Source organism: Schistocerca cancellata, chromosome 2 (genome assembly GCF_023864275.1).
Source record: "Schistocerca cancellata isolate TAMUIC-IGC-003103 chromosome 2, iqSchCanc2.1, whole genome shotgun sequence".
In the NCBI taxonomy this organism is placed as follows: domain Eukaryota; kingdom Metazoa; phylum Arthropoda; class Insecta; order Orthoptera; family Acrididae; genus Schistocerca; species Schistocerca cancellata.
Window position 1 is genome coordinate 504,600,944 of NC_064627.1, and position 72,089 is coordinate 504,673,032.

The following is a 72,089-nucleotide window of genomic DNA, read 5'->3' on the forward strand; positions in this document are numbered from 1 at the left end:
GTTTCACCTGCATTAATTATGCACATACATTTTAAGTTCCTCCGAGTGATAACTAAAGCGCTAAGTAAATCATTTGCTTTGAAGACCAACGAATTTCATTATACTGCCACCTTAAAAAACGTTTCAAACTATTTTGATCATCAAACCCATCTACATCTACATATATATTTCGCTGGCCATCAAGCGGTGTGTGGCGGAGGGCACTATTCGCGCCAAGTCATATTCTCCCCCCCCCCCCCCCCCTTCTGTTCCACTCGCGGATAGCGCGAGGGAAAAGCAATTGTCTGAACTCCTCAGTACGACCTGTTATTTCCCTTACCTTAGGATGCCGATCATTGCGCGATTTGAAAGTTGGTGGTAATAATATAAGCTCTACATCCTCGGCGAAGATCGGATTTTGGAATTTATTGAGCAGCCTCTTCTGTTTAGCGCGCCATCTATCTGCAAGTATGACCCACTTCAAACTTTCTATGAGATTTGTAACGCTCTCGCGATGGCTAAATGTAACCAGTCACGAATTTTGCCGTTCTTCTTTGGACCTTCTCAATCTCTTGAATCAGACCGAACTGGTAAGGGTCCCATACAGACGAACAATATTCTAAGACTGGGCGAACTAACGTGTTGTAAGCAATTTCCTTTGTTGAAGGACTGCATCGCTTCAGGATTGTTGCAGTAAACCGCAATCTAGAGTTCGCCTTATCCGTTACTTAGTAATCTGATGGTTCCATTTGAGATCATTTCGAATAGTCACACCCAGATACTTGACGGATGTTATCGCTTCCAAAGACTGGACATTTATTTTGTAATCGTGCATTAATGGGGACTTTCACCTTGTTATACGCAGTAGGTTACACTTACTAATATTGAGAGATAACTGCCAGTCACTACAACACGCACACGCATTTATTTTCTGCAAATCCTCATTGATTTGTTCACAACTTCGTGTGATACTACTTTATCTGTAGACTACAGCATTATCGGCAAACAGTCTGATGCCGCTGTCAATACCATCAACTAGATCGTTTATGTTAATCGTAAAAAGCAGCAGACCTATTACGCTGCCCTGGGGCACGCCTGATGTTACGCTTGTTTCTGTTGAAGTCTCCCCATTCAGGACAACATACTGCTATCTGTCTGTTAAAAAACTTTCTATCCAACCGAATATATCATCGTATAGCCGGATGCGGGCACTTTTTGGAGCAAGCAACAGTGCGGTACTGAATAGAACGCCTTTCGAAAGTCGAGAATATGCCACCAACGTAGGAGCCGGTATCTAGAGCCTGTTGTATATCACGCACAAAGAGGGCCAGCTGTGTCTCGCACGACCGCTGTTTCCTAAAACAGTGCTGGTTTCTGCAGATGAGCTTCTCAGAGTCTAGAAAGGTCATTATGACAACACAAAATATGTTCCATGATTCTACAACAAATCGATGTAACTGAAATTAGCCGGTAATTATGTGCATCCGATTTTCTACCCTTTTTATAGATTGCTATGACCTGGGCCTTCTTGCAGTTCCGTGGAACATTCCGCTGTTCCAGTGATCTCTGATAGATGATTTATAAGAATGGTGCTATATTTGTAGCATAATCAACATAAAATCCTGCGGGGATACCGTCTGGGCGAGATGCCTTCCTGGCGTCTAAGGATCTTAACTGTTTTGCAATCCCAGATAGAGTAAACACTATGTCAGACATCCTTCCGTTTGTTCGATAATTGAAAGAGGGAATGGTGCTGCATTCCTCTACCGTAAACGAGTTTTTGAAAGCTAGGTTTAGAATTTAGGCCTTCTGTTTATCATCATCCGTTACATTACCCGTCTGTCAGCAAGAGAAGGTATTGAATTATTTGTAGCGTTCATAGATTTTACGTACGACCAGAATTTTTTGGGGTTATTTTTAGAAACTACAGGTAAAATATTGCTTTCAAATTCGTTACCCATGGTACAACAAAATGTTGTTAAACGTAGGCAAGAGAGAAATTGTCTCCAGAGTAGATACATAGATATATCGCAAGGTCAGTCGAAGTCATCAACACTAGGTTCTCTCCCAAACGACACGCTGTCTTCCACAATTTGTCTAAGTTCCTCTTAAGCAGCTTCTAATTTATTATCCTAATTTTTGTAGAAACCAGTACTGTTATCATTATATGTGAAAGACTTCTCGTCAGTTCTGTTTCCCGTTAGCATCATTTCCACTCTGACTACCGTCAGCTTTACCTAAGCGTCACACCTGAAGACACCTTTACTGTCATCTTCCAAATGGATAACGATACGTCTTCAATGTTCAGATAGGCGCAAAACCTGAACTTCAGTTAGGTGCTGTAAAGCACCAAGTAATTTTAGCATTCTATCAGAAAGTAATTAGTTCCGAAGAATATAAACAGTTGGCTCCTATTCATCTCGACTGTACCTCAGTACCCTAAGAGAACACAGTGAATAACATGACTGCAACTTGGGATGAATATCTCAAGTGAGCGGAAGAGACCGTCGTCACATGCAGAGAGAGACTTCTGCTTGTTTCTATGCCCTCCATAAATTTCGGAACATATTTCCACAGTGTGATAAACGTAAACTTTTTCAGTCACTTGTTCTACCGAATCTCCATAATTACGGTGTAAACCAACGACGGCTAGAACTACCCACGAATCCTTGTGTGCGTTACATCTTTAAGATCTGTATATTTGACCATGTGATCGATCCTACATGCAGTCAGAATGCCTGTTGCCAAGCAACCTACATGACTACTATACAATACGGCTACTTCCTCGACTCCTCAGTGCGGCTGCACAGCAGTAGCTCGCATAAGAGATCAAGTACCTGTCATCCCGTCACAACCGTAACACAAGATATCCCTTATCTATTACCTTAGCTGCGCCCATCCACAAAACAAAAACAGTCGCAGACTCCTTCTCTGTTGTCCGTTGCCTGTTTCCCGCATCTGGAACAAACCACTCTGCAATTTGAGCACAATTCTATGTCCCGTTGCATTTTTAAAAATTATCCAAGCACTTCCTTCTATCAACCTCATAGCTTTCCCTGCAAAAACATAACGTACATGCCCTATGTTCCTCTGTCATATTGAAAAGAAAATGCTCCAATCTTATCACAGTAACAAAGTCCATGAAGCTTGTGGAAAAGAAAGCGAAAGTTCCGTTATTGTGAAGCGACGGTTTTCACGAATTGTTTCATCAACTTTAGCGACAAAATCGTCAGTCACAATGATCGGGCGTCCACTCCTCTCTTCATCATGAACGTTGGTTCGGCCATTTTTAACCGAATGCACCATTTCCGGACGGAACATTCACTCATTACGTTGTTTCCGTACACTTCGCACAGTTCACGATAAATTTCTATAGGTTTTAGGTTTTTTGTCAACAAAAACCTTATCACAGACCGCACCTCACCACTGGCGGGATTTTCGATTGCAGCGCACATTTCAAATTTGAATATCGAAAAAACTAGATGCACAGAGACGTTCCCGCTGTCACGGATGACTGAGCTGCCGAGCACGCACATACTAAAATACACGCGATCGGCGCGCGCCTAGCAACGTCAGACGGGAACATTGCGTACTTTCTGAATAGCGCTCGCACATATCTGTGTGCCTGAAGCTGGTAGAGCAGTGGCGAAGTAGTGGTGGCAAGCGACGTGGCGGATAACTGTACTCACGGCTCTTGATGTTGAATGCTCTTTGCAATTTCTTCTTGGCGACGCATTTTTATCGTATCAGAGCCATTCCACATTGCCGAGAGTACTATCAAACAGCCAAATCCACATCGGAGGCTATTTTCCATGCAAAACGGCTTCCAAATGCCTCCCTTGGCACCCTCGATGTTTACCGTGCAGTGGCTATCCACTGACTGCTACCGTTCCCTCCAAGAAGCCGCCTAGCTCGACCGCCAAAACCACCTTTTACCTCGCGCCAAGCCACTTCCGTTGCGGAAGGGTTCCCTACAGCTTTTACCTCTCACAATACAAGTTCCCTAAGCATAAACCAGTTTCCAGTATACAATTTTTTCTTTATGAGCATACATATATTATATAATTTCATTATTATATACACTCCTGGAAATGGAAAAAAGAACACATTGACACCGGTATGTCAGACGCACCATACTTGCTCCGGACACTGCGAGAGGGCTGTACAAGCAATGATCACACGCACGGCACAGCAGACACAACAGGAACCGCGGTGTTGGCCGTCGAATGGCGCTAGCTGCGCAGCATTTGTACACCGCCGCCGTCAGTGTCAGCCAGTTTGCCGTGGCATACGGAGCTCCATCGCAGTCTTTAACACTGGTAGCATGCCGCGACAGCGTGGACGTGAACCGTATGTGCAGTTGACGGACTTTGAGCGAGGGCGTATAGTGGGCATGCGGGAGGCCGGGTGGACGTACCGCCGAATTGCTCAACACGTGGGGCGTGAGGTCTCCACAGTACATCGATGTTGTCGCCAGTGGTCGGCGGAAGGTGCACGTGCCCGTCGACCTGGGACCGGACCGCAGCGACGCACGGATGCACGCCAAGACCGTAGGATCCTACGCAGTGCCGTAGGGGACCGCACCGCCACTTCCCAGCAAATTAGGGACACTGTTACTCCTGGGGTATCGGCGAGGACCTTTCGCAACCGTCTCCATGAAGCTGGGCTACGGTCCCGCACACCGTTAGGCCGTCTCACGCCCCAATATCGTGCAGCCCGCCTCCAGTGGTGTGGCGACAGGCGTGAATGGAGGGACGAATGGAGACGTGTCGTCTTCAGCGATGAGAGTCGCTTCTGCCTTGGTGCCAATGATGGTCGTATGCGTGTTTGGCGCCGTGCAGGTGAGCGCCACAATCAGGACTGCATACGACCGAGGCACACAGGGCCAACACCCGGCATCATGGTGTGGGGAGCGATCTCCTACACTGGCCGTACACCACTGGTGATCGTCGAGGGGACACTGAATAGTGCACGGTACATCCAAACCGTCATCGAACCCATCGTTCTACCATTCCTAGACCGGCAAGGGAACTTGCTGTTCCAACAGGACAATGCACGTCCGCATGTATCCCGTGCCACCCAACGTGCTCTAGAAGGTGTAAGTCAACTACCCTGGCCAGCAAGATCTCCGGATCTGTCCCCCATTGAGCATGTTTGGGACTGGATGAAGCGTCGTCTCACGCGGTCTGCACGTCCAGCACGAACGCTGGTCCAACTGAGGCGCCAGGTGGAAATGGCATGGCAAGCCGTTCCACAGGACTACATCCAGCATCTCTACGATCGTCTCCATGGGAGAATAGCAGCCTGCATTGCTGCGAAAGGTGGATATACACTGTACTAGTGCCGACATTGTGCATGCTCTGTTGCCTGTGTCTATGTGCCTGTGGTTCTGTCAATGTGATCATGTGATTTATCTGACCCCAGGAATGTGTCAATAAAGTTTCCCCTTCCTGGGACAATGAATTCACGGTGTTCTTATTTCAATTTCCAGGAGTGTAGATTGCAAACTTTAAATTTCTTGTCACAACCAGCAAAGAACAAACACTTCATAATCACAGGTGCACATTTACATAGTATACACCTACTTCTAATCGATATTGGTGTTACAAGTTCCCCCAATCACTGCCAGACGTGACCTGGATTCATGCACGATGGCTCCTCGTAAAGTGTCGCGAGGAGAAATACCGCTCTGCCTCTCCAAATCTTTGAACGAACGGGACCTCTCCCCAGGTCGGCGCCAAACTCGCCAATGTTTGTCACCCGGAATAGTGCAGAACCACGATTCATTGCTGAAAACAATGCGACGCCATTCATCAGCAGTTCACGCTTCCCGGTCATGTACCACTCCAAACGCTGCCGTCTGTGCTGTGTTACCGGCAGCCTACGCATGGGACGGTAATTCTCTATTCCAGAGGCTGCTATCTCAGACAAACAGTGCGGGATGACACAGAGTTTTACAGAGAGTCCGGTAGTGCAGAGAATTAAATCTGGCCTGCCGAATCCGACTAAATCTCGGGCGCCACAAGTCGCTAAGAGTAGATTCCGGCAGCGGCAGTTTCGAGGCACGGACGAAAAGAACGTTTCAGACTTCACAAATAAATGACGACTTTTCATCGATTACCACCAGTCTATTATATTTGTCTCCCTCAGTAAATGTAGTTTTCTTTTCGTTGAGGTTCGTGCGGCCTTTACTTCTATACTTTACTTCTGATAACAGAGTTTATCGCTCTGAATAACTATTTTAGTCTAAGCAGACCTTTCGCCCGGTCCACACGCAACGACCTGTCTGCGCAGACATCGGCGCAGATGCCTGTACATGCAAAAGATCGCTGCAAATGTGGTGTGTTCACACGACACAAACCCCAATCTACTACTCGCCCGCCATCTGTCGGTGTAGAAAAGAAATCAATGGCAAGCGACTACGCTCCCCGTAAACGTCAAAAATTTAATTCAGTTAAATTGAAATATAGAAATGGATGAAGTTTTGTTGTGGTCTGTGTTCGCAACTTGTGATGCAAAAAACATTCAGACCAACCGCAGGAAACAGAGGAAGCGGTCAAAATGGTGTAGACAGTGGCTGCTAAAGCGAAAGCAGTTTTCTCACGTAAATTTACTGCGAGATTTGCAGGGCGATCCTTAAGAAAGCCAAGCAGATCAAAATACCATAACGTTGGCTGGTATACTTGATCTACTCGTACACCAGATCTTCTAGATTTCTGAACTTTGGATAACTCTTTTCGGTAAACAGTTCGCAACGATTTTTTTTTTATTACTGTTTCTCCGTTTGCCGAGGCGTCAACTGCCCGCAATTTTTCAATTAGAGCATTGTATGGTGCTGTCTTTTTGTCTCGGTCACTATATTCTTTACTTTTAATCTTCTACAAACATGGGTGGTTTCTATATATTTCAATGAATTCACTAACAAACTCTCGAGAACACTGACGAGTTATCAGCCATTTTAATGCCCTGTGCGCACAAATACAAACACTAGACTGAGCAAACAGCTGTTTCGCGCCAGATTTGCGGCGATCTCCTGTCCACACGCTCCAGCTTGTCTGCGCAGATGTGGTTTGAACCCACAGATTTGAGAGGTTTCGCTCAAACCTCCAACTCCAACTTCCAGGTTTGCACACACCTCAGCTTGGTGCAAATCTTCTGTCCACACGCAACGATCTGTCTGCGCAGATGTGATGTGCGCAGACATTTGCGGAGGCAGATCGTTGCGTGTGGACGGGTCTTAAGATTACCTCCACTGCTTTTAGATCACTTGTACTCCTTTTTTATGTTTCAGTTAACGCTCAAGATGGAAGAGGAATCTATGTTGAATACTTACGAAAGAGCTTATGTTACTTCACACCAATTGAATGTAATCAGTATGAACAAAACTTCGGCTCCAGGAAGGGCATCTGGACACTGACAAAAATGGTTCAAATGGCTCTGAGCACTATGGGACTTAACATCTGTGGTCATCAGTCCCCTAGAACTTAGAACTACTTAAACCTAACTAACCTAAGGACATCACACACATCCATGCCCGAGGCAGGATTCGAACCTGCGACCGTAGCGGTCACGCGGTTCCAGACTGAAGCGCCTAGAACCGCACGGCCACACCGGCCGGCGGACACTGACACTATCACTGCCAGAACACGTGTAACAATTCCAGCCCTCACTTTTCCTCTCCTCACTTTTCCGCAAGGCTTGATAGATGATTTTATAGATTATTATTATTACTAGTTAGTTTATTAAAGATATTCTTTATTTATTTATTATTATAAATATTCTTTGTCAGTGCTTTCATTTTAATTATTTGGTTTAGTCACTGGTTTTAGTTGATTTAGCATAGTTCCTTATTTTCTTTTATCTTTACTCTCCTGAAAACCTGGAAAATATAAACATTTCGTTTTAAATACCACAGGATAGCAAGAGATGTATTACGCAGCGGTGATCTTGAGGAAATTCCTCGTCCTTATCTGCTCCACCTGAAATCTCTAAAACATTTACTCGCTACGCAGATCATTCGGCACAACTGTGTGCTATATTGTTTGATGAGTCTGGATGATAGGTCAACAATTTAGCAAGTTAATGTTTATTAATTCGGAGATAACCTCTCGATGAATTCTGACCGTGGAAAATGGAAGTTCGCACTATCGTTCCAAACTTCACTTCCGAGCGATCTACGTCTCGTAATATCTGTACCGTGATAATTAACTAATTTCGGTTCTGAGATATACAGGTCTTGAATACATGATGTTACTTATTGGGTCTTATTTTGTACAAAAAACTATTTGAACGTTTACTATATACCTTAATGGCATCTCATGACAATACAATCTCTCTCCTCCTTTCACATGTCCGATCTCACCATTTTATTCACAAAGAGATCCTAAAACAACATCTTTGGTTCGGTAATACGCAGAGATGCGTTCGTAGCACGGAACGTTCGATTCTCGCAGTCGTTATATGCCGTTCACCACAATATCAATTCGTCGCGTTGCAATTGATGCGGCAATGGATATATACGGTAAAGTCTTTGTTTGTAGCAAGTACAGTGCGTTAAGGCAAAGTAGGCTATATGTTACAACTATTTTATTACGTAGATATATATATATATATATATATATATATATAATATAGATTCCTGTCATTTAGTGTCTAACCAGACGTAATGAATCGTACAAGATCAGGTCGTTTAAAGCGTACATCAAACAGAAGTAATTGTTTCTTTAATTCTAACTGTACTACTGTAAAGGTTCAAATGGGACTTAACATGTTAAGGTCATCAGTCCCCTAGAACTTAGAACTATTTAAACCTAACCTAAGGACATCACACACATACATGCCCGAAGCAGGATTCGAACCTGCGGTCCCAGACTGAAGCGCCTAGAACCGCTCGGTCACACCGGGCGGCTACTGTAAAGCTCAATACATGTTATAATACACTTTACGTAGGCTGTATGTTCTTAAGTGTCATCTAGATTCTAACCAGACACAATGAATGGCACAAAGCAAGATCGTTTAAAGCGTACGTTAAACAGAAGTAACTGATTTCTTAATTCTAAGTGTACTACCGTAAAATTCAATACATGTTATAATGGACATGTAAGAAAGGAGCGGGCGAAATCGTACAGAAAAATAAGGGGAGGAAAGTTGTGACGCATCAAAGAATCTGAAACGTTGTTGGGAAAGGAAAGCAAGCTCTGTGATTGCCAAGGGGAATGTCGGAATAGATACAGTATGTTAGTTTTTTCTGTAGCCAACTACAGCTCGGAAATCGACATGGAAGCTATTGCAAATAATGCTCAACAAGCTGATTTGATCCATTATAAATGGTTTTTGAAAGCCTGCGACTGTGAAAACAATAGGTTTATTTATAAATAAATCTTCTGCTACCAGTCACGATTTTTCTTTATTTAATCCTCGCACGACGCGTTTAGGCAAACGATTTCTCTTTTCAAGTGAGTTTTCTGTGTGTATTAAGCCATTTCTATTGATGTTGTCAATGTGTGAGAGTCTGCTTGAGTTCGTTGACTTTTAAGTTTTCTAATGGTCCATTTGTGCAGGGTCTCAGACATACTAAACACCACACACAACTTGTACACATATTTTCGATTTGTAAAGTGTACAACAAAATCATATGCAGGTGGTTTTATGTATCGTTCTCGATTTTTTTCAAAAACTGTTCCCTAAGTAACGGAATAAATACATGTTATATACTGGCGTGCTAATTTTTTTGACTCGACAAATCCTATGCGACTCCTTGCTTTGTAAAAGAGGCAAAAAATCAATTTATAACCTGCTGGACTTGTTTGGTAAATTTATCGATCTTAATCTTGAATTGTGTAAGTGACGTATTACCTAGCAGATGTGAGGCATTTTATCACTGGTACTCCAAACTGTACAAAGTCTTCCCGATAAGTGTTCTAATGAACGACTACTTGACCGACTGTATAAATAGACGCCGAAAAGCTAACCTGTCATTTCATTACAAGATGAAACTTTTGCTTGCTTGTCTCCTACTCGCAGCGACGGCCGTCCAGGTGAGTCACCACATGACGAACTTGTCTCTTGTTAACGAGATAGAAAATTGTACAGAATTCTAGAACACGTCTCGTCCTAAAATATTACTGTCCTTTAGGCTGTACGACTGTCCTATGAAAGCCAGCTTAGATTACTCCTCGTTGTGACGTCACGAGCGTATCTGATAGTGCCTCTTCGTCCTAAACAGCATACAAGTATCTACCATGCCAAAAAACTTCAAACCAGTCGCCTACATGAAGGGATATTGCGAAAGTGCATGCTTTAGTTACTAAACCACAGAGTGGCGCAAGATTTAAAACCTTTCGAAGGCCGAGAAGCACTGCTGGCATCCACCCACAGTTATCTGTAGGCTTCGGGTTATCTGTAGGCTTCGGTGTCTCTTGAACGAAGAAACTGATAAGTCTCTCGAGGTTGTTGAAAAAACCTTGTTGTGAAATGTAAAAATATTTGTAGAAACGTTATTGTTATAGGCAGTAAGTCGCAACTGACCGTAAATATAACTAAATGCGAAGAAAGAGAGAAAACATCATCGAATCGTTTGAGTACAATAATAAAACGACAGAGTCAGTGATAGTGATAGTGACAATGAGCAACGCCCGTTTAATGCTCCAACATTAGTTAACAGAGGTAAGTTACAGCTGAGCGTACGGAAAAGGCATGCCACGACATCTGTCTGAACCTGCATGAATTCTGTCAAAGTAGACATCCGTCGCAAATGGTCTCAGTAGTTTAACATTGATTACGTTCATGAAGAAGGAAAATTCACATGGACAGCTTCAGTACTGGTACGTGTGACGAGCAGTTTCCTTCTTCAAACAAAATTATTACAATGCTCAAGATATAAATGTCAAATATAACCTACGTTCGGTTGGGAAGAATACTTTCGTTTTCATTTTGCTTCCGTGTATCCGAATACCACATTAGATAAATTAGAAATTACTAACAGGCCGAATTTGGGGATTACATCCCTCCAGTATTCTCCACACCTATAAAATCCTGATCCGAGCCATCCTCTGTTATGCTAGGGTTGCATGGATATCCGCCCCACCCAAGTTCTGTAAGTCCCTACAGATCCTCGAACGCCGTGCACTCCATCTCGCTTTCTGCATTCGTTTACCTTCCTCCACGTGGATCCTCTACCATCTAATCAAATTCCCACCCCTCCTTACTCACACCTCTGCATCTCTTACACTATCTGCAAACTAGATTCCAATCATCACCAACCCTTTTATGCTGCCGTGCCTACACAAACACATCCCTCTATCCTCACATTTACACACACACCACATCCTATGTCAACGCAACTTCAACCAACTCCCTCTCCCAGACAATGAGATCCGACCGGATATTTATTTCTCCTACGAACTTGAACAATTCCCCACCTATCCCACGCCACGTCAGGGCTCCTCTCCTTTTCCCTCTACATCCACCTGTGTCCCTTTCTTCTTGTGTCTCTAGCTTCCCTACACACCATTACTCCTCCTCACCCTCTGTCCTCCCACTGTCTGCTTCCCACTATCTGCTTTCCCTTCTACATATCATCCCCATAGTTTCCCCACCTAACAGATCACTGTCTCCTTACCGCCCTCCCTCCCCCCCCCTCCTGAACCTCTATGGAACCTCCCTGGATACTTTTTCACGTAGTGCAGGTCCTTCAGACGTTAATTGAAAGTGGAATGCTCCAATTTCATAGAAGAATTTCACATCATCGCAACGGTGGTCTCAAATTGTACATGTTTTTCGGCGTTTTAGCTGTCCGTCATTAATCTTTTTTAACTAAAAACGTAAACAGTCCTCACATTTTTATTCTTCTGTCACCTTTGTTATTTTTTATGAATACTCTCGGCTCAATAGCGGAGTATTGTACCTCTGACAGGCCACCTCCCACCCATAGAGGCTTGGAGAATGAAATAACAGTAAAGAAAAAAAAGAAAGATACTAATCTTAGTAATATGAAACACTTAAAAACACTGGAAAGCATGCTTAAACATAAATGAAATGACTAAGTGCCTCAATGTTGCCAAAGCTCTGCTCGATTATAGTTATCTGCCAGTATTGTGGACAGCCTTTTGCACTCCGGGAATGAAAGCTGTAACCAGTGCTACCAGGTGTCATGGATCCTCTTTCGCCGGATGAAGTATACAGGTTCCTTTTGGAAGGAACCATTTCGAATTCGCCCTTTACCGTTTTAGGTAGCAGAAAACCTAAAAATGGACGCCCAAACGGTTTCAAATCTCACTCCTGCCAAAAGCGAATCCAGTGTGTGAACCATAGTACATCGGTTCCTGTTAAATTTTGTTATGTTACATATCCAGCTTTAGTATCAAAATCATTGATTATATCAGTTATGGCATCAAACAACCACACGAAAGAGTTACAGAAAACGGAACGAAACCATGAAGAGATGTAAAAACTACTTCATAGTGGATACAACATGCTTTTTTGTCGATTTCAAGTCATTGACTTACTACTGTACATCCCGTTGGTTGTATTGTGTTTGTCATTTTGGTTTTTTTAATTACGTCTGTCTGTATGTTACAGTTCTCACATTGTTATATAATATTTGCATTTCTGTTCTTTGACTATTGTTGTACTTATTGTATGATGTACGGTGTTTGCCCTTTAATTTTTTGTCATAATGTTGCTGGATAGTGCTGTTTATAATTCTGCTCCAATGACAGTGTCATCATTGCCGTCGACTGGCTAGTGTTTGTCTAATTGCGCTTTTATTTCACTGTAACAGTGTTTATGTGTTAACTTCGTAATTTTGTGTTATTCTCCTTTTTGGCAATTATGTTTCTTTGGCACTTTATAACCGTTTTAGCTGTATGGTCGTTATAACCCAAAGTCCAAACAAAGAAATTAAAAAAAATCATTCATGTAAGGTACAAGTTCACTCGTTTAATCTTCTAAGGTTAGCAGTGTAGTGCTGTCTACTAATAAAAACTACTTTACATGCCAAAATAAAATATCTCCTACAGTAATATTAGCAAAAATGATTCGCCACCGTATTCAACCCATGCTCTTCTAACTTTGGACAGTTCATCTTGCACACGTGTTACAAAACTGTACATGTCATCGATACCACACGATTGGCAATGTTTCACTAACGGCTAGAAGTAATACGTTACATGTGTTCACTACAAATGGAGAAAAGATAAGTAAATAGTTATCTAAAACGTAACATCCATAAAACTATCTCATCGACTGTAGGAGTATGTAGTTTAACTTGGGGAATACTGTACGTTTCATATTCAAAAGAAATCTTCGAACATTCGCAGTTATTTCAGTTAAACGAAGCAGTTATCCACTACAAGACTCCATTACCAATTATCACCTTATCACATTCTCTCATTTAGTTTTTGGCGAGTTCAACTTCAAATACATGTCACTAAGAAAATTTGGTGGCATGTTGTCAAAACCTTAGAGTTGCGCGGTTCTTACGATCAAAAATCGTGCTAAAGAAAAGCACTGTATGCAATAATGGAACTAAAACAACGATTCATGCTTGAAATAAAAAATAAATGGGTGTCAGTGTTGCATGGAAAATTCTATATTGTTGCCAATAAGTCGAAGTTTGTTTTAGAACGATTGATACTATATCTAGTAACAGAAAAAACGATGAACAGCAACTCAAGCAACAACTGCAAAATACACATTACAGTGTTGAACCCTCGATTAACATAACACAGATGAGCCAACAGAACTCGAAACAATCCCGAAGAGGAAAAACCAGAGATACTGCAACATGGACATAAACATTTCGATACGAAATGAAAATAATGCAGTAGTTAACTTACAAGGGTAAATAAATTGCTTAACGCAATAATACCAAAATTATGTATATTTTCATTGCTCACTGCGCTCTGGTGACTGCTGTGAAATACGCTTTTAATATGTGATAGATTATAATAAGGATTAAGATACGATGGCTTGAAAAGTTCCTAGCTTTGCCCAGAAAGAATGGAGTCTCAGTTTTGAAAGTACTCCTGAAACCTCCTTTTTCCTAATGGCCTACTGGATTTCGATATGATTGCGTATGCCTAATGAAATCTTACAATGATTAAGGCTATCGTTCTCAAAGGAAAGTAATACCTGTACAACAGACACTTCTGAAAGAAGAATCTTTTCTAAACCTAATCTAAATACTGAAGATAATTTTGAAATGGATAGAATATAGTGCAATCGCTCAAGAACCACACAGACTGCAAAAGGGTATCACGTAATGTTTAATACACAGAAAATACTGTTAATGCAAGAAACTAACTAGCGAAAAAGGGGTAACTAAACGGTCGCCAGCCCACTAGGGCAATGAATCTCCAGAATGTTAAGAAAGGTAATGGCAAAGAAATTTAAGCAAATAATCACTAGCGTGGCAACAGAAGGCTCTAAAGCTTTTCCACAACACAGCAGTTCATGAGAAAATAAATGAATCAAAGTACTGAGTTTGCAGTTTCTTATTCTGAAATATTAAATTTTGAAAACAAAGTTAGATGAAGTTACTGGTTAAACAAATGACTGGTTTTAACTTGAACTTCGTTATGTAAACAATTACCTTCAGTAGCCTCAGTGTAACGTAAAGCAAAATTTAGAAAAAGGCAAGCTGTTTACTTTTGATTACTGAAATATTAAGCTAAAGACAGAATAAATGTAATTTCGTATCCTTAATTTGTGCTGTATCTTTAGTTATTAGTTTTTCCAGTGAAATTTTACGTTACTTCAAGTGAGTTAAGTTAATACTCAAACTTGTAAATTAGTTAAGGCCCTGTTATGCAATAAAAGACTGAACAGTTACTGAGGCAGAAAATTTAGACTGAAATTGGTCATTAGCAAACAAACAAAACTTGCAATAAATAGTTAATCAATTTTCATATTTTTACGACACTCAGTGACTGCGTGGAAAGGAAAGGACCCCGGTCGATAATAATGTCTGAGGACAGTGACTAAACAGGAGCCCTACAAGTTTTAACTATTGCAGGTTACTATTCAAGTTAGGCACACTTTGTGAAAGAAACTCCACTGGGTAATGCCTCTATAGTGTTAGTTACATTTCGCCACTTTACAGTCTTACAATGTTGTAGATGTGCGTTGACGAAGAATCTAGCTGACGACAATGCTGAGCTACCACTGTTGCTGCTGTTGGTTGAGAACCACGCGTCGGCTCCAGAGCCACGGGTAATTATGGGACAGTTAATAGAACTGGAGCTTCCTCCACCTGTCCACTGCTACCCAGCTAACAATACTCGCGGTTTAACGAATTAGGTGCGCCTACACTTTTACGATCATAGCTGCACACCGCGTCCGCGAGAGCGCGCAACAGAAACTTCCGCACTCTTTCATGACTCAAGCTGATATGCTTTCTCTCTGCTCGCAGCGCAACAGAGTCCATACGCAAAGATGAACAATGGCACAGCTACTGCCATTTCATCGTTGCTATCGATACATTGAAATAAAGTTCCCTTGGCTATTGCCCAGCAATTTACAATATTTACATTACAATTACAATGCGTTATATATATTCACAAATAAATACACTTTTACGTACATTACATATTAAATATAGTTTGTGTAACAAAGCCTACAGTTGCATAATTAGAGGTACAAGTTATTGACGGATATTACACGCTGAAAAATTTTGGATGTTGCAGAAGGTACTTTATCTGCATTTCCGGTGTTACACAGCTTTATTCGACGTATCCTCCCGCCTGCATCCACCAAATTGATGCATTTGTTACAGTGTTAATGCCGTCTGATCAAAAATAAATGTGTTGCAAAATCATACCAATTCCCAGCAGCACTTTGGCGTCTTCATTGTCGTCAGAATGTCGATCCTTCGATATTTCTTCAGGTTAGGAAACAGATAGTAGTACGAAGGAGTCAGGTCAGGTGAATAGAGAAGGTGGTCGACCAATTAGGAACCCAGGATCCCGGTTTGTCAGTCACAATTTCCGATGTGCGCGAGGGACACTCTACTGCAAGAAAAAGATGAAACGAGGATTTCCTTGCCATTTCTTCTTAATTGCCTCCTTTATCTGGTCGAGGAGGCTGGCGTTATATTCCCTGGTTACTCTACTTTCTTGGAGCGAGTAGTCCGTTGTCCGAATAGCGACTTTTTCCCAGAAAACTGACGCCACGACCTTCTTGGCCTGAATATTTTTTTTTGTATGTTGTTCTGCAGCTGTACATTGTATAAAATGCATTGTAATAATAGTCTACCCGAGCTGTTTTTTGTATATGGTTTTTATTTATTGCTATTCGCCTCTGTCGCTGAGTGGTCAACGCTGCTGACTGGCACGCAGGGGCCTTGGTTTGATTCTCGGTCGGGTCGGAAATTTTACCCGCTCGCGAACTGGATGTTGTGTTGTGCACATCATTATTTCACTATCATCGACATGCAAGTCGCCAAACTGCTGTCAAATAATAATATTTGCCCTAGGCGGCCGAACAACCCCAGACGGGGTCTCCCGGCCAATAATGTGCGTTGTTTAGCACTGGCAACGGCCTTGCCGCAGTGGATACACCGGTTCCCGTCAGATCACCGAAGTTAAGCTATGCTGAGATGGGTGACCACCCAGGCCGCCATGCGCTGTTGCCATTTTTCGGGGTGCACTCAGACTCCTGATGCCAATTGAGGAGCTACTCGACCCCCGGTCAAAGAAAACCATCATGACGACGGTGAGAGCGATGTGCTGACCACACGCCCCTCCTATCCGCATCCTCAGTTGAGAATCACACGGTGGTCGGACGGTCCCGATGGGCCACTTATGGCGTGCAGACGGAGTGCTTTATTTAACACTACCGGCCTCGAGCATGGCTCATTTTCAAGTGGTACGCAGCAAGACCGCAAATGCTATTTATCACATACGATGTACTTTTGTTTTGTGATCAGGAGCGATCAACATGTATTCGTCTGAGGACGTTGCTGCAGCGTATATGAAGTGTAGCGGAATTAAGCACCGAAATGTAGGCAAGGGGTTAGTGTGGCGTTAGTGTCTTTGCGTCGAGCGTGCGGTAAATACGGAAACGTCAACTACGGCGACGTTATTACCAAATTGACCAGACAGGACAAACATGGTGTTATTCTTTCCTTGGGTGACCAGTAGGCATCCATCGGTGAATGACGAACACGTATGGAGCAGCAAGTCTATCGAAAACCATCATTGTGGAACGGTGCGACAAATTCCTTGCTGATGGCGATTCAACGCAACACGTCGGCCAATCGGGGTTGGATCAGGAGTTACGCCTACTCATGAGGAGGACACTCGAGCACACGCCCTATAGTCCTGATCTCTCCCCATGCCATTATCAGGCTGAAGGTCCCTTTAAAAAGGCCTTGAAGGATCGACGAATCCTGTCGGACGGGGACGTGCAGCAGACGTTTACAGACTTCTTCACGCAGCAGGACACGGCGTTTTATCAAATAAGTATCTTCAACATGTTGCGACGATGGAACGATTACCTCAGTGCTCACGGCGATTTTGCCTGATTGGTTTACCAATTCTGCTCTTTTGGCCTACGAACGGAAACTTTCTAATAGTCCCTTACATGTTCAAATTCACATCAGTCCCTTACATATTTGTACATGGTCCTTATATTATAACGGTCATATACAAATATAACAAAGAAGAACATCCTATTTGAAAAATAGCGTTTACGACTTATTCCGTATGGACCAGGACGATGGCACAGAATGGCAAGATGAGTAAAGTTAAATAAAAACGTTAAAAATTTTATTGAGCTCTTATCAATATAAAATCCGAGTGAGCTAAGAAATGAGAACAAAACGAAAGTAAACACAGTCCAAGCTGAAGTGGAAAGCGGTGCAGAGACAGGAATGCGATCATGAGCATGTGTAATATTACAAGCGAGTAGGCAGTGCAGCGAACCTACATAAACACCAGAGTAAGTAAATAGCTGTGTAGGGACTCGAGAGGTCTAAGAATGCGCCAAGTGGCGGCGCTGGAAGCGGAATAGAAGTACATAGACATACATTTAATAAAATATAGGGGGAAACGGTTAAAATAAATACAAATAACATCATAAAGAATACACAGGTTGGATTTTGGATAGCCAGTGGTAATGATACAGGTAAAACTAAAACTGGGTATAATACTTAAAAAGAAAGGGTAATATAGAAAAGTGGAGTATATGAATGTACACTAAATCGCCAAAGAAACTGACATAGGCAAGTGTATTCAAATACAGAGATCGTATGTACACAGGCAGAATACGGCGCTGCGGTCGGCAACGCTTGAATAAGACAAGTATCTGGCGCTGTTGTTAGATCGCTTGTTGCTGCTACAGCGGTTGGTTATCAATATCTAAGTGAGTTTCAACGTGTGTTATAGTAGGCGCACTAGCGATGCGATACAGCATCTCCGAGGTAGCAATGAAGTGTGGATTTTCCCGTACGATCATTTCACGAGCGTACCGTAAATATCAGGAATCCGGTAAAACATCAAATCTCCGACACCGCTGTGGCCGGAAAAAGATCTAGCAAGAACGGGACCAACGACAACTGAGGAGAATCGTTCAACTCATTCAATGTGACAGAAGTGCAACTCTTATACAAATTGCTACAGATTTCAATGCTGGGCAGTCAACAAGTGTCAGCGTACGACCCATTCACCGAAACATTGTCGATATGGGCCTTCGGAGCCGAAGGTCCACTCGTGTGTCCTTGATGACCGCACAACACACTACTTTACGCCTCGTCTGGGCTCGTCCGCACCGACATTGGGCTATTGATGACTCGAAACATGTAGCCTGGGCGGACGAGTCTCATTTCAAACAGTATCGAGCGGATGAACGTGTACGGCTAATGGAGACAATCACATGAATCCATGGACCCTGCATGTCAGTAGGGAACTGTTTAAGATGGTTGGCTCTGTAATGGTGTGGGACGTGTGCAGTTGGAGTGATATGTGACCCCTGATACGTCTGGACACGACTCTGACAGGTGACACGTACGTAAGCATCCTATCTGGTCACCTGCATCCATTCGTGTCCAGTGTGCTTTCCGACGGACGTGGACAATTCAGGCAGGACAATGCGACACCCCACATGTCCAGAATTGCTACAGCGTGGCTCCAGGAACACTCTTCCGAGTTTAATCACTTCGCTGGCCTCCAAAGCGTATCTGGGATGCCCTGCAACGTACTGTTCAGAAGAGACCTCCCCCCCCCCCCCCCGTCGTACTGTTACGGGTTTGAGGCAGTCCTGCAGGACTGGTGACGTCAATTCCCTCCACCACTACTTCAGATATTAGTCGAGTCCATATCACGTCTTGTTACGGCACTTCTCTGTGCTCGCGGGGGCTACATGTTATTGGGCACGTGTGCCAGTTACTTTGGCCTTCAGTGCGTAATAAGAATATTATAAAGCAATCAAAATTAAATGCTGTAAGATTAGAGCTTAGGTCAGCATAAGAAAACTATTGAATAGTGAAGTTAAAATTTTAGAGATGAAAGGAAAGTGTTACTGGGAAAATAATGAAGACGGGGAGGAGGAGGGAGATAAGGAATGGAGGGAAGTGAGTAATTTGTTATTCAACGCCAAAAACGCGGTTCACCCGCAAAAAGTAGCAGACTTTGGTATTTAAAATTAGAGCACGACCGTATTGTTTGTTGGAATATCGTTTGAATTGAAGCAAGTTCTCTATAATTAAGAATTAATATTGAACGGCATAGATACCTTCATCCATCCACTATATGATGCAGTGATTTCCTCTTGTGTACGTATACCTCAACCGCAAGCCGCATAATTACGTGTATGTGCAGGACGGCCACGGCAGATATGCTCGCCGCCTGCCCGCTTCCGTCGGCAGTGGAGCGCGGGCGGTCAGGCCGATCCACTACGTGAAGATGGACAACGAGAAAGGTGAGTGTCCTGGCTGGCAGCAACAACTCCTCACCACAGCACAGGCGTGGGAAACTGTACTATAACAGGAAAAAGTAAGGTAAAGTCGCACGAAATATTTCGCTGGGAGACCCCAAGGGATAGGTTCAGCCGCCAAGTCGGAAAGGGTTGTCTTCCGCCGCACATGTGGTCCCTTTCCTTGCGGATACATTATGTGATCAAAACTATCCAGACACCTGGCTGAAAATTCTGGAATTCAGTATGATGTTGGCCCACCGTTAGCCTTGATGACAGCTTCCACTCTCGCAGGCATACGTTCAATCCGGTGGTAGAAGATTTCCTGGGGAATGGCAGTCCATTGTTCACGGAGTGCTGCACTGAGGAGAGGTATCGATGTCGGTCGGTGAGGTCTGGCACGTCGGCGTTCCAAAACATCGCAAATGTCAGAACACTGTGCAGGCCAGTCCATTACAGGGATGTTACCGTCGTGTAACCACTCCGCCACAGGTCGTGCAATATGCACAGACGCTCGATCGTGTTGAAAGATGCAATCGCCATCCCCGAATTGCTCTTCACCAGTGGGAAGCAAGATGGTGCTTAAAACATCAATGTAAGTGAGAAAAAGTTTAGGAAACGTTACGAATTACGTTCAAAATTTATTGGAAGCCTCTAAGTGCTGTCATTATCAAACCCTGGGTGGATGTAATAGTCTGGGTAGTTTCCGTTCCCTTTTGACCAAAAGCTAGTTTTTCACGCATTTCGATGTTTATGACGCCATATCTCCTGAATTATGTATCGTACGATGATATAACTTTCCAGGTACGGTGCATTCAGCGGTACACGTTGATACTACCTGCAAAATGCGTTGCGAACAGAGTTAGTAGTAAAGTAATAAATTAAAAACTTCATACATGATATGAAGTTTTACTGCAAGAACAGAAAAATGTACGATAAACTTGATTCGTTTCATAATTTTGTGGGAAATGTCAGCGAGAAAAAGATTCGTAAAGGTCTGGAATTATGTGTAAAATTTGTTGGAATTCGCTAAGTGTTCTCACTCTGGAATACTCGGCGAATAAAGTCCGTGTATTGCACACCATGAGTTACGCTACTTCGAGACATATACGCACTTTTTAGCAATTATACTTGTCTTAGGTACTGTGTTAGGTCTTTAACAAAAAATTACACGTCTTAATGAGTAGTTTACGGTAGCATTTCTCATTTTTAATGTCGGTCATTAATTATACACTACTGGCCATTAAAATTGCTGTACCACGAAGATGTCGTGCTACAGACGCCAAATTTAACCGACAGGAAGAAGATGCTGTGATATGCAAATAATTAGCTTTTCAGAGCATTCACACAAGGTTGGCGCCGGTGGCGACACCTACAACGTGCTGACATGAGGAACGTTTCCAACCGATTTATCATACACAAACAGCAGTTCACCGGCGTTGCCTGGTGAAACGTTGTTGTGATGCCTCGTGTAAGGAGGAGAAATGCGTGCCATCACGTTTCCGACTTTGATAAAGGTCGGATTCTAGCCTATCGCGATTGCGGCTTATCGTATCGCGACATTGCCGCTCTCGTTCGTCGAGATCCAATAACTGTTAGCAGAATATGGAATCGGTGGGTTCAGGAAGGTAATACGGAACGCCATGCTGGATCCCAACGGCCTCGTATCACTAACAGTCGAAATGACAGGCATCTTATCCGCATGGCTGTAACGGATTGTGCAGCCACGTCTCGATACCTGAGCCAAAAGATGGTGGCGTCTTCAAGACCACAACCATCTGCACGAACAGTTCGACGACATTTGCAGCAAGCATGGACTATCAGCTCGGAGACCATGGCTGCGGTTACCCTTGAAGCTGCATCACAACCAGGAACGCCTGTGATGGTGTACTCAACGACGAACCTGGGTGCACGAATGGCAAAACGTCATTTTTTCGGATGAATCCATGTTCTGTATACAGCATCATTATGGTCGCATCCATGTTTTGCGACATCGCGGTGAACGCACATTGGAAGTGTGTATTCGTCATCGCCATACTGGCGTTTCACCCGGCGCAATGGTGTGGGGTGCCAATGGTTACACGTCTCGGTCATCTCTTGTTCGAATTGACGGCAATTTGATCAGTGGACGTTACATTTTAGACGTGTTACGACCGCTGGCTCCACCCTTCATTCGATCCCTTCGAAACCCTACACTTCAGCAGAATAATGCACGACAGCATGTTGCAGGTCCTGTACGGGCCTTTCTGGATACAGAAAATGTTCGACTGCTGCCCTGGCCAGCACATTCTCCAGATCTCTCACCAACTGAAAACGTCTGGTCAATGGTGGCCGAGATATTGGCTCGTCACAATACGCCAGTCACTACTCTTGATGAACTCTGGTATCATGTTTAAGCTGGATGGGCAACAGTACCTATACACGCCACCCAAGCTCTGTTTGACACAATGCCCAGGCGTATCAAGGCCGTTATTACGGCCAGAGGTGGTTGTTCTGGGTACTGATTTCTCAGGATCTATGCACCCAAACCTCGTGAAAATGTAATCACATGTCAGTTCTAGTATAATATATTTGTCCATTGAATACCCGTTTATCATCTGCATTTCTTCTTGGTGGTAATTTTAATGGCCAGTAGTGTATAAAAACGAATATGATCAGTCACAACCGCAAGAAACTTCTATTTTTTTGTGAGGTTACCGGTTTTGATCTGTTTCAGACCATCTTCACACCTGCCACCATGATAGTAGCCGGTGGCGGCGAAAAGACCAGGAGTTATGTCTCCACGAACGCCAAGTGCATGCAGATAGCGTTCGAGGAGACATAGGCCCTGCTCCTTCTTCCGCCTCCGGCTACAATCATCGTGGCAAGTCTTAAACAGACCGAACCCGGTAACCCCACAAAAAAAGAAGTTTCTTGCGGTTGTGACTGTTCATGTTCATTTTCAAGCAATAAAAAAAATCGCTGTTCTCCAAAAGAAATGTTCTCAAAAATTACCAATAGTTATATGACATACTGAAAATCATATTTTTTGTGGTCCCTGGAAGCCACTAGATAGGCAACCTGCAATTGGCATTCTGCGCCGTGAACCGGTTTAGCCGTTTAGTACTATAGATTTCGCACTTACGTTTACACTGCTCTTGCTATCGATGCGTAACCTCTTGCTAAAGTTGGCTACGTAATGTCACAAAGTCGGCACTAGAGCCTTGTTTTGTTGGGAGAAGTAAACAGAGGTCTTAAGGCAGGAAAAAAAGTCTGTAGTTTTTGAGTCATAGACTGACGCAAACGAGGCGAGTCACTGCCGCGAAGAACGTAGCGTATGGAAATTAAGATCGACGCTGTGTCGATGGTCGAATAACGTATTAGGGTGGTAAGGAGCGAACGTTACGTCTGCATGTAACGTCACATCAGATGAGTACCGACGAACAAAGACAAAATTGTCTCAAACTTAAACACAATCCGATTACCGATTCAAAGTGCAGGTTCAAGTTGTATTTGAGAAGCGGAGTACAGAGGTTCGAATGACAAGTTACGAACCACCCATTTAGCTGCAGGAAGGCATATTTATTTCCTGTACATGCCAGCGGCCAAAAAAATGGCTCTGAGCACTATGGGACATAACATCTGTGGTCATCAGTCCCCTAGAACTTAGAACTACTTTAACGTAACTAACCTATGGATATCACACACATCCATGCCCGAGGCAGGATTCGAACCTGCGACCGTAGCATTCGCGCGGTTCCGGACTGAGCACCTAGAACCGCTCGGCCACCGCGTCCGGCGCCAGCGGCCAGCCCCACATGATTTGATCGAAGTAGGACTGTTATTTTTAAAAATACCAGTTATCTGATATATCGTTTTTAAATAACATCATTAGCGACCCTCCGTATATCGGAGAAAGTAATCGATATATCGGTGTCGACGGAAAAAATGTAGACGTACCGGCCAATAAGAATATCGGCGGCACGTTGTAAAAATACTCCGGTTTTAAAGCTGTGTATTTAAGTACTGATTTATTATTAGATATTCTGCACATCATCCTGCTTATCTCCATTGGAGCAAGACTTCAAAGGAAAACGATGCTGGTTCACGCTTGGCGGCATCCACTTCGGTAATAACGGCAACTGCATCTAAGGGGCACAATGAAAGGTGTCCGATAGGTCTGTAATTCGGTTTCGTCACAAATCGAATTTGTTCGGAACATATCATGTCGAATTCCCTGTGTATCCATTTCTGCAGGACATAGCAGTTGCAGTGTTAAAATTGTGTGGTGCAGTTTCTGTTGGTCCCCTTGCACGTCTCCGACCACAGCAAAGACCAGTCCTGGCATTTAGATTTTTTTCATTCTCAACAACTGTTTTGAAGTATGCGGATCTGAAGAAGTAGCACACTAATTGCATTAAAAATTGTTTTTTAGCGTAACTGGTGTGCTGTTTCTTCACATCGAAAGTCTTGTTATGCCATTCATCACCACCATCCTCCCAGTGCAATCGGACTTCTTCTTTCTGCCACCTAACATTGCTTCCAACAGTCAAAGTGGAAGACTGGACGAGATGAAAACTCAAAAAGTAGTAAGACTTCTTGGCACAGTGAAGGTAAAATTATGTTTTACTACAATTTCAAAAGAACACTTCCAAATATTAACAGAAAATTGCAAAAAAATTATAATATAAAATAAAAATATCGGGACTCGATTTTGCTGCTTCCTGTCGATATATCCGTATATCGATGAAAATTATGTCGTCGACCTACACTCCTGGAAAGTGAAATAAGAACACCGTGAATTCATTGTCCCAGGAAGGGGAAACTTTATTGACACATTCCTGGGGTCAGATACATCACATGACCACACTGACAGAACCACAGGCACATAGACACAGGCAACAGAGCATGCACAATGTCGGCACTAGTACAGTGTATGTCCACCTTTCGCAGCAATGCAGGCTGCTATTCTCCCATGGAGACGATCGTAGAGATGCTGGATGTAGTCCTGTGGAACGGCTTGCCATGCCATTTCCACCTGGCACCTCAGTTGGACCAGCGTTCGTGCTGGACGTGCAGACCGCGTGAGACGACGCTTCATCCAGTCCCAAACATGCTCAATGGGGGACAGATCCGGAGATCTTGCTGGCCAGGGTAGTTGACTTACACCTTCTAGAGCACGTTGGGTGGCACGGGATACATGCGGACGTGCATTGTCCTGTTGGAACAGCAAGTTCCCTTGCCGGTCTAGGAATGGTAGAACGATGGGTTCGATGACGGTTTGGATGTACCGTGCACTATTCAGTGTCCCCTCGACGATCACCAGTGGTGTACGGCCAGTGTAGGAGATCGCTCCCCACACCATGATGCCGGGTGTTGGCCCTGTGTGCCTCGGTCGTATGCAGTCCTGATTGTGGCGCTCACCTGCACGGCGCCAAACACGCATACGACCATCATTGGCACCAAGGCAGAAGCGACTCTCATCGCTGAAGACGACACGTCTCCATTCGTCCCTCCATTCACGCCTGTCGCGACACCACTGGAGGCGGGCTGCACGATGTTCGGGCGTGAGCGGAAGACGGCCTAACGGTGTGCGGGACCGTAGCCCAGCTTCATGGAGACGGTTGCGAATGGTCCTCGCCGATACCCCAGGAGCAACAGTGTCCCTAATTTGCTGGGAAGTGGCGGTGCGGTCCCCTACGGCACTGCGTACGATCCTACGGTCTTGGCGTGCATCCGTGCGTCGCTGCGGTCCGGTCCCAGGTCGACGGGCACGTGCACCTTCCGCCGACCACTGGCGACAACATCGATGTACTGTGGAGACCTCACGCCCCACGTGTTGAGCAATTCGGCGGTACGTCCACCCGGCCTCCCGCATGCCCACTATATGCCCTCGCTCAAAGTCCGTCAACTGCACATACGGTTCACGTCCACGCTGTCGCGGCATGCTACCAGTGTTAAAGACTGCGATGGAGCTCCGTATGCCACGGCAAACTGGCTGACACTGACGGCGGCGGTGCACAAATGCTGCGCAGCTAGCGCCATTCGACGGCCAACACCGCGGTTCCTGGTGTGTCCGCTGTGCCGTGCGTGTGATCATTGCTTGTACAGCCCTCTCGCAGTGTCCGGAGCAAGTATGTTGGGTCTGACACACCGGTGTCAATGTGTTCTTTTTTCCATTTCCAGGAGTGTATATCAATAGTTCTGGAAAGAGCGTCGATATATCGATATTGTATCAACAGCGCTAGTTCGAAGCTATCCCTCGAGTCGCAGCCGCTGAAAGCAGAACTCTGTGTCGTATTCCGTACAGCTGTAGGGAGGGGTATAGAACTTCACAGATGAATCCCACTTACATGGAAGATCGCTGACTTGATGTCAAGAGCAGATAAATCTACTACAACTAAGTTATTATTGTAATATTTTTACTACAGTCTATTATCGTCGCGTTTATTTTTACAATGATAACCAGTTTCGTTCATATTCCGAACGTCTTAACATCCATTGTAGTTGCTAAACAACCTGTCATATTTAAGTGCTGTGTGCAGAATAAGAACGAAACCTGTTATCTTACGCTGAGACCAATGTTCCAATGGAATGCAACAAAAACATTCGAATAACTATCACACTTGTATCTACATAAAGATTCTCGAGGCAAACTGGTATGGAGGAGAAACGTTAACCGTTATTGTCGCAGCCCATAAGGGCGGAAACAGTCTGATGGTAGTGGGGTTTCTAGTATGGAGTCGAATCACGTTAAGGCCGTGTTCGGAAGTTGGTACTGCCCTCCATTCGGCGATTAAGAGAATTGAAAAGTCTCTTCACGTATGACATATACGGCTCAAGACATTATTGCCACAGGGCTATCAAACTGCGGAGATGTTCCACCCGCTGCTGCAAATAGAACAGTATCCGTAGGATTAATACTGGGCGATTCAGTGGGGTACTCTAGTTGCGACAGGGTTCCTGAATTTTCGACAAACCAGGAACATATGCATGGAGCCTTGTCGACATGTCTGTTGTCATCCTGGAAGGCTGTAGTAGTTAAGGCGACTACTGCAGTGGCTGTGACTCGAGACAACAACTGACGAGGCAGTTGGCTGTCCAATAATTATCTGCGATTAATTTATACCACAAAGCGTTACACCGGCCCGGAACAAGAATGCTACTCCTCCATGAAACAGAGAAGCAGCGCTCGGCCCCTGGGTGGCGAAACAGCGTGATGGCTGGAGTTCCTGCAGGACACATAGATACCAACAAAGCAATGTAATCCCTTGTCTCCGTTCTCACATACCTGGCGGCCCTATTACGATGCTCGCTGCTTCCTGGGACAGCCAGCTTCTTCCATAGTGTTGACAAAGCCTTCTGGCTACGAAAATGTAACTCTGCTTTAACGATATGCACTCAAGAGCAGTTGAATTACACATGTCTACTGAACAACGTGTAATAACCCCTGTTATGCTGATGACGGCAGCAGCATGTCGTTTAATGGACTCTATGGTACGCTGAAAGCATTCACAGGCCTCCTGCTCCATAATACAGTACCAGAAAAAGTTAGTACGGCCTTTTACAGGATTGCAATTCACTGAAGATTTATTATTGCAACAGTGCTTATGGGTTATATGAAATGATTACATTTACAGATCAACAGCACAAGCGGTTCTTAGGTACCAAGTATCGACCAATGCCGGAGAAAAGCACCCTGTCTTGAGGCCACAAGCGTCTCATCGGGACCATCCGACGGCCGTGTCATCCTCAGCTAAGGATGCGGATAGGAGGGGCGTGTGGTCAGCACACCGCTCTCCCGGTCGTTACGATGGTTTTCTTTGACCGGAGCCGCTACTATTCGGTCAGTAGCTCCTTAATTGGCATCACGAGGCTGAGTGCACCCTGAAAACTGGCAACAGCGCATGGCGGCCCGGATGGTCACCCATCCAAGTGTCGGCCACGCCCGACAGCGCTTAACTTAGGTCATCTGACGGGAACCGGTGTATCCACTGCGGCAAGGCCGTCGCATCATGCTGAACATCTTTGTCAGTATCAGGTGTAGCCTCCACGGCTGGCAATGTAGGCGTTGACTCTGGCATCCAGTCGATCGTACAGATGGCGAATACTGTCCTGGAATACGGTATTACTGCTCGTCTTGTTCAGGAAGTTCTGTAAGAGTTGTTCGATGACAAGTAGCACGAGTGTCTTCGCATCGCACCATGTCCCACAGGTGCTCGGCTAGAGACAAGTCAGGAGATCGTGCTGGCCAGGCAAGTTGCTGCAGATCTTGCGGAGCACGTCGAGTTTCACAGGCAGCGTGTGGGCGAGCATTATCCTGCAGGAACAACACATCGCTTTCCTGTTGCAAGAACGGCAGAAGAACGGGTCTAACGACATTCTGCACGTACCGAGCACTCGTTAGTGTCCCCTGTAGAAAAAACAAAGGTGAACGAGAGTTGTAGCTTATCACACCCCAGACCATAAAGTCAGTGTGTCTTGGACGAATGCACTCTACGAGACAGCGCTCATCATGTCTACGACGTACTCGCAAACCACCATCACTTCCGTGCAGGCACAATCAGCTTCATCGTTGAAGACCACGAAGTGACATTCCACCTCCCAAGTGATCCTCTGACGGCACCAGTCGAGGCGTGCACCTCGATGCCTTGACGTGAGTGGAATACGGGCTAAAGGTAGGCTTGCCGTAGTCCTACTGCTAATAACCGGTTCACAACAGGTCGTGTTGACACGTCTGGGCTCACAAGCCGTCTTATCTGTGCTGTGGTAGCTGCACGATCTGCCACTGCTGCCCTAACGATTCGACGATTGTGGCGGGCATCTGTGCTGCGTAGACGTCCAGAATGTCCTCTGCGGGCGTGGGAATGTCCACGTGATTGCTGATACCAGCATCGGCGGACAGCTGACGGAGCACGTCCAACTAGTACGGCAGTACTCCGAAAGGACTATCCTGCTACTCGGAAGGCTGCTATTTGAACCCTTTCAAACTGTCCTAGTTGGCTTTAGGAAGCACGAGTGTGTCTCCGTGGCATGGTTTCCTTCTTGCTTCACACATTTGCAACACAGTGAGCCTTCTGTCTGCGAGCATTCCCTATTGAAGGGTAGATACAAATGGCGTTCTGGTAGCTATACCATCACACTATCTGTTGGTAGACATGTTGAACTACTATCAGTACATATACTATCCCCCACATGGCATATGCCGTCAACGGATCGAAATCGACGTCATCTTTCCAGGTGTACTAATTTTGTTCCGGCAGCGTAGTTCAGTCGTCTTCGACTACTCATGGAGAATGGACGTGCTCAGTAGAACTGAGCTCAGGCTGTAGCATTCTTCGTCTACGTGTGAGGAATGTGTCGTGCAATTTGTGTCGTACATTTTTGTTATACCCTCTATTTTACTAATCGTGTAATAGTGGTAGTGACAAAAACAATTATAACTGACTATAAAAACAACAGGAAAACAGAATACATATCCAGAAGTTAGACGTACATATAGCTGTTTTCAATTGCGTCGCATGTGTACAGCTATGCACGGGAAATTGTATTTGAGCATATAGTCTGCAGATTTTAAGAAACTATTGGCATACAATTGCAAATTGTATCATTCTTTGCTGTTCATTTCTAGTTGCATGTAAGAAAATAAGGCGTATAATATTCATATTTATAAAATAGTGTCACACATAAGAATCAACATGGAAATTCTTTACGAATCTCAGGGAATAAACCATAATCAAGACAGGAAAATGTCTGAGTAATATATTTTATACTGATTACAGTGATAAAGACGTGCATAGTGTCACGCCTCGAAAAATAGTAACAAAGTAATTAGTAGAGAATTATAACTGACACTATACAGTAAACCATAAAATTGTTCTGAACAACAGCAAAAGCAAAATATGTCATTTTGCAAAACTTAATATTTTGCAACCCAGCATTAATAACAGAATGTCAGCATAATTGAAACTCAAATAAAATTATAAAGCGTAAAAGTTTTGACACTAAGAAGCTCAGCATTAAGCAGTGCTGTAGATGAATGCATCGTGTTTGAGGAGGAATGGCAGCCCTTTCTTTCTCTCGAGAGCCGAAACCAAAGAAGGTAGGGATGTAGGACGCTGGGGTCTGGAGCGAAGTCGACATTCTGACTTTTGCCAGAGGTGTTCCTCTGGGGTCAGATCGGGACTCAGGGCAGGTTAGTCCATTTCAGCAATGTTATCCTCCATAAACTATGGCCTCACAAATGCTGATTTATGATAGGGTGACACAAATCATCATCGTTTCCGAACTGTTCCTCTGCTGTACGCAGTACACAGTGCTGCAAAATGAGTTGATATCCTTCAGTATTTAACTTTTCCTGAAGTGAAATATGGGGACCACACCTACTACGAGAAGCATCCCCATACCGCAACATGCTTCCTCCGTACTTCACCGTTGGCACTACACGTCGACCATTTGGAAGGGCAAGGTGTCAACTAACACTTAATTCGTTTGGTGTAAATTTATATCAAAGTTTCATTAACTCATTATTCCTTTGTTTCTATACGTACAGTAATGGTTTTTTGATATGGTACTGGCCAACGTTTGTCACAATGGACTGTAAAGAATATTTACAATAGTATTGTAATAAAAGTTAAACATAATTGTGTCAACCTTCCCCCTACATCATTCTTTGTAAAACTGATGTTGCAAACAACCTCTGAAAACTACAATAAATCGGTATCTGATCATGAAATTTCCTGGCAGATTAAAATTGCTTGCCGGACCGAGACCCGAAATCGGGACCTTTTGTCTTTCGCGGGCAAGCGCTCCACCGGGTTCTGAGTCGTGCTTGGGTAGCTCAGATGGTAGAGCACTTGACCGCGAAAGGCAAAGGTCCCGGGGTCGAGTCTCGGTCCGGCATACAGTTTTAATCTGTCAGGAATTTTCATTACAGCGCACACTCCGCTGTAGAGTGAAAATCTCATTCTGGAAACATACCCCAGGCTGTGGCTAAATCATGCGTCCTTTCTTCCAGAAGAGCTAGTTCTTCAAGATTAGCATAAGAGCTTCTGTGAAGTTTGGAAGGTAGGAGACGAGGTACTGGCAGAATTGAAGCTGTGCGGACTGGTCGTGAGCCGTGTTTGGTTATCTCAGTCGGAATGCGGCACGGTAGCTCATCGGTCAGAGAGTTTAGCTGCCCCCTGGAATAAAAAAAAAAAAAATAGAATTAACGGAAAAGAGGCCGGTAGAGCCCTTGCCCACGAAAAGCAAATGTCCCGAGTTCGAGTCTCGGTCCGGCACACAATTTAATCTATCAGAAAGTTCCATATCAGCGCACACTCCGCTGCAGAGTGAAAATCTCATTCTGGTATCTGATCATGCTCCTCAAGATGTCACGCACTTTCACTCGTCACTTACCTCAACCCTATTTTTTTCAGTCAATTTATAAGACCAAATTTCCTTTTCCTTGCTTTTTCTTCCAAAAATGAACAATTTACATGGTAGATACCTCCTCTGTTTAAATCCTAATGTTTGTTACGATAGTAAGATTTGGTTTGTGAAAACTAATAATTATACAAACACTCAACTTTATTTATCTTTACTTCCAAGAAAAATAATAATTAGAAATTAAGTTCCAACTGTCAAAGAGAAAAATTGCCATCCCAACTAATAAAACAAAGTGATATCAGCTGGGACTTCGGCGTTCTTCTCGCTCAGCTATATCTCCACAGAATGAAGCGTGTGTACGTTCTGCCTGTAGCAGAAATCAGGTACAACATTGTCACACCAACAAGTCAGTTTATTCGATTTTGTGAGTCATTCCAAAGCTTCGACATGATCGCAGGTAACGTTCTCAAGGCATTCGCCAAACCCAAAATCTTCCGTCGGATTGGCACAGGATATAAAGTAATTCATCACTGCATACCACTAGTTTACAGTCACTCCCTGTCCAATGGTATCGTTCTTTACACTACTTTAACTGTCGTTTAGTACTGACTACAGAAATGCATGACTTGTGGGGAGCTTTTCGACTATTGTACATTTTGTATCCCGCCTGGAAGGCGGCGCGTGGGTCTGCTCCTGAAATCTGATTTTTTTTTTTCCTTCATTGAGTTTCCATTCCCCCCCCCCCCCCCCCCCCAAGAGGGCGGTCTGGCAGCGGCTTAGTACGCTGCTCTTCAGCCGACAGAATTTTTAAAACAAAAGATAAAAAACAATAAAAGCAGGCAATAAAACGGTGACGTAAATTGTAAAACGGCGGAAAATTGTGGAAAGTTAAAACATAAAACAAATGGTGGGCGATGACAATAAAATACACAGCAAGCAGACGGGGAAAACAGTAGACAGACAACTAAAAAACACGGCGATAGTCTGGTTTCTGTTCCAAGAGACATAAAAATCACACCCAGCGACAGTATGATGTCCGTTCGCAACACTTCGGAAAAGACGCACAACACTTAACAATAACTGGAAACACCGCACTAAGAAATCGGCACGAAGATGACACACCACAGCCAAGGGCAGAAAGGGGGGGGAGGGAGGAGGGGGGGTGATATCTGACAAGGAGGCCTAATGAAAGGAAGCGAGTAGGAGCAGGTGAGGTAAAGCACGTCGGTACTGCAAGTAGAGTAAAAGTGGTTTTACCATAGTCCAACCCGAATTATACACTTGAATACGTAACTTGGTACAGGTGAGCACGTAGGTGTGCAGCCAAAGTCCAGATAAGAAAGCTTCAATAGCTAGTTAAGCTAAGGCGATGGTTCTCGGCCGTCTGCTCTTCATGAACTTGGCGGGCGAAAAAGAGCGGCGCTCGTTGAGCTCCGCAGCGTCGGCTAGAGGGCGCTGTCGTCGGCGAAGGCCTTCCGCTCTCGTAGTGCCAACCTACGCTGTGGCATCGGAACTATCGATACCACAGTACCCCATTCGCCCTATGCACAGTCACTGTGCTAAGTGGATTAATGGTGACACTTTGTAAATCACGAATGACTCCTTCCGCAAATTTCATGTGATTTTTTGTTTCTTTTCTTTTTTTTTTTTTTTCACAACCACCCTCTGCAATGCTCCACGGTCCCTGTTCGTCAGCACATGAGATCTGCATAGTCTTGGTTCTGCTGTGGTTGTTTCTTCACATTTCCACTTGACAGTCACATCACCAGCAGATGACTTTCTGCAGCTGCAGGAGGAGGAGGAGATTAGTGTTTCACGTCCGTGACAATGATATCATTAGAGACGGAGCACAAACTCGGATTAGGGAAGGATGGAGAAGGAATGCGGCCGTCCCCTTCCGTAGGAACCATTCCGAAATTTCCCTTAATAAATTTAGGGGAATCACGGGAAACCTAAATCAGGATGCCCGGACGCGGGTTTGAACGTCGTCCTTCCGAATGCGAGTCCAGTGTGCCAACTACTGCACTATCCCGCTCGGTGACTTTAGTAGCTTTAAAAGGTATGACATTTTCGTTACTCAGGTGGCATCAAATGAGTAGCCCACGTTCGAAGTCACTGGGCTCTTCAGCGCGACCCATTCTGCCGTAACTGTTTCTCTGCTGGCTTCACGATACCCCCCCCCCCTCCCCCGCTTCCTTTTATACTGGTGGCTCCATCACTCGTGACACCTAGTGCTCAATTCATGGAGGTAAAAATAAGACGAGTTGTCATGACTTCACAAATTTGAAGCCGACCCAAGTGAAGATCCGCCATGTTAGTTACCCCAAAACATTCGCTTCTGGTGTTTCGATTCCGTGAAGTCGTAAAGTGTTTTGATAAATGCCGGCTTGCGTCGCTTACGGGTGTACTAATCGTTCTGATTGTAGTCTAAAGTTTAAACAAATCTCATTTCATTCGTACGTGGACTTATTTAAGAGCTATTTTCTTATATACACTTGAAATTCTGATGCACTGTAAAGTTTTACAGTATGGTTTTATTTCTGTGATTTGACTTTAGATTTCGTATCAGTCCAACGCGAAGAGCCCTGTGGAGGTGAGCAATACACTTGGTTTTCAGTGTTTGGTTATTCCCAAGTAACTGAAAAGTCCTGGCAAAAAATATCCTGGAAATGGGGACTAGTGTTTTAAAATGCGATAATTTAATATAAAAGTAATGTAACTACATGTAGTTAATTAAATCTTCAGTAAAATGTGTGGAACACCTGTTACAGTAGTTAAATTATAAGTACTTAACGAGTTACCTATTTGTTAAGGCAAAGTTCCCTACCTAAATGCAGGCTATTTACATCATTACATTAATCACTGTGTTGTCGTGATACCCTGTAAATTGCTGTTATATGCCACACTGAATGTCACTTGGTAGGTACAATTTAAGAACAAAGCAGATGTGTAAATTACAATGGGCCTGACAACCTTAAATTCCGTTCTATTCCTTCGTATTTTAACGAATCTTTCACTTTGTTGACATGACAGTTGGCTTGTTAAATCATCCCTGCATACATCTAGGGGACACCACAGGAAATAAGGTAAGTTTCTTGCAAACTTGAACATTTAAAATTTGCATTTGACTTGAAAATGCAACGAATACAAATCGGTGCCTTTAAACTATCAATCATTGCTTTTGGAGTTCTGGCTTTATCAGTTATCGACACAAACACAATGAAAGTGAATAGAAATGGATTACGAAAGCATGGTTTTCATAGTACATACTTCTCGTCTCGGTTATTCGAAGTGTATGAACAAAAAGCAATTACAGTACTGAGGCCAGAAGCGTCATATTTTCGTGTCGTATTACTGTATCGAATACGCATTTAAGACCAGAAAAACGTTTGAAGTTGCGTTTCTTATGCTGTGTTGTTCACTAAAACAGTGTAACATTTACTATATAAAATGAATATCGCGTGCACAAGACAGAAATAACGAACAAGAAGCAACTGTAAACACTTGTCTGCTAATGTTTTGGGGGATCCAAGATGGCGGCGGGCCCCACCCACTGGCTTTAAAACGACGTACAGCGTTAAGTCTGTAGCGCCGTCTCCCCTTATTCTACCTCCATGGTTCAACTCCACATTACCTAGATTGTGTACACTGAAGTGAAAGACTCCTGCAACAGTGGCTTCTCCCTGTCCGTTGCAGACGAGGACACGCGCATCATCAGCGGCAGCGACGCCAGCCTGGGCCAGTTCCCGTGGCAGGCCGCCGTGCGGCTGGACGGCCGCAGCTTCTGCGGTGGCTCGCTCATCACGCACCACTGCGTGCTCACCGCGGCACACTGCGCCGACGGGTACGTCTGCACTTCGCTCTTTCTAATGAACCACCCCTTCCTGTAAAGTAAGTTTGAGATTTATTTTTAGCCGAAAGGCACGCGTTTTAGCACACGCAGGCTGGCGTGAGGTCTGGAACAGCACAAGGAAATTGGAATTTAGAAAAAATGGACATAGCTGGTGGAATACTTAACTTTAATCCATTAATGATGAGCGTCGCTCTTGACGGTACATGATTCAATATCAATAGTAACTGGTAATGGCGCCTTGCTAGGTCGTAGCAAATGACGTAGCTGAAGGCTGTGTTAACTATCGTCTCGGCAAATGAGAGCGTATTTTGTCAGTGAACCATCGCTAGTTAAGTCGGTTGTACAACTGGGGCGAGTGCTAGGAGGTCTCTCTAGACCTGCCTTGTGGCGTCGCTCGCTCTGCAATCACTGATAGTGGCGACACGCGGGTCCGACGTATACTAACGGACCGCGGCCGATTTAAAGGCTACCACCTAGCAAGTGTGGTGTCTGGCGGTGACGCCACACTGAGCTTCCTTTGACAACCTTTATTTTTAATTTTTTTAGGATTCTTTTTTTTTTGTACAGAAACCAGATGGCAGTTATAACAGTCGAGGGACATGAAAGGGAAGCAGTGGTTGGAAAGGGAGTGAGACAGGGTTGTAGCCTCTCCCCGATGCTATTCAATCTGTATATTGAGCAAGCAGTAAAGGAAACAAAAGAAAAGTTCGGAGTAGGTATTGAAATCCATCAAGAAGAAATAAAATCTTTGAGGTTTGCCGATGACATTGTAATTCTGTCAGAGACAGCAAAGGACTTGGAAGAGCAGTTAAACGGAATGGACAGTGTCTTGTAAGGAGGGTACAAGATGAACATCACAGAAGCAAAACGAGGCTAACGGAATGTAGTCGTATTAAATCGGGTGATGCTGAGGGAATTTGATTAGGAAATGAGACACTGAAAGTGTTGATATTTGGGGAGCAAAATAACTTATGATGGTCGAAGTAGAGAGGATATAAAATGTAGACTGGCAATGTCAAGGAAAGCGTTTCTGAAGAAGAGAAATGTGTTAACATCGAGTATTGATTTAAGTGTCAGGAAGTTGTTTCTGAAAGTATTTGTATGGAGTGTAGCCATGTGTGGAAGTGAAACATGGACGATAAATAGTTTAGACAAGAAGAGAATAGAAACTATCGAAATGTGGTGCTTCAGAAGAATGCTGAAGATTAGATGGGTAGATCACATAACTAATGAGGAGCTATTGTATAGAATTGGGGAGAAGAGGAGTTCGTGGCACAACTTGACTAGAAGAAGGGATCGGTTGGTGGGACATGTTCTGAGGCACAAGGGATCATCAATTTAGTATTGGAGGGCAGCGTGGAGGGTAAAAATCGTAGATGGAGACCAAGAGATGAATACACTAAGCAGATTCAGAAGGATGTAGGCTGCAGTAGGTACTGGGAGATGAAGAAGCTTGCACAGGATAGAGTAGCATGGAGAGGTGCATCAAACCAGTCTCAGGACTGAAGACCACAACAACAACAGCATTTTTTTAGTCAGCAATCTTTCAGTCAGCAGTCTTCAGCTGACGAACACAATTTTCTATCTTGTGCTAGGGTCTTCATCCCTATCTAACAGGCCAAACATTTTCCAAAATACATTTTGAATTTTCGAGTCTTTGCCCCTGCTGTTTTCCCCTCTATTGGTCCTGACAGGTCCAGATTATTTAGCCTTGGAGTTAAGGGTCTTCTTCATCTGCCCCGTACCACTTCCCCAATCCATATTTGATTTGTTAACTTCCGTGCTTCAATCGGTAAAAGCGGAAGCCTTATAGGACAGCTTTTTTGTCCGTCTATTTGTCTGTATTTCTGTCCGACAGCTAAAAATCTTTTTTCTCAGGAACGGGAAGAGGGACCGAGTCGAAATTTGTGCTACATACTGAGGTCCACAGTCCCTTGGAGGTGTGAGAAATTGAAACTTCTAAGTCAATACAATCAAAAGATACGGCCATTTATGTCGAATACATTACTGGCCATTAAAATTGCTACACCAAGAAGAACTGCAAATGATAAACGGGTAATCATTGTACAAATATATTATAACAGAACTGACATGTGATTACATTTTCACGCAATTTGGGTGCACAGATCTTGAGAAATCAGTACCCAGAACAACAAACTCTGACCGTAATAACGGCCTTGATACGCCTGGGCATTGAGTCAAACAGAGCTTGGATGGCGTGTACACGTACAGCGGCCCATGCAGCTTTAACACGATACCACAGTTCATCAAGAGTAGTGACTCGCCTATTGTGAGGAGCCAGTTCCTCGGCCACCAGGACCAGACGTTTTCAGTTAGTGAAAGATCTGCAGAATGTGCTGGCCAGGGCAGCAGTCGAACAAGAGGTGACCGAGACGTGTAACCAACGGCACCCCATACCATCACGCCGGGTGATACGCCAGTATGGCGATGACTAATACACGCTTCCAATGTGCGTTCACCGCGATGTCACCAAACACGGATGCGACCATCATGATGCTGTAAACAGAACCTGGATTCATTCGAAAAAATGACGTTTTGCCATTCGTGCACCCAGGTTCGTCGTTGAGTACACCATCGCAGGCGTTCGTTTCTGTAATGCAGCGTCAAGGGTAGCCGCAACCATGGTCTCCGAGCTGATAGTCCATGCTGCTGCAAACGTCGTCGAACTGTTCGTGCAGATGGTTGTTGTCTTGCAAACGTCCCCATCTGTTGACTCAGGGATCGAGACGTGGCTGCACGATCCGTTACAACCATGCGGATAAGATGCCTGTCATCTCGACTGCTAGTGACACGAGGCCGTTGGGATCCAGAACGGCGTTCCGTATTACCTTCCTGAACCCACCGATTCCATATTATGCTAACAGTTATTGGATCTCGAACCACGCGAGCAGCAATGTCGCGATACAGTAAACCGCAATCGCGATAGGCTGCAATCCGACCTTTATCAAAGTCGGAAACGTGATGGTACGCATTTCTCCTCCTTACACGAGGCATCACAACAACGTTTCACCAGGCAACGCCGGTCAACTGCTGTTTGTGTATGATAAATCGGTTGGAAACGTTCCTCATGTCAGCCCGTTGTAGGTGTCGCCACCGGCGCCAACCTTGCGTGAATGCTCTGAAAGGCTAATCATTTGCATATCACGGCATCGTCTTCCTGTCGGTTAAATTTCACGACTGTAGCGCGTCAATTTCGTGGTGTAGCAATTTTAATGGCCAGTAGTGTATTTTGATATTTGATAACTCATTCATCAAAACCTAGCTACTTCTCATTGACCTAGAATCATGAAATTCGACAAGCAGTGGTTTTTCACCGTACAGTTACAGGAACAAACCGAAAGGGTGGATTTGTAGTTATATCACCCAAACAAAAAGGTTTTCACATTTATTATCTAACTGTCCGTCTGTCCATCTGTCCGTTAAGACCCCTTTTCCTCAGAAACGGGTAGCTTATCGAGTGAAAATTTATGTCACATACTAAGGTACATAGTCCCTTGTCATCGTAATAAACGCAAGTTTCTAAGTCAACCCAATCAAAAGATACGGCCATGTATGTCACGTGTTTTAATACTCGCAAACTCATTCATCAAAACCTATAAAGTACTTCCCCTTGGCCTAGAATTATGAAATTTGTCAGGAAGCAAGGTATCACGGCAGAAGTGAAGATTGGTTCAAATGGCTCTGATCACTATGGGACTTAACATCTGAGGTCATCAGTCCCCTAGACTTAGAACTTCTTAAACCTAAGGACATCACATACATCCATGCCGAGGCAGGATTCGAACCTGCGACCGTAGCAGAAGTGCTGTTCCGGACTGGAACGCCTAGACCCGCTCAGACACCGCGGTAGGTTAAAAGTGAAGAAAAAAATCCGAAAATCGTGAATTGGTAACTATACCACAAGGAAAAAATATTTGTTTCTTATTTGTTGTCCGGATGTCTGTCCATCCATCTTAACAGACAGATCCCTTCCTCTCAGGAACGTCTAGACGTATCAAGTTGACATTTATGCCACACGCTGAGATCTATAGTCCTTGGCGGTGTAAAAACCTTAAGCTTTAAATCTCTTAAATCAATACATCACCCATTTCTGTCATATTATCACTTGCAAACTCATTAATCAAAATATAGGGTAGTTATCGTCGGCCTAGAATCGTAACATTTTGCAAGAAGAAAGGATTCATAGTACGAGTAACGGGAAAAAAACGGAAATTGTTAATTTATGTCACACGAAAAAAGTCATTTGTTATCCGACTGTCTTTGTCCGTCCGTCTGTTAAGATCTCTCTTTCTCAGGAACGCGTAGACGTGTCAAGGTGAAATTTATATCACATACAAAACAAACTCATTCTTTAAAACCTATAAGGTTCATTTACTGATGAAAGCTTTCTTGGTCTGTGATAGTCTACTTCCGATAGCTTTCTTACTCCGACCTCTTTGACGGCACAGTTACCAGTGAGGTGTTCCTTCAGAAGCTTCAGACATCCATTTTACCTGCCATCCGAGACTTGTATGGAGACGGAAGAGTTTACTTTCAACAAGATGGTGACCCAGTCCACTACCAAAATGGTGTTAGGGCGTATCTCGACGAAAATCTACCAGGAAGTTGGGTAGGCCGTAGAGGTGCTGTGGAGTATCCACCACGTTCCCCAGACCTAACTCCTCTGGACTTTTTCCTGTGAGGAACACTAAAGGACGTCGTTTATAGACAAAAGCCACGCACATAGGATGAACTTCGAGAATCCATCGTACATTCGTGTGCAAATATCCAACTGAACAAGTTGCAGTCAGTAGTTCGTGCTGCAGTTCGGCGGCATCGTTTGTGTGTGGATGTTAATGGTGACCATTTCGAACACCTACAGTGATATCTTTAAGTTGGACTTTTAGCTACACTTTCACCAAAAATGAGACAACTCTGCCAATTAGTTTGCAAGTTATGGACTTTTAAACAGTGTATACATTTTTTGGACCCCTCTGTATATAAAAGGCAACGTCCAGACTGACTGCCTCATCATCGCCCAGCCCAAACCACTAAGGACAGAAACATGAAATCTGTAGGTGTTGATCTCATAGAGTAGGCGTCGTTCAAGAAGGGATCTTTCGAAATTCCACCCCTAAGGAGTAAAAGAGGATTCGTCGCCACGAAGACAATTTTGAAGCTAGACCAACAAAAATTGGTATCTGGTTTCTCAGTCAGAGATAAAAAAATACGTGATTCAGTATTTTCGGAAATTTAATCCCTGTGGGGGTGCATTAGTGGACGAAGATTTTTTAAAGTAAATCATTATTAAAGAACTACTAAAGTATTTTAAGATACATCAACCAAAACTCGCATATGATATCTCGGTTACGCATAAAAATACGTGGTTTATTGGTTTTGGAAATTCAATCCCTTAGCTGATGAAACAGAGGATGAAACGTTTTATGAGATATTTCATTGTTAAAGCATTTTTAAAGCTAAATCTATGAAAATTGGTATTTGGCTTTTTTTTAGAAATAAAAAGGTAGGTGTTTCACTCTCTTTGGAAATTCAATTCCGAAGGGGGTCAAAATAGGGGATGAAAAGTTTTATGAAATTATTTCATTATGAAAGAACTTTCAGAGCTAAATTTATGAAAATTTTTATTTAGCTACTCTGTTAAAAATAAAAAAAAACACGCGTTTCACCTCTTTTTGGTAACTCAACTCCGAAGGGGATGAAATTTTTAAAGAAAGCATTTCATTATATTTAAAAAAATTAAGAGTAAATGTACTAAAATGGTATTTCACTTTTCAGTTAGATATAAAGAAATACGTATTAGAGGTGAAAAAAGTTTCTATGGGAATATCAGCACGACAACGCAAAAGGCTTGATTAACAAAAACCATTCGGAAACAATCATGTTTCTATGGCCTTAAGCAGTGAGAAAAATTTTGGAAGGTGTTGCAATTTACGAACATAAAAATTCGATAAAAAATATAAAAATCTGTGCAAACAACTGAGTCTACGCGAGTGAAGCAGTGGGGGCTAACCTAGTAGTGCATAAAATCAGAATGTGTCACTAGCCCATCGCTCTGTAACACAAGTTGGTCAATATACGAACATTACGTAAACGTAGAACAATAAAGACGTTTTCTCGTAACTTCTTTTATCTTTATTTTCTGCTACCATAAAACTAACGTTCTGACCATCTCCACCTCTCCCCTTGCTCATCACATCCAGGAATGTCGGTTGTCGCAAAAATGTGCGCCATTTACGATCTATGCAATTTAACCCATTATTCGGTGACTCCGCATCACTTGAAGTCGCTCTAACAGTTTCGTATTCCATTTATATTCTCTCCAGTAGATCCGGAGATGACATTCAGTTCCATTCACTACATTTCATCACTGGATAAGATAAAAGACGAATGATCACGACAATTTCGCAGTGCTTTCTTTCGTTCTTTATTCACGTATTTATTCAAGACCATTTGGTATAACGTGACGTTTGTCCACAGGGTCACGGATTTCGCCATATCCCTCGGAACGCTGTCGTCCGCTCAAGACGCCGAAGGAGCCGTCACAGTGACGTCAAACCACGCCATCGTCCACCCCGACTATTGGTCGGACGGCAGCACCACCGACAACGACGTCGCGGTGGTCCATCTTTCCGAGATGGTCATGCCAAACGGTAAGGCTCACAACTTGCGTTACAGCTGTCAACGATCAGGCACTAATTTGTTTCTTTTGAACTACTCGCACAGCGCTTGTTTTTTCGTTGGTCCAGACTCGGATAATATTTGCGGGTTGTTTTATTGATGTAATAAGCAGGCTAAGCTACTAGGGTTATTGAAAATGATGATACAGCTGCTTATAGCTTGACAGTGTTGTTAATAAAATTCTCTATTTAATCTAGACTGAACTGCATGTGACTGCTTTAGTCTTTAATAAAACTTGCATCTGACTGCGTATTTAACTGAACTGAAATTTATCTGACGGCACGAAAATATTGTTGGAAAATTAATAGTCAAAATACACATCTGACTGCATGAAAGTTTAGTGGTAAAAATAAATGAAAGTCACCAACCTGCATCTGACTGCGTCTGTGGACTTAGCTCGTGCTCTCCTTCCCGTTTAGCCGATAATAAAACATATATTCAACTCAGCCGTAGTGCAATGGCATAAAATTGTCATTCTAGATAACTTTACTCATTTTGGCCCTGTTTGTTACTTAATAAAAATTCTGTCCTGATCTGAATAATTTGCCAACTGTGCAATGGCATATAGATTATTTTACTCTGATAAATGAAATTATTAGCTTTACTCATGGGAACTTTAATGTACCTTTTGGTTCAATGCAAGCACAGGATGCGGAGAACAACATAAGGTGTGAGATGAAACTCTAATTTTATCTAAAAAATATTTATTGTTCAAACTTTTAAGGCACATGTGAAAAACTAAAAAAAACTTCTATAGCATAGATTTACGAGAAGGTTTCACAAAATGCTTATTACATCAACAATGGGATTTCTATCTAGCTTTTAGACATTATTTAACCAAAGAAAACCTATTTTATTAATTATTCTTTCTAGTTTCTCCAGGTATATGCCGAGTTTCGCTCAATATATAGCTTATTATGAGCGTAGCGCCAATTCTTACTTTGATGCTGTCACGACCCGGCTGCCTCCTGCAGGCATCTAGCTCCGACTCGAAACACGTCTGCTGTCTCTGCGTATCTCCTCACCACTACTCAAACTTTTACTGCGTGCACCTAGCTCTGTTAGCTGTCAAAGATCTTACTACTCGAAGATATACTACTCGTCCAACCTTGCGGTTGGGAACTATCGACATTTTTCACTGGCTCTATCCTGATCGAATCTCAGCACATACCTTTCAAGCCTTAAGAATACTTATTTTGTCAGGGTCTTCTAATGACTGTATGACAAACTATAATGCAGCAGACCTAAGCTGTGTCAGTGCTGTGCTCGAAAAGTAAGTCTTAAGCGGACGTGTCGGTTCAGCATCCGGTACTTCTTTTCAAGTCATGCTGTGGAAACCCGTCAGGTATTTTAGCTGGTTTTACGAGGTATAGTGTTTGTTCATTTCCTGCACACCAAAAGGGGACGAATTCGAAGATTTCTATATAGGGAAATGGCTCAAATGGCTCTAAGCGCTTTGGGACTTAACATCTGAGGTCAGTAGTCCCCTAGACTTAGAATTACTTAAACCTAACTAACCTAAGGACATCACACACATCCATACCCGAGGCAGGATTCGAACCTGCGACCGAAGCAGCCGCGTGGTTCCGGACTGAAGCGCCTAGAACCGCTCGTCCACTGCGGTCGGCTCTATATAGCAAATAGTACATGAATACCTTATTTCCCTCCCTTGAACAATATCCGATCCTCTACTTCGCTTTCAAATAAAGTAAGATACATTCATTATCCAAACTATTCGTGAATGAACAAATGAATGCAGCCGAAAATTTTATTTCCGAAGAAGTGTGAAAAAACTGTCTAACTTTGGTACTATCAGAATAGCTACATTTTACATCGATAGGTTAAATTTCCTTCGAGTGGGTAGAGAATTTCGCTTGAATTAGCTTGTTAAATGTAAAAAGTCAAGTTTCGTAATAGCTATCATCAAAGTGATTGATTAACGTTCACAGTCAGGGATACCCTTAAGACATCCAGCCACTAAATCTGTTATATGAAAAATATATACGGGTACATATAAGATAATGTAACTTTGACTGTTTGAGAGAAAATTGAACTAAATTATGCACATGTTGTCATTATGTTATTGGCTTTTTTCCAATTTTTTTGTCAAATAATTTGATCAGGACGTTGCTGGACCTTTTGGAAGACACGCTATCTCATGAGGAACATTTTCTCAAATGTTACTTTACTTCTTAGTAATTAGATAATCAAATCTGTGTACCCGTTCTTTAATATCAGTCTTAGAATTCTCCCAATTTTTTTTAAGTTTGTGATGAACAACAACATTTATTTCACAAAAATTTAAATAAATTTGACAGTAATGTACTTTGAAAAATTTTGTACCACAGCAGGTTGTGTTCTAGCACATAAAAAGTATTTAGCAAAGTTCACCTTGTTATCGGAAATACTTCAGGAGAAAGTATTCCTTATGAAATGGAAAATTAAAGTTGCGGGAACTGCAGAAAAATATTTTATTAGTATTTATGCCAGAAATTAGTATCTTAATGTCGGCTATAACATATGGCCTTTTAGGTCTTCATGTAACTCTTTTCTTCTGTCTGATCCTTCTGACGTGCCCTTTTGTCAATATCTTTCAAAAAAATGGTTCAAATGGCTCTGAGCACTATGGGACTTAACATCTGTGGTCATCAGTCCCCTAGAACTTAGAACTACTTAAACCTAACTAACCTAAGGACATGACACACATCCATGCCCGAGGCAGGATTCGAACCTGCGACCATAGCAGTCGCGCGGTTCCGGACTGCAGCGCCTCAACCGCGAAACCACCGCGACCGGCGTCAATATCTTTCACTGAGATTTCAGAACTAGCAATTCGCATATCATCAATCTTCAATACCTTTTCAGTGAAGTAACGTGCTTCGAAGCCTAGCCTCGTAAGTGTTCCGACTCTTCCAGTGTTGCCATGACTGACCACCAGACAAGCATCATATGAGGAAATTTTAACAACAGTAGACGAACGAAATGTTGCTTTTCGGCATTTCATATAAATGAGAATATTAAAGCTTTCGTTTGTGTCTTGTGTTCCACAATGTGTGCCTTTCTTTAATAAATCGTAAGTAATCGCATCACAGGCTTCTACAATCTGCAGATTTGTTCTCTGATGGAAGGAAATAACAAAATATCACAAACAAAAAAGTGGTTCAAATGGCTCTGAGCACTATGGTACTTAACTACTGTGGTCATCAGTCCCCTAGACCTTAGAACTACTTAAACCTAACTAACCTAAGGACATCACACACATCCATGCCCGAGGCAGGATTCGAACCTGCGACCGTAGCGGTCACGCGGTTCCAGACTGTAGCGCCTATAACCGCACGGCCACACCGGCCAGCTATCGCAAACAAGACAGACTCGATTCGAAAAGGGGGCGTGGCACTACGCTTTGATTGAAACCAGATGGTTTTTACATTATACATAGCACGAAATAAAATATGAAAATTGGAGACAATATTTCTAATGTACTACAGAAATAAATGCTTGCAAAAAAAATGAAAAATTCAGCGTTCTTGACCAACTTTAGACACATCCCTCCCCCCCCCCCCCCCCGTAACGAATACGGATAGCTGTGGCTGCTACAGCATCATCTCCCAATGACAACCGTAACTGAGCAGGCTGTGTTGTGGAAGTAAACAAACATTAGTGTGGAAAGAACTTCGCACTACTTCTCACACTTATCAAATTGTCAAGATTTCTTTTTTTTTCCCTTCACCATTGCAACTATGTGACACTCTTCTTACAAGCAAAAACGAAGTGTAGTTGTGTGTTTGTTTACTTGCAGACGTAATAAACGTCATTCGGCTGCCGTCTGCATCTCAGGTGAACGACACGTTCGCCGGCCTGACGGCGGTGCTCAGCGGCTGGGGAAAGCTGTCTGACGGTGAGTGGTCGACTGGCTGCACGCTTCCGTGGTAAACAGCTGCCCTTACCTTAACCGAAGCAATCTGACCTTTGACGACAGCAAATCATACGTAAACGTAGCAGCCATCTAGCAACTGTAACTACTAAAATGTGTCTTACTTTCGTCTCTCTGTTATGCAGAAAGCGACTCAGTGAGCCCCACGCTGCAGTTCACTGAACTGACCATCATCGAGAACTCCGAGTGCGAGGCTGCTTTTCCGGGCGCCATAAGCAACGACCACATCTGCACCAAGGGGGCTACCAACGAGAGTCCTTGCAATGTGAGTAAGAGTTCACGTTTACTTCTTATTTGTACAGAATTTGAAAATCTGGGAGCCATTTACCTGCTCGTTTAGGGCAGAGCGAGGTCGCTAGCTTTCGAGACAAAGAGATGAGCCTCAATCGAATCAAATCCGCACGCCGGATCAACGACGCCATCCACCTTGCACATTTGTATAGGTGCGCCAGTTTACACAGCTGCGACTAGTCTGACATTACTTGTGGTTCAAAATTTGTAACGCTTACTGATGACATAAGACTATCAACCAAGGATCCAGACACAACCTTAGCAAGTACTCTTCAGACGATAGCTGAAGACTCCTGCAAGCTATTCACAGCTAACAGTTTGTCTTAATCTCAAAAAGTCTCATATTATGCAATTTCAGACAAGCAAGAATGACCCTCTGGCACAGAAGCAGACTTTAGTGGTAATACACAAAGTGAAGCACTAAGCAATGATCCTCGAGATTCAGCCTTGACGTACACTAATCAAAAACCTCAGTTCAGCATGTTTTACCCTTAGAAGCATCTGTCATTGTGTTTTTGTAAAGACAAGAGTGTTGGCTTCTAATGAATTTTATCACTATTTGTTGTTCTATAAAATTATCTTCTCACGCAGTGCACCTAAAGCAAGTAAAGTGTTTAGTCACCAGAAACGAGCAGTAAGACTGCTGTGTACAGCTGACCACACTTCCAACAGAAACATTTTTAAGGTTCTTTCAGTTCTTATTCACTTCAAAATATACCTACTCATTAACGGTTTTTGTTCCTAACACCAACAAAAAATGTTTCAACTTAACTACGAGCTTCTATTTACTGTCATCTACACAATCATCAGACACAAAAACGATTTAATGTAGTCTCTGGGTTTTTTTGCGGTTGAGAATGGGATTATGTTCTCTAGCATAAAGCTATTCAACAAGCTCTAATTTAGTATATATAAAAAAACTGGGAATCCCAACCAATTCAAAAGAAAATCAGAGACATACCTCATTAGCTATTCTTTCTACAAATTATCTGAGTATCTAGAGTCAAGGAGTGAAACGATCTTCTAGCTATGAGGCAAGTAACAGTGTTCCTTGCATAGTTGTGACAGTAACATCTAAACAGAACTATTATTTGCAGATGTAAGTAAAAAAAATTCATATGTAACCAAGTAAATATTAAGCTATCCTCAGGAGATAAATAGTAGCTGTGTAATACAAGTGAAGAAGCAGCATCTCTTTCCAAAATAGGAACTTTCTCTAATTTTCTCTCTAATGTATTTGATGAAGCTCCACTGGCGTAAGCATGAATAGTAATAGTTCATTGATAATAAAGTTAACAGATTCTAGTTTCTATGTCTTGATTGTTTTTAGTTAACCTTCGCAATACCAAGTGCGGGGGGAGGGTATTTTATGCCCACCTATTGTAATCTATTCAATTCCGCTACATTTTAAAATTTTGAAAAAAATATTTATTGTTTAATGAGTTCTTCTACCGGATTTTTGAGTCAACTTAACCCAGTAGCAGTAGATGTCACTTTTCCCAATGACTGTCACATTCAACATTTTCAGTTTCAGGAACACATTTACACATCTACATCCCTTTAAAACTATGTTTTGAGTAAAAGTCAACAATAATTAACGAATTTTGCATTTTTATATTTTTTTATAGTGGTCGTTAAGCAACCCCTCTTCGGTAACACACATTATTGAAAGTGCTTTCATATTGCTAATAGTATGCTAAAATATATTTCAGGTTCTAGACCCTACTTACGCACCAATATCTCTTTAAAAAATATGTTGTTAATATGAGTCAACAACAACCAACGAATTTTGCTATAGAGAATGCTTTGGTATTGCTAGGATTAATGCATACCTTGACTCCTTCTACATACTTGAAGGTTTTCCTTTCAGATAGGGAATCCAGAGCACGATGAATGAATCAATCTTCTTCACTGACTATTCTGGTTGTGGTTTGCAAGTGGTTTCTCTCACAGTTTATGTGACTGCTTGTCGACTTTCCAATGCTCAGCTCAGGAATAAAACACACAAACAGTTAAAATAACAATTTTTCGTGATTTGCAGGTAAATTGCATACAGGACTCCGACCCATTGCATTAAGGTGATGAAATACCAGCCCCCGGTCTGGAGTGTAAATGTCAGAATCAGGATGAGAAATGTCTCATAAGGTTTAACTCTATAATGAATGCAGAAACTAAAGGCGACCTAGAAGAGGTTGGATATCACGTCCGCACTTGTGGAACTGCATCGAATCACGGCGAGGAACAAGTCAATCACTTCAAGCTACGGAATCTTCTCCTTTATTTAACTTGTGCCGAACTATTGATCATGTATTTAAAGTGAAACGACTGCTCTAATTTGGACTTGTAAGCAACACCGACGTCTTGTGAGATTTGTCGAAAAGCTAAAAGCGTCATGTTATATTACGAAATGCCAGAGGAAAGAAGGTTTAGCTGCTGCATTGAGGCTGGGGGGGGGGGGGGGGGAGGGGCTATTCGGAAACTAAGGAACCACCGGTCGCGAAATCGAAATCACTCTCAAAATCGGATGAAGATTTGCAGAGATGTTTTGGGCAGTGTCTCTAGTGGGAGGACATAGAAGCAATTCAGAGGCTAGATTTGTTACTGGTAGGTTTGATCATCACGCGAGTGTTACGGAAATGCTTCAGGAACTCGGGTGGGAGTCTATAGAGGAAAGTAGGCGTTCTTTTCGTGAATCGCTACTGAGGAAATTTAGAGAACCAGCATTTGAGGCTGACTGCAGTACAATTTTACTGCCGCCAACTTATATTTCGTGGAAAGACCACAAAGATAAGACAAGAGAGATTAGGGCTCGTACAGAGGCATATAGGCAGTCATTTTTCCCTCGTTCTGTTTGGGAGTGAAACAGGGAGAGAAGATGCTAGTTGTGGTACGAGGTACCCTCCGCCACGCACCGTATGGTGGATTGCAGAGTATGTATGTAGATGTAGATGTAGTATGCCTGCACATAGCGATACATCGCTGTTCTCAGTTCTGAGCGCACAGTAAGCGCGAAAAGAAACCTAGAAAACGTTGTCTCCCGCCAAGTATGGATGCCTAGCAGGAGATATCGCCTGATTTCGTGCAGCCCCACCTATAGTAACAGTCATGGAGTTTCTTCTTCACGACATTTGTTGGCCGCACACCGCAGGAGCAATGAGGATCCTCCTGCAGCGTTTTCGATGGTTAGTGTTTGATCAGCCACCATTTAGCCCGTACGAGGCTCGCTCTGATTTTCATCGCTTCACAGTGAGCTGCATTTCCAGCATAGAAAATTGTCGGAAAGCAAGAGAGGCTGCGTTCTCTGACGACGGTACTGGAAAGTTCGTACAACGCTACGACAAATATGTAAGTCGGAGCGACGACTATGTAGATCAGAAACTGGAAGATGTAGCTACCTGTTGCAAACAAAACTCTTTTGATATTCATTGTGGCTTCCATTCCGCGACAGCTCGGACTTAACTCTTCGAATAGCCCCCGTATTACTACAGTGTGCTAAGTTTTTGTCTGGTGGTTGCCACTTGCCACACGCTGACCGCGTCCCGTGCGCAGGGCGACAGCGGCGGCCCGCTGGTGGTCCAGGAGGCGGACGGCCAGTGGACGGAGGTGGGCGTCGTGTCGTTCGTGTCGGACGACGGCTGCTCGCTGGGCTTCCCGGCGGGCTACGCGCGCGTCACCACCTACCTCGACTGGATCAACGAGAATGCCATCCACGACGGCCTCCGGCAGTGAGTCAGTCTGTGGCTGAGAGGGGGCGCAGCGAGCTCTGGGCGCACTGTTTCTCATTTCTAGAACGCCGCGACGCTCCCTGTTAACCGTAGCTTAATTATGATGTGGCAATGTATACAGATGATTTAAACCAGCAACCAATAAAGACGCATATAAGTTGCATAAAGCAATCTGTTCTATGCCATTACCAACATCCACAGTATGTATTACAAACTATAACTAGACCTTCGCGTGTGAAGAAATACACAGTATTAAAATTCTACAATAATATTTATGTTTTGTTGTAAACCGACTTTCCGCTCTCTAGGCTACTGTCAAACAAATTAAGACAGTCCTCACAACAGAGCTTCTAGCTGTACAAACACCGTTATTACCAAAGATAGGTGACATGTAAATATTATAGGTCTGTACCAAAAACTCAAAATGCGAATGCTTCAGTTTCACATTAGTGCAAAACAATAAATATCATGTAATGATATACCGTATTTTTTTAGACTAGAGATGGGTCGTTCGCGAACTAACAGCTGCGAAGAAACGGTTCACCAATGAACAGAACGAGCGAGGAACGAATTCTAGGGAACAGTCTTTCATAGTTGACTTCGGTCGCGGCTTTCTACTTATAGTTCCCGGGAACGGTAAACGTGCGGTCTCGATCCCGCAACGGCGCGACGGCCGGTCTCGTTCCAGCCTCGGTCCCGTCCCCGTCTGTCTCGGTCTCGGTCTCGCTCTGCCGGACTCGTCCTTCCTCGCGTGGCCAGTCGTTGCAGTTCCACTGCCAACTGCCCATAGTTAGTTCATTATCGAGTTCTTCGTTTCGTTCGCTGCTCACGCCCATTCTAGATCTGTTTCAAACCTTTTTTTGAACTCTGAACTTCTGGTTCTTTTCGTATTCTATTCAGCATCCACGACCGCTAATTAAAACGTATTTTATAATTACGTAAATTACATAAAAACTACATGGTACGTAATACATACTTTTTTTCGGGTAACAAAACGGCATATCAGCTTACTTCACTATTTCGATAAACAGCAGAAGAAATACTTGTAAAAAGGCAAGACCTTTCTTGTTATTGCACATGCAAGGGAAGTCGGCACGGCAAACACGACTGGCCATTTTCCGTCTTTTTTTGATCCAAGGTAAAAGGGCATGTTCATTGTTATGGAAGGCAGACCGACGTACAGGCGAATGAAGCCCGCGCTCCATAATCGAGGGTCTGGTGTCAGATTTTGTAAAAAGAATGTGATAACTTCTACAACATTATTTCAGTGGTACAGGGTGGCGCCCGAAAAATCGGCCACGAGTACTTGACTGCTCATTGTCGCTCATCAATTGTCATCTATTGTTTCGAAGTTGTTGTTTGCATTAGCTTATTTGTTAGTTCCTCACTGCCTAATTATTACATGTTTATCTATTTTGCTCGTAGCGGTCAACAAATCGTGCGTAATTGGCGAGCAGTCTCTACTCAGAGCCGGTTTTTCGTGCGGCATCTTATATAGTTTCACTGCGATCAGCCACATAACGCTACAGTTGGCTAAACGAAAGGTTTTGCAGAATCACAAAAATTATAAGTGTATGAGAATTCTGTTACGAATAAAAACTCTGTACTCCAGGGAGGAGGCAAGTGCCCCCTCTTAGCGCCTTCCATCTTCAGTTACCTATGCGACTTATTTTCAATTTTTCATAAGAACCATATACCAAGCACAATTGAATGGCGAACGAGTAGAAATGAACGGTTCCCAAGAAAGAGCTATCACCAGTGAACTAGTTCCCAAGGATGAACGAGTTTGCCCATCTCTATTTCAGACTCTAGATATATGAGTATAAATCCCTAAACCCAATGTCTAACAGACATCAACGTATTGAACTACACAAGTTACACAGATATTTGTTAAAAAGTCCACTACCTAAACGAACTGAAATTGAAATATACAAAAGAAGGTATGTACCTATAAACTTTACATTATATTCTACTCGAAGATTAAAGAATATAAGTATGAAGGGGCAAACAGAGTGTCAAGTGAGTACAGGTACAGCCTACTATGTATCTGGAAGAAATCCAGAGGATGGGGAATGTAATAACCTGTGAAAAAAGAGGCGGAGGTAATAGACAATGCAATGTGAGGAGAGAGACGACCAATGTTAACTGGCTGCTGCTACTGTAGGAGTGGTAAATAAAAACAACAGTATTTCATCATTAAGAACTAAGTCGGGATGCTGCAACAGGACGGCTAAGTACGTTCTAGCACACTTTGTTTACATTTGTGACGTCACGTGATCTAGATCGTTGGCATCCCATAACATCAAAGGCCACTACCCCCTATCAATGACATCACCACTGTGACATCATGAGCAACGCCCTCATTCTCCATGACATCATCTATATGACAGATGGCAGAAGATTTAAAAACTGAAGATGGCAGTTGGCAGGAAATTTAAAAATTAAAATAACGTGAATTTAAAAATTAAATAAAATTTAGAATATTAAAAGCTGACCGATGGTGGTAAATTTAAAAATTAAGATTCAAACTATGACAGAGCAAGACAGCAGTACTCAATTACTTATCAAAACCTCCCACACTCTACCTCCCCCCCCCCTCTCTTTCTCTCTCTCTCTCTCTCTCTCTCTCTCTCTCTCTCGCTCTCTCTCTCACACACAAACAACACACACACACACACACACACACACATACTCACACTAAAATACACACACTCACACTATAACAGAAGTAGTGGAACAAGTCCACCGTCACCCCACCTTCCATTGTTGCCTTATTTATTCAATATGGCAGAACCTAGATGGCAGTGATACATGTGGCAACATCGCAATGACGTCATAGCGAGAAGTTTAAATTTTCAAGGGAAAATAGGTCAAAGGAGCTACCTCCACTAACCTGAATCCCTTCCCTCCCCATTCCCCCCCCCCCTCCCCTCCCCCATAAAATGATGGGAAGTTCAAATTTTGGTGGAAGAAAGATCACTTGGGCTACCTCCACTAACCTAAGGAAATGGGGGGAAAATAGGTCACTTGGGCTACCTCTTCGTTGGAATTGGTGGGAAAAGGGGCAGTTTTCGCTGGGCTGCTGGAAAGGATGGATGTAAGTCTTTATTTTGCATGCAGCATTTATTATTTAAAGAATTTGAGGCAGTAGCTCCATCCAGTGTGTTCACCACGAGGTCTAGAGTCCAACTGACCTAGTACAAAATACTGCCACCAGAGGGTACTGTTGTCACTTCTGTGACATAATCCAAGATGGTGGTCTGGGGGGAAGGGGGAGGGAAATGATGGGAAAAGGACTCAGCCTACGCTGGGCTGCTGGGGTGGGGAATCAGTGTACTTTTTTTTATTTAGGAACAATTTATTTAGTGATGGATTTCACGTAGTTCATTTATTACACTGATAAAAAACACTCGCCCTACCGTGCTTGGGGTCATGCTAGATAGCCTACAGACTTGCAAACTACTGGTAAATTATCGAAATAATGCTGTACACAGATATACAGAAACGCAAACAACTCGTAAATTACCGAACTAATGCATTGCACACCATACAGAGCTGCAAATTACTCTTAGATCACCGAAATAATGCATGCAAAACGCTCTGCAGACACGCTCAATGTCGAAATAATCCATTGCACGGTCTATAAACACGAAAACTACTCGAAACTTGTCAAAATAATGCATCTAAAGCGCTCTGCAGACGCGCTTGTTAATTGTAAACTGTCGAAATAATTTAGTAAATAGCCTACAAACCTGCAAACTACTCGCAAATCATCGAAATACACTCCTGGAAATTGAAATAAGAACACCGTGAATTCATTGTCCCAGGAAGGGGAAACTTTATTGACACATTCCTGGGGTCAGATACATCACATGATCACACTGACAGAACCACAGGCACATAGACACAGGCAACAGAGCATGCACAATGTCGGCACTAGTATAGCGTATATCCACCTTTCGCAGCAATGCAGGCTGCTATTCTCCCATGGAGACGATCGTAGAGATGCTGGATGTAGTCCTGTGGAACGGCTTGCCATGCCATTTCCACCTGGCGCCTCAGTTGGACCAGCGTTCGTGCTGGACGTGCAGACCGCATGAGACGACGCTTCATCCAGTCCCAAACATGCTCAATGGGGGACAGATCCGGAGATCTTGCTGGCCAGGGTAGTTGACTTACACCTTCTAGAGCACGTTGGGTGGCACGGGATACATGCGGACGTGCATTGTCCTGTTGGAACAGCATGTTCCCTTGCCGGTCTAGGAATGGTAGAACGATGGGTTCGATGACGGTTTGGATGTACCGTGCACTATTCAGTGTCCCCTCGACGATCACCAGTGGTGTACGGCCAGTGTAGGAGATCGCTCCCCACACCATGATGCCGGGTGTTGGCCCTGTGTGCCTCGGTCGTATGCAGTCCTGATTGTGGCGCTCACCTGCACGGCGCCAAACACGCATACGACCATCATTGGCACCAAGGCAGAAGCGACTCTCATCGCTGAAGACGACACGTCTCCATTCGTCCCTCCATTCACGCCTGTCGCGACACCACTGGAGGCGGGCTGCACGATGTTGGGGCGTGAGCGGAAGACGGCCTAAAGGTGTGCGGGACCGTAGCCCAGCTTCATGGAGACGGTTGCGAATGGTCCTCGCCGATACCCCAGGAGCAACAGTGTCCCTAATTTGCTGGGAAGTGGCGGTGCGGTCCCCTACGGCACTGCGTAGGATCCTACGGTCTTGGCGTGCATCCGTGCGTCGCTGCGGTCCGGTCCCAGGTCGACGGGCACGTGCACCTTCCGCCGACCACTGGCGACAACATCGATGTACTGTGGAGACCTCACGCCCCACGTGTTGAGCAATTCGGCGGTACGTCCACCCGGCCTCCCGCATGCCCACTATACGCCCTCGCTCAAAGTCCGTCAACTGCATATACGGTTCACGTCCACGCTGTCGCGGCATGCTACCAGTGTTAAAGACTGCGATGGAGCTCCGTATGCCACGGCAAACTGGCTGACACTGACGGCGGCGGTGCACAAATGCTGCGCAGCTAGCGCCATTCGACGGCCAACACCGCGGTTCCTGGTGTGTCCGCTGTGCCGTGCGTGTGATCATTGCTTGTACAGCCCTCTCGCAGTGTCCGAAGCAAGTATGGTGGGTCTGACACACCGGTGTCAATGTGTTCTTTTTTCCATATCCAGGAGTGTAATTCAGTACACTGATGTACAGACATGCAAACAACTCGTAAATTGCTCAAAAAAGAATGCATGTAAAAGGCTCTGCAAACACGCTCACAACACTTAAACAGCCGAAAATAATGCAGTGCACAAACACTCACTGCATGTAAAATACGCTTTCGAAATATCGTCAACAACAGCGTATCAGAGGTTGCAACGCACGCACGTGCCGACACCGCCGTGAGCCAACACTGGAGAGACAAATGGAGGGGCACGACCCATTGCTCTCAGGCCATTACCACATACAGCCAGTAGGTGAAACTCGCATCTATTTTCGGTAAAGAGTTAGAATTCTTCAGGTGTTATCCTCTTGTCACATGTCTATACGAATAAGAGCCAAATCACCCTCTGGACACGCATGTGTTTACCGTTGCTGGCGCGGTGCCTCTCTACCTGAGATCCAGCAAAGACCTAATTGCTGAGCGACTCACCCTCGCAGATGCTGCTAAAAGGTTCTCAATGCTATACTGACGTCACAGGTCGCGCTATAGAAATCTCTTGCAATGCTTCCCGGAATAGCACAGGGTGCATTGTTCCTAGCTAACAGAACATGTGAGATGCCTCCAGCCGAGCACGTGTTTACTGTGACTGACGTCTACCTGCAAGACCAGCGGCAAGCAAGAGATGTCTGCATAGCGGCTCACCTGCGCAGGCGCAGCTAATTTTTCCCAATGTTATACTGATGTCATATGTCTACGTAAATAAAACCCAAGTCTACCTCTCGGAAATAGGAAAGTGCTGCAGAAATAGTTAACGGTCGCTTTTGTAGCAGCTTTCGTGATGTCTCAGCTTGTCTGTATGGAAGTTCTTGTTCTAGCAGGAGCTGTTTACGAAAATAGCCCAGAATAACACCTACTGCTTTCCTCCTGACGGTCCTAATGAGGTACCCCGTCTATCGCGTGTTACCCTTCCTGGAAATCGCCACGTCCTGCTTTCAACATATGTAATGGTAAACGTTATCGCCGCTTTGTAGAGGCTCCTACATCCCAGCACAAAGGACGTCTTGCAAATGAATGGGGCATTCTGAAACCATGCGTGAAGCCGATCTCCCACCCGGTAATATATCATCGTGTACCGTGTCAATGTAGTAAACATACAATTCATATCCTACCCCATACAAAATCAACCCTTTTCCATCACGCACATAGCTATCGACCGTCAGACACTCATACGAGGTGCATTCAAGTTCTAAGGCCTCCGATTTTTTTTCTAATTAACTACTCACGCGAAATCGATGAAACTGGTGTTACTTCTCGACGTAATCGCCCTGCAGACGTACACATTTTTCACAACGCTGACGCCATGATTCCATGGCAACGGCGAAGGCTACTTTAGGAGTCTGTTTTGACCACTGGAAAATCGCTGAGGCAATAGCAGCGCGGCTGGTGAATGTGCGGCCACGGAGAGTGTCTTTCATTGTTGGAAAAAGCCAAAAGTCACTAGGAGCCAGGTCAGGTGAGTAGGGAGCATGAGGAATCACTTCAAAGTTGTTATCACGAAGAAACTGTTGCGTAACGTTAGCTCGATGTGCGGGTGCGTTGTCTTGGTGAAACAGCACACGCGCAGCCCTTCCCGGACGTTTTTGTTGCAGTGCAGGAAGGAATTTGTTCTTCAAAATATTTTCTTAGGATGCACCTGTTACCGTAGTGCCCTTTGGAACGCAATGGGTAAGGATTACGCCCTCGCTGTCCCCATCATTTTTTCAGCACTGGCGGTTACCCGAAATTTTTTTGGTGGCAGTGAATTTGTGTGCTTCCATTGAGCTGACTGGCGCTTTGTTTCTGGATTGAAAAATGGCATCCACGTCTCATCCATTGTCACAACCGACTAAAAGAAAGTTCCATTCATGCTGTCGTTGCGCGTCAACATTGCTTGACAACATGCCACACGGGCAGCCATGTGGTCGTCCGTCAGCATTCGTGGCACCCACCTAGATGACACTTTTCGCATTTTCAGGTCGTCATGCAGGATTGTGTGCACAGAACCCACAGAAATGCCAACTCTGGAGGCGATCTGTTCAACAGTCATTCGGCGATCCCCCAAAACAATTCTCTCCACTTTCTCAATCATGTCGTCAGACCGCCTTGTGCGAGCCCGAGGTTGTTTCGGTTTGTTGTCACACGATGTTCTGCCTTCATTAAACTGTCGCACCCACGAACGCACTTTCGACACATCTATAACTCCATCACCACATGTCTCCTTCAACTGTCGATGAATTTCAATTGGTTTCACACCACGCAAATTCAGAAAACGAATGATTCATGCTGTTCAAGTAAGGAAAACGTCGCCATTTTAAGTATTTAAAACAGTTCTCATTCTCGCCGCTGGCGGTAAAATTCCATCTGCCGTACGGTTCTGCCATCTCTGGGACGTATTGACAATGAACGCGTCCTCATTTTAAAACAATGCGCATGTTTCTATCTCTTTCCAGTCCGGAGAAAAAAAATCGGAGGCCTTAGAACTTGAATGCACCTCGTACATGTACCACGAAGACAGACAGCATAAGCACGTGCACCATAGGCATACTCCTTGCTGCACTAGATATTTCCTGTGAGGTCTGGCGGTCATGGACTGCAGCCGACAGTCACAAGTCATCCACTCCAGATGCATGACCAGAACGCCCTCAGCAGACCAAAGTCATTCTCAGGACCGTTGAACCAAGTCGGGGTCGGTTCCCCTCAGCACAAAGTCATCACCGTTTCTGGTCCCGACCCGCTTGCTTGCTTGCTTGTTTTCTACACCAACTTCCAAATGCTGGGATTACAAGAACACTTGTATTTTCACATCATTTGCCTCAATATTATACCATTTACGCGATACTTCTCGATATCAATCAGATAGAAATATCGCTTGCAAAGCAGTATCGCTCACACAACATAATTCCGAATATACGGACTGGAAATTATTTCTCTAGAAACCAGAACTTTAGCGAGGTGGAGCATGTTGTAAACCACTGAGTCAGTAGAAACTTATCCTATCTGCGAAGACCTATACATGAAAACTCGAAAAAATAGAGGAAACTGATATTTCCACTTGTGAATGCCGATGTCGGTAATGTAACAGATTTCAAATCATCCCTATAATTTACAAGGTCAACTAAGGTGTTTCTTATCTCTAGAGAACCAGCAAACGTGTCTTCCACCTGTCTTTCACCTGCTAGATGCGCACACCACAATCGATGTTCTCTCAACTAAATAAATATAGAAAATGCGGAGAATCAGTCAGTCGGACAATTGACATTGGTGAAAATAATGGTCCAGCGCAAACTACTGTCCGTATTGAATCTTCTCATATTTCCATGCGATCACAAAAGCTGTCCAACATGTATTAAGTATTAGACTGCTATTCAGCCGTCTAGAGGACAACATGGTTAGTCAACTACATTCCTGCATCCCAACAGGCCTCTCCATTCGAACGGCTCCAGCTGTTAGCGGGAAACGTGAATCATTCCTATCATATGCCACCGCCGCCGCCCCGCCAAACACGCATAGACAGAATCCTCCTATGAAATCTGCCACATATATATTTGATCGCTATACTTACAACTAAATGCTGCGATTGCAGTCTCAGTTGAACGACATTCGACTATGAGCAAAGTATCGGCAATACATCCTGCTGACGGTGGTGGCTCTGGCAATAGAAATATCTGTACTATTCTTATGACTTGACATACTTTCTCCTTTGCTGTCACAGTATTCCACATCAAATCCATACCTTCCTTATGACTGGACACAGTCATTTCCTTTGCACATATCGGAACACACGCACACATACTTTATAAGCCTGATGCTCATGGCGAACCTATCATGCACCCCCTACTATTAAACACAATACTTCGCTAATAGCTGATTGCTGGCGATATGAAATAATACTGAGAGAAAATCAGCAATTGGTGGACATGCCTCATAAGTTTTCTTGCGAGTGGTACCACTGTGTCTTACAGAGGCATAATCGTCTTATAAACCTCCAGATGTTAAAAAACACGATCGAAACGACCATATTACCATCACAATCGGTTTGGTTCTACAGGTGCACACAAATATCCATGTTAAAAACTATAGCGGCTTTATATATCGAGGCATGGCATTACCTCTGAATGAAGTGGTTTTTCCAGACAACTACTGCGACACTGAATATTGAAGGTGATCGCTGGAGTGCATATTATCAGGCCAACAGTGCCGTTACACGTCGTCGACGATGCAACCTCATGATAAAATCACTGAATTTACAAAGTGATTACGCTAAGGAAAGTGGAATGAAGCTGGTATTTGCAACTCCCTCACGCCGCCGCTAGATATTTCTCCAGTATTTGTAAAGCATTCTGTCTCGATGCCACATCAGAGGTTCGCCGATATATCGACTGGGTTATAAGTGATGGTTGATAGAGAAGGATCACAAACAGTAGATGATGTGCTGATTGAGGTCGTAAGAAATGTACACTAGCTTTTCAGATCTCTAGTGCTATACTTTCCGGTAGAAATGATGTCTCTGATTTGGAATCAAGTGTTTCCATTCAGCCATATATTTGCATTGTATCCGATGGAGAAATCCTTTAATGATTACAGCCACTAGTAAATCATATTTCTGGCACTCTCATATCCCAAAACGATATCTGCTACAATAAAATTTGAGATAGTCCCTATGCCTCTTGCAACTGCTGCCATTTCTGCAGCTTTGCGCATGTGATTGTTCCAGTTTAAGTTGGAACTGAGCAGAAGTCGGTGATAGCTGTATCTACTACCTTCTGCAACCCGTGTAGAAACAGAGTGACCTGAGTTAGTGCGACAGGACCATTTTTTGTCGGTGGAAACTGGAACAAGTAGTCATAGCTCCGCCAACAGTGTATGATGTGTAAGGACAGGGCCAAACGAAGCCTGTCCACTAACTTCATCCGATAGAGAACTTGATAAGATTTTTACTGCATCTCTCTCCTCCCATATATCGAAGACAAATACCATCTGCATGCCGGCATCGAGCACATGTGACAATCCTATTAAATATACAGGTATTGATCCATTGCACAGACCAGTGTAAAGTTACATCACCTGTACTGTTGGAGGATGACCGTATCCCACAAACTATACTGTAAGTTGCAAGAGATGCTCCCTCTGACCCTGTGTCATGGTTTGAAACATACTTTTTTCTGCTGTAACACACTTTGTACACTGCCATAATTTTGTTTTTTCTGCCACGACTTTGATGTCTGTGTCAGGTTCTAAACTGACATTAACAGGTTCTGATCCATTGCTTCTCACAGAAAACTAGATGTCGCACTGTGTAAATCATGTTGTTACTGCTGCTACCATAACACACAACACAAACTGGATTATAAAAAACAGTTACAAAACAGTTAAATAAAAAACAGTTACAGTTACAACATAAGGAAGCTGGAACAGTTTGGCAGCATTGTGGAGAGTTTCCAAACTGCTGTCCAAAGGTGATTGTCGACCTCTACATTTAAACTCATCTGTCACAGTGATGGAATAGATGATGGCTCTGCGTTCCATTTCGACTGATCCCTCATATCGCAGTCATGTACGCTATCACTGTTCCGGTGCTAGCCATCCCCAGAAGATGTTGCCCCTCCATTGAAACTTTTTCTCCATCTCAAACAAGCGATGTCAGTCAGTCATTATGTGGTAACCAATAGTATACCAGTGGACAGATGGGATAGAAAAGACACCGTTGATGTACTGTAAAAATAAGCATCACAGTTGATAGAGTGAACAGTTTTATTTATTTTGCAGTAATTTCAACACCAACGATGATGCGACAGCACGTTTCCCAGTTTCAGTGTCATCGCTAAACCACCCCTTCTCTACTTTTAGAGTACCATTGTGAATGTAGATAGATGACTGCATGGTACATCCATTCATTGTTAATTCTGGAACATATACATCATCAAAGTATACCAGACAGTGCTCTACATATTTCTAGCACCTCGAGCATAGTGCTTAATTTCCAATCTATCTCTATGCGGATGGGAGTCACAGAGCATTCTCACAGTCTTAGGATAGAATTAGAGACTGAATGACCCCTTGCACTATCTTTGACCTACCTGCCCTGCAGCACCGTCACCGACGTAATCTGCAGCCGACCAGAAGTAGACCGCTACATTCCACGTCTTGTGAATGAATGGAGCTTGCTGAGCCCTCCCCCACCCAAGTGCACAAGATTTCTCCAGATGCGCCCATGTCGAGGAGGTTAGCACTCATTACTGGTGTATAGTAGCAGATTTGAAAGTGTTGTGACGTAATAGCAGACAGTTATGAAAAACAAGAAACGGGTGATGTTTTTGCATGATGGAGCTCCAGACGGATGGAGTTCGAAGCACTTTACGTAAATCAACTACACTATCAATTTTAAAGCATTGTTCTAGTGTCTGGGATCAGTACCAGGAGGGTATTGGTAAGAGAGAACGTAAACACATGCACTCCTAAGGCTACACGGTTCTGCACTTAAAACAGGCTATAATGTTAGATCACTTGAGTTTCCGACCTATCGGTCATGTGGAATACAGCGCTGTTAATATTCCTGCGTACGAAATATATTTCCAGCGCATGACATACATCCATCTATCAGGTTTCTCTACGATAAACTATGGTAACAAACTGTAAAACGAAAAAAACTACTTCCTGAAAACATTGGCTCTGTGTGATACATGCACAATATAGGTTTCCAGGGATGTTGAGCGTCCGCTGTTCACATCCGATCACGGTTCAGAAATTTTACTACGCCCACATCAGTCCTATATAAAATGATCGTTAGTAACGGATAACACCTCTTACAAGGAAATAGATAAACGCATAGCAGCAGCGTCCGACTTGTGAAATTAAAAGTCATGCCGCAACTAGCTTTGTAAACAGCACATCTTTCAAGCAAATGTATACACAGGGATTGCAGTATCTCACAAACACCTATCGCTAACTTAGAATCATCTTAGTTATGAAACTGAAGTTTCGATTTTACGCCCAAGATGCGACAGGGGGGTGGAGTACATCGATTAAATCTTCGTTCATTTACAGGAATGTGTCGAAACAGGGTGGTCACGTTTCATCACACATGAGATGGAAGTCCTCTGATGACCGAGAGGTTTGCCGTTAACGATCGCAAGTAGACAGCGCTCTAAATCACATGCAGAACACGTGGTTGTATATAAGTCGAATGCAGGCTATGTCACGCGACTGATGGATCCTGACAGAACAGCAGAAAAAATCGTCAAATGACCTGCAGCAACATCTCCTTCTCCAGAATGCATCATCAGTCTGCCATTAAATCATACCTCCTTACAGCTCCATCTCAATCGATCACCCCGTCCACTCTCTGTTATACTTTAACGCAGATGCATGTAAAAATGGTTCAAATGGCTCTGAGCGCTATGGGACTTAACATCTGAGGTCATCAGTTCCCTAGAACTTAGAACTACTTAAACCTAACTAACCTAAGGACATCGCACACACCCATGCCCGAGGCAGGATTAGAACCTGCGACCGTAGAGGTCGCGCGGTTACAAACTGAAGCACCTAGAACCTCTCGGCCACACCGGCCGGCGCAGATGCATGTAAGTTTAGAAGGAGATGGTTTTCTGTCTTCCTGAAAAGCGTCAAATACAGTAGTCAACTCAGGTGTATCATTTTTATCTCAATAGACATACAGTAGAATGCTGCCTCAACGGAAAAAAGTGACTGTTTCCCTGGTTCCCTTCGCTTTCATGTTGACGTTTTCTCAGTTTCCTCTTTCTGTCGCATGGTTGTTAATTACAAGTGCGTGTGTGTTATTATTTCAAGGTGCTTACTAACACTCTATTTTGATAAACATATCTTGGGAGTGGAACGTAAATGCACGATCGGATTTACCAGAACTGGTTTTGGTTCATCACCTATAGGCTCGAGACGATCGCACACTGTTGCAAAACAGTTACTATTTTATTTTAATTACAAGTTTCAAAGTTCTTTGCAAATGTGTTAAGCGCTGTGTTAAGAAATGGATGTAGCTATAGTTCATATGAGCTATGCGGCGCAAGGAATAGGTTTAAAATTCAGTACTATATTGATTATGACATAAGACTGGTGCAATGTTGCAGGTAGCTACATTCACAGAAAAAACACTCAAAGTGCCTCTCACAATTCGCGACTAATTGATCAATCTCTTAATACCACAATGTGTATCAACACACTTCTCTACGAAAACTGGTAGGAAAACTGTAGGTCGCAATATGCACTGGACTCGCGGAAACGATCCAAGTCCTAACAGTTGCACTAAGCGGCCACTTGCTGCCCAGAAATCAAATCACACGAAACGTTACGAACTCGTGCCCTGGAGACACAGGTCTTCACCCGATTCGACAGCCTCGTCCAGTCTCGACACCCAAGACCAGCTTACTGTGAATTTTCCCGGCTACTTCTGTTAACTTGCTATCTATTGGCTTTCGCTATCGTCTTTTCCCTACCACTCCGCCCTAGTAACGTACATTACATTACAATTTAATATAGTTTTTTCGATCAATCAACCATCGTTAAACAAAAGAGTTTAATAATAAATCGTGCTCAAACATGTGTCAGAATGATAACAAACACAGCGTCTTTGAAAAATAGCTTCTGGTAAAACATTAAGTTAACATGAATATTCTGTTGCTAACCTAATCTGCACATTCTTAGCATTAAGCAAGGATAATGAAGCTTAGGAATAACGTGATCTAGTTTTGAATGTTGTGGTGTATATGTTTGTTAGTATAATTTGGTGCAATTTCCAACTGAGCCGCTCGACGCGAGAGCTTGACCTGTAAGTCAGTGAAGATGCGTCGGTACCTGCTGGCTAAGCCTCATGGGACGAACCATCTTACCTGCCAGTGTACAGCTCCAGCCGTTATCAGTATTGACCACTCTAAAAGGCATACACAAACGTCTTCGGTATAATACCACTCCTTTTAGCTTTTCGAACTGGAAGTACCACAGTCCCCTTTACACACAGAGACATCCTGTCCGGCTGTATTTCCAAAGGAACTGCCACCAAAGTTATCTAAGCTGCGCTGAAAACTCACTGCTTAAAATTCATTCTCTTAAATGCTTTATATACGGTGTTCCCCTCCAGGACCCTGTAACACATAGAAACCCACAGTAAGGAATTTTCTGGTGATCGTTTGTGTGGCTTGGAACGTTTAAGTTACTCAGAACCTCGTTCTACACACTGTAATTGGAGATCATCTCATAGTAAAAGACAGGTATCCACAATGAAATCTCTCAAAGGCTTAATGTATTCACACCCTCTATACGTCCACCATCTGGCATAGGGAAGGATCAGACCCGAAATACGAGTCCGGTCATGCTGATTTAGATTTTCCGTCGTTTTCTTAAATTGCATAAAAGGCGATATGATTCCTGTAAAGAGGTCATATCTGATTGCTTTCCCTATCTTCCAGCAACTGAGTTGCAGCTCACACTCTAGTGTTGTGACTTTTTTTTTTCTTCCTAAACTCTAACTACACATTAGAGCAGGCAAAAACAAGTTACTTTTTTCCGAAAGGAGGATATTATTTTCAGTGCAGTTGTGCATACGGGTATTACGACATGTGTTTAAACAAATGGACGTACCTTTCTTTTGTATACACATGTGCATTAGACCTCTCTTTTAAACCAAGTTATGCATATTCCAAGAGGATTTATTTTCACCCTCGTCCCTCCTTCTACCATCTGTATGTTCTGTAACGGAGCAGGTGTAGGAAGTGCAACATTATGACCCTAAGTATATTGTAACTGAGCCTGTCGTTTATCGCGATCACTCAATTAAAGTACCCCAAAGTACAAAGATGTTGACACTCTTAATATATTTCTGCTATCCCGAAGAAAATGTAACCATTTCATCACAATAGCAACCGAACCAGTCGGTCCCGTCCATGCCTGTCGGTTACAAGAGTAATTTTAACTTTATTTTGACGCTATATTCCCTTAAGTTTATACAAAGTGTTTCTAAATGTTGCCAAAAATGTCTTGAGATATTGTAGAGAATGTCTTGGGAACTAACTGAGAACAAGAACTCACATCTGTAATTCTCATCCGTTGTCCCAATTGAGCTTGTGGAGCTCGAGGATCAACGACTACAGCGTCGCTACATGGCCTGAAGTTATCGCCGTCGTACATTGCAGCCATCAATAGAGATCCATAAGTAACAACATAGGCTTTAAAAAATGGTCTGTTTTCTGTAATGGAAAGGAAAGTAGACGTAAGTGCAAACGTAAATGAAATGAGCCAAAATACAAAAAAAGTTAAAATATGTGCAGCAAATGCCATAAAGAAACTGACAAGACAACAGGAGTTGTACGAAATGACAGAATTTGGCATTGAAACACCCCAGACACCACTCACTTCAATATGCATCGCCTAGTACTGTTTTACATAGGTCAGTGACTGAGCAACTAACGTGTTCACGCGGTAGTATCTACTGAGTTATTTATAAAAACGATTCAGTCAGCCGAACTCAGGAAAGAGAAAAGTGGTCGAACAGAATCACCCCAGCTTACTGATCAATGTATACCTCTGCCGGTCGCCTCTGCTTGCGGTTACTACGTCTTTTGTTTAATGATTAAATGAAAACTAATTTTATTGGATGCCTCCCCAATCATCTTCATCGCCAGCCGTTAGCAATTAACATAATGTTTAAGATAAACAGTAGATTAATTGACTTGGCGCGTCAGTGTTTGCACATCTACATTCTATGCATTACTAACCACGTAGTAATTAATTCTACACAAGTCACCTTGGGGATGTGTTGTGGGAGGTACTTCGAATACCATCACAATTTTCCTCCATTCTTGACACATTCGTGAATGCTGACTGGAAGAACGAGATCTGGTATGAAGCCTCAGCACGAGGCGATTCCTCTGACTCTCCTGTTGCGGTCATCTCGCAAGATGTGTTTGATAAGAAGTAATGTATTTCTCGAGTCTTCTTTGAACATATGATATCGTAATGTTAATAGTAAATCTCTCCACGCAGCGTCTGTCTCTGAAGCTGGAGGAATGTCTGAGTGAGGCTGTTGCTAAATGGACCTGTGACAGATTGCGCCGCTCTTCTTTGGATCCTCTATGTCGCTTCTGTTAATTTGTCTGGTAGGCAACATAGACTGATACACAGCAGAATAAACTGAACAGGGCTTTGTAAGCTCCGCGTCTTTCGTGAATGAATTATAAGTCCTGAGCATTTTTCCACTGGAGCTCAGTCCGACATATTCCTTTTCTGCATGTATTTTCTTTTTTTTTTCTACAGTGTTTCCACTATTAACTGTTAGTGACGCATACTCCTTAATAATTTACGATTGTGACTACATTCAGTCACTTATCTCCAAACGTGTAACAGAACACTGATGGATCTTTTCCCATCGATTTCAACCTATAATTTATTTTAAAGGACTCCCACTAATAACGTATGTTCTCAAATCCACAACTCGATGCAATGAAACACCTCGCAGCTACCTCAATGAGTCAGTGTCGCCACCTTCATCTTGGTCAAAAACAGTACAGCGCCATATTGGAAACATACGCATATCTGTGGCTGTCAAAGCGTCTGCTAATGCTCGTCGATGTCGTGTCAACACTGTCACCACAACTGTTCCAGTGCCAAGTGTCTATCCTCAGATGAAGTGCTGTGACGTCATTCCCACGGTATTAAATAAGACATACGACAGAGTTACGATGTAGGTTAGAAATCAAATAAATTTTTCGAAGTAAATTTAACGTATTTATATGGCTAGTTACACTGATAATTCAGTGTGTCCAAATGTCATCGGGAATGCCCCACAAACTGTTGGCTCTAATCGCATGTAAGTCGTGTTTATAATATTCTGATGGAACTGGACTGAAAGGTGGTGGAAGAGCAGAAAACAAAAAAATCAAAAATCACTAGAAAATTTCAAAATAAAAAACAACGTTACCGTGATGTATATCAAAAGATTCCGTTTGCTCGGAGCATTACGCAACTGAAATTGGAGTTTGTCTAGGAAAGGTATTATTAAAGTGATCGATGTTTTGTCCTCCCGTTTGGCCGTACAGTCTAACGCACTAGTCTGGAACCGAACAACCGCTACGGTCGCAGGTTCGAATCCTGCCTCGGGCATGGATGTGTGTGATGTCCTTAGGTTAGTTAGGTTTAAGTAGTTCTAAGTTCTAGGCGACTAATGACCTCAGAAGTTAAGTCGCATAGTGCTCAGAGCCATTTGAACCGTCTAACGCACTGCTTTCCGAGTTGCAAGGCGTGCCGGTCCACAGCAAAAATCCGCACGGCAGATTAGTGTCGAGGTCCGGCCAGTGTGTGTGTATAGTTTTTAAGGCGGTTTTCCATCTGCCTCGGCAAATGCGGGCTGGTTCCCCTTCTTCCGCCTCAGTCACACTATGTCGGCGATTGCTAGGATTACTGCGCAAACACTTGCTCCAAGTACGCGTACACTATAATTACTCTACCACGCAAACATTGGTGTTACACTCGTCTGGTGTGAGATGGTCCCGGGAGGGGGGGGGGGGATTCCGCTGGGGGCCGAACCGCACAATAACCTTGGGTCAGTGTGGGGTGGCGGAGGGGTGAGTAGACTGCTGTAGCCTGTTGTGGGGCCGTGTACCACTGAGGCAACGATTGGGACGAAGCCTCTCCGTCGTTTCTAGGTACCCAGTTCAATAAAATACAATACAATACAATATCGATGTTGTAATTAATAGCTTGTAGAGTATTGTCTTTTAAGTCAAACTAGTCATCAGAATTAAGGCATCAGAATGAAATTTTTACTGTGTAGCGGAATGTGCGCTGGAATGAAACTCTGTAAGAGATTAAAACTGTGTGCCTGACCGAGACTCGAACTCGGCAGTTTGGAAGGTAATTGATAGAGTATTGACAGGAGTAAGGCTGTGAGGAGGGATCGTGAGTCGGACTTAGATAGCTCAGTCGGTAGAGCATTTGCCAGCAAAAGGTAAAAGTCCCGAGTTCGAGTGTCGATTCGGCACACTCGTTTAATCAGCCAAAAAGTTTTAGAATTAAGATATTTCGACCTCATGTCAAGCTTTTCAGGATTAGCTAATGGGTCGTATCTCTCAGAAAACCTTTTATGTTACTGAGAATGAGGGGTCATTTTGATTACCAATACAAGTCGGTAAAACTGGTTATAATCTCTAAAAGAGATGCCCATATTAAAACTTGAGCGACATGAGGAAAGCTAATAAAGCAAAAATATGTAAAAAGATCGATATGGAAAGGGGTGGATAATTTCAAGCTATTTTGTAGAGTGGCCGAAAGAGTACATCAGAACCAACTTCTATTGCGGGGAATTTAAGTCATCCCTCCTGTGGCCCTCACCTTGTCGTTGGTAGGGGGCTTCAACCCAGTGATCCAGACTTCCTTTCCGTGGAAGTCTAGTTTCGATAGCTTACTGGACGGGAAGATGTGAGGGAAAGCTAAGACTGCCCTACATCAGAAAGAGAAGGTTCGTCAGCAGTGGTGAAAGTATTTTCTGTAGGGTAAGAATACCTGGAACCACAGTTCCCTGTTCTCCAGGAATAGAGGTTTGGTTAGAGGCCAGTAACATTTACTATTAAAAAAATTAACCACTGACGAGTTTCAGCAGATAAATGGTTGGACGGATAAACATTATGTTGACCATAGCATGAAAAGGCATGGGAAGAAAGGATATGGAATATAGGACAGCTTAAAGATAGAAACTTGGAATATTGGGGAACTCGTCAATGAAGAACATGAGTTAGTTCAAGAAATGATGCACAAGAAAACAGATATACTAGCTGCAACAGAAACGAAGAGAAAGTTCAGGTGATCAAGGATAATTAGTTATATGATGATGTCTTACAGCGCAGTACCGCAAGGTACCAGAGCTCAAGCGGGAGTGGCTATACTTACGGACAAAAAATGGGCGTCTGAAATAAATTATTAATGAAGGCATAACGCTATAAGATTAAAGTACAGCAGACGCTACTTGAGAGTTGTAGTAATGTACGCAACAGAAGAATGAAAGGAAGAGAAAACAAAAGAATTTTTTCTACTTTGCATAATGAACTAGACAGCCAATACAAAACAGCCTTAATGATGTCATTCGGAGACTTTAAAGTAAGAGGAGGGAACAACCCTATAACTAATCTGACCAGCACAAAAGGTAAATAGAAATGGACAATATTTAAGACAATTGGCAAATTTTAATAACTTGAAAATTACTAGCACTTATCCTTTAAAAAAAAAAAAAAAAGGTATTCACAAGTACACATGGTCAGCTCGAGGTGAAAGACCATTAATTGATTATGTGATAGTAACAAAAATGATCACTGATAACCGATACAGGAGTCATTAGCTGATTATGCAATAGTAACAAAATGAATAATCGGTGATAATTGATACAAGAGTATATCAAGGAAGCTGTATCTATCCCGACGATTATTCATTAATTTCTAAGATGAATATTTTAACAATGTGGAGAAATAGCAAAAACACTCACACAAATAGAGAAACAGCATTTGAAGTACACTTATTACAAGACATAAGCATACAAACCTTATACGAAAAGGATTAAATGAACAAATACCAACGATACCCACTAGTGAAGATATTAATGAAGAGTCTTGAAATAAGATTTAAAAGATATAATAAGAGGGGATAAAGAACGTGGAATGCAAAATAATAAAAAGTGATAAGAGAGGAAAAGTAAGCATATTTAAAATATCTACAAAGAAATACGCTAGGATGAAGAGTAGAATATATTTGAAAAAGAGTAATTGCTAAGCGAGAATGTAATGAACCAGGTTGTCGTAATAAAAGTGAGTACATCCACCAATGTAATTTTATTCTTTATGTGGACAACTTCCCGAAAACTGAGCCTCTGTAATCGTCCATCTAAAGCATGTAAATGAAACCATTACAAACCTGAATATGCGTCTATGCTGATGTGAAACAGGTAGTTGCGAATAAAGCACCTTCACACAGCTATTGAAAATACCTCAAAATTCTTGACTTTTTGTTTGTTATAATTTTTATGACATTTTAAACGGTTATTGCGTGTTGTATACTGTTATTGTTATTCATAATGCCTCTTAGCTGCGGCTGATCTCCACAGAAAGTTGTCTGTAAGTATATAGTACTCCAACTGCGGATGTACAGTCGTGCTCAAAAGTAGCCGAACGACCTGAATTTCATTTCGCCTGATTCGCATGCAACCAGCATAACGCAGCTGTCTAGCAGGTCCTCTAATCGCTCCTCGGTACAGTCGTTTGACTATTGAAAATGGTTCAAATAAGTCACCACTAGAAAACACTGCTCTGTATCGCAATAACTCAAGATGTAAAGAAATAGCACTATACTACAAATATCAGGGAACACATGATCACAGATAAGACAGTCCTTAAGGCTTCTAAGCTCACATTTATTACAATAAATGACATACCTGTAATGTTACTACTGTCATTATTACGTCAGATAGGTAATGCACGTAGTTAGTTCGTCGTATTTATGATTTCCTCTTGAAAGTAACATACCCTACTTATTATTTAACACAAAATGACATTAAAAATGTAAGTTATTCACGAGCAGCTATTTGAGAATATGTAGGAACTTCAAATGAGACGACGAACCGTCTCGTTCTGCGTATGGATTCCAAGCCAGGTCATGCAGACTAAGCAAAGATTTCGTGACTGACGGAAACTAACAGGCATTCCTGACTAGGCCTACAGAGAGTGATATACCTTGATTTTAGACAGTATCAGTTAGCAAATATCAACTTTAATTTACATAACGTAAACATTTTTAACGGACGCGAATTCCTACCCAGCACCTATTGTCCCTGTTAACGAACTACGAGAAATGTTAAATATTGCTTCTTCACAAGTAACTTACATGAAATTCCGTGAGGTAAAGCTTTGTGTTGGACAGGGATTCGAACCCAGAACCTAACTGGATTTTTATCGAAGCACAATCAACTGTGACATATAGGATTTTCTCGGCAGTAGCTAGATGTTTTAACTGGAATGACAAGACGAAACATTAATTTTTTCCATTGAAGGACTCCAACCCGGCACCTATATATATTCTAGAGAAAACGAACGATAAATATGGGTTTGTTACACCAGTAGCGACATGTGAGCATGTTTTAACTAGAAATAACATGACGAAAATTTCAGTACTGACTGAGAATCGAACCACACACATATCGTTGTTGACTACACACAAAGAGACATCAGCTACCGAATTTTTCTCCACCAGCAGCTCGGAATAACGTTCTTGAACTTACAGTGATTTCGCAAATAATTCTCTGTCTCACTGGGAGTCAAAAACGTCAGATATCGATAGAGTTGACAACGAATGAAAATACACTAAAAAACAAAGTTATTACCCACCAGCAGATAGTTGTTCTCATGCTACAGCTTGATAATATATAATGAAATCTTTAGTGCAGGGCCAGGATTCAAACCCATTCACGTGCAATACGTGGGGACGTTGAGGAATCTGCAGTTTTGAACAAACAACAAATTGTAGTCGAGCTGAATTTCAGACCACAATGCCATTATACCTTCTTCACTTGGCGTGGAACGAAGAGAATAGAATATGTCTCTCCCTATCAAGAATCGTCGCCAGAAGATGGAATCGAACCCATACCTTTAGTATATGAACCTACCATCAATCCAAGAGACTACCAACTCATCTTTCTATGACTCATTTTCCTATCGTAACACCGTTGCGACACACTGGATGAGAATTCTGAATGTTCAAATGTTCAAAAGTGGGTGAAATCTTATGGGACTTAACTACTAAGGTCATCTGAGAATTCTGACACACAGGCTCCCTGTAGTAGTTAGCAGCATCTTCAACAAATTCATTTACTTGGTTGACCGAATCGCCATGAACTAGCTGCCTCGTTCGACTCTATTTTGTAATCACCAAAATAAAATCATGTAACTGCCATCTACACAAAACTGCCAACAATGTAAAACGCAGAAATTTAAATGGGAAGTGTTCCTTTCCACTTGAGCTACTCTATTGCGCTATCTGTTTGTTGAAAACGTCGAGCAGTGCAAAAGAAAAGCTGTTACTGTTTGTCTCTCAGAAGTCTAGATCCGGCCATGTGCATTATCTCACAGCACT

The 72,089-nt window shown here is 43.2% G+C and overlaps 1 protein-coding gene across 1 annotated transcript; it reads left to right on the forward strand.

Annotated features, from left to right (window-relative positions):
* The first annotated feature begins 9,968 nt into the window (after window positions 1-9,968).
* On the forward strand, window positions 9,969-49,908 carry LOC126155803 (brachyurin-like). The gene is made up of 7 exons (XM_049916253.1): window positions 9,969-10,016; window positions 19,797-19,896; window positions 34,936-35,083; window positions 41,591-41,763; window positions 45,591-45,689; window positions 45,851-45,990; window positions 49,566-49,908. The coding sequence occupies exons 1-7, from the start codon at window positions 9,969-9,971 to the stop codon at window positions 49,743-49,745; spliced, it is 888 nt and encodes a 295-aa protein (XP_049772210.1). The 3' UTR covers window positions 49,746-49,908.
* The last annotated feature ends 22,181 nt before the right edge of the window (window positions 49,909-72,089 follow it).

What these genes read in the sequence shown, in the direction of transcription:
- LOC126155803 (XM_049916253.1), top strand. Translation starts at nt 9,969, where the DNA reads ATGAAACTTTTGCTTGCTTGTCTCCTACTCGCAGCGACGGCCGTCCAG. An exon ending in GAAGATGGACAACGAGAAAG is followed by an intron (nt 19,897 to 34,935) that starts GTGAGTGTCCTG and finishes TGTCCGTTGCAG; the next exon opens with ACGAGGACACGCGCATCATC. An exon ending in CTGGGGAAAGCTGTCTGACG is followed by an intron (nt 45,690 to 45,850) that starts GTGAGTGGTCGA and finishes TCTGTTATGCAG; the next exon opens with AAAGCGACTCAGTGAGCCCC.